Source organism: Thunnus albacares, chromosome 3 (genome assembly GCF_914725855.1).
Source record: "Thunnus albacares chromosome 3, fThuAlb1.1, whole genome shotgun sequence".
Lineage (NCBI taxonomy): Eukaryota > Metazoa > Chordata > Actinopteri > Scombriformes > Scombridae > Thunnus > Thunnus albacares.
In genome coordinates, this window is record NC_058108.1 from 33,798,069 (window position 1) to 33,870,157 (window position 72,089).

Sequence of the window (72,089 nt, forward strand, 5' to 3'; positions counted from 1 at the left end):
TAAAATATGTCTAACTCTATGCAAATTGCATGATTGAGGCTCATTAAGTCTTTAATTGTCATCTCTCCCCATCAGTTGGAGTCTTCTGTGTATGAGAACGTCTCAGACTTGAAGGTCGTTGCTGCAGCACAGACAGAAGACACAGAAATCTACAAAAACCTGGAATAAAGTCCAGTCAGGTTGGAGCCTCCTGATAGGAGGAAAACAGGCCGACATTAGATTCATTGTTACAGTGACTCAATTGATTTATAATTTACTGAGTGTGTGTATAAATAATGTATAATAATGTGTGTGTATATAAATGTATAAATAATGTAATCAATCACTTTTGAGGAATCCTGATTATTTTCTTGTGCAGTATACTGTATATTTACACACATCAAACATGATCTCAGTTCTATCACACTTTGCTGAATGTCACATTATCCAGATATTGCAGTGGCTGATTCACAATAAACAGCTTTCACAACACCTCTGTAGTTGGAAACATGATTTCAGTTCCCTCTCACTGCTGCAGAGGGCGACAGCATGCAGAAAGTTTCAGCTTTAAATAAATTGTTTTTATGTTTATTTTTCATTTTATGAATTTATTTTCCAGCTTTGAAGAAGCTTTAAATAAAATTTAAATCTGTTCTTTTGCTCTGACTTATTTCTCACTTTCCCTCTATTTTGGATGAAACTTGTCACATTTTAATAGTTTATTATGATTTGGGATGTTGCTAAAATGAAGATGGACAGACACAGTTTGTATTGAAGAAGACCTTAATTGTCATGTGAGATGTTTATCACCTTTTAGGTCTATTTAATGTCTTTGGGGTCACTCAGGGAAGCAGAATGTGTGGCAGTTTACTGAGTATGAAGTCTTTTCAGTATAACAGTCCATATCTGTTAGTGACAAATGAAACTTAGTAAAAGTTCAGTCAGGAAGACTATCTTTTGCATGCTCAGGTCTGTCGTATTATTTCTCAAACAATCAGTCATTCCCATCCCTCACGCATGCTCACTTATAATTTCCTTGCCATCATTCTCCTGGGCATTCATTAAGACGTCAGCTGTTCACATCAGCTGGTCACATCTAACCAATAGCATGTTGACACACCTTCATTGTCAGCCTATCATACTACGGCTGTCTTTTTAAATATGTTTTCTCCCTCTCTGCCTTAGTGCTTCTATGGTGCCATTTTGCGCTCCCCACCACTTCCCCATCACTGCTCAGTTTTTGCAGATTCATCATTGCATCACTTCATCAACCTCATCAGCCTTATCAGTCTCAACAGAAGTCATCAGCCACCACCGCCAGTCTCTAGACTCCATTGGGGGATTTATCTTGCTGCTGCTGAGTTTAATGTGAAGAGTAAACCGATTAAGAGCAACGACTAAAAGTACATTTAAATGTGTCTCAACAATCAGTGATGGATGGTTACATTTTCATCCACACCCAATTAATCCTGAGGACCAGTATTCTTGTGCTCTATCAGGATATGAGTCTTTCCCCTCTCCTTCAGTGTGTGAGTTTTCTCTACAATGTCCCACTAACACATCAAGTGAAACTTTGACCCACATAGTCTACAACAAGTCAGACCCAGTTTTACCTCTTACACCTTTCCATTTATACTTTGTACTTTTATCAACATAACTTTTTTCCTTAGACCAAAATGAAATGTCAATGGTTTTTTTTGTTTTGTTTTTTTAAAAAAATAACCTGTTAGCTTGTGCTAAGGTGTGTACGCATAGTCAAGTGCAGTGACAACATGACAAGCAATGAAATGTCTGCAGAATGTTTGTAGAGACAGCAAGATTTATAGAAGAAAACAAAAAAGATGTGTGACAGTGAGGCAGATAGAGTTATCTGAAACTACAGGGCCAATAACACTTAGTGTTATGAAACCCAGCAAGCAGACACACACACACACACACACACACACACACACACACACACACACACACACACACAATCCAAGAGAGGAAAAACAAATATATAGTGAAACAGCTTATTTAAAAAGCAAAAAACTGCTTACACTGGTAAACATCTTTGCACTTTGTTAACGGAAAAGCATTTTGCAGATCATGTGTATTTTCCTCACTTTCCATCTGCTGTAAAAGTAAAATTTAACAGTTCTGTTTCCTTCAGTTCAAACTTTTAGACATTTCACTCATTTATAAGAGATTCAGTTCACCTCAATAACAAAACAAAACAAAAAAATTCTCATTTACCTCCTGTGGTGTCTAGCCCTGCAGACAGTTTTGGATTAATTTTGCTGTCACATTGTGAGATTTGTATGTTAATCTCAGTACACATTCAATCCAAAAGAAACAAGAAATTTTTTAGATCTTTGCTACAATAAATATTGTGCTCATCATGTGACTTCTTACATCCATACTGATGCAGTACATCTCTTTGAACTCATGGTGGTGTATTCAGTGTCTTAACATGCACTAGAAGTGTGAAGAGATGCATCAAACCAAATGTCACACATCTGTCACGTGTCATGTTTTTTCTTTAGACACTGAACTGTGCCCACACTTAATAAGAGTAAGTAAAAAATAACTGCGCTGACACTGAACTGTGCTGCAATTTACCTCTTGCACTTGACTTCAATGAGGAAAGAGACAAATCTCAATATAGTATTGTTACACTTTCTTTAACGCTCAGAGCATGACACACTCACACTCCATACAGACATACGAGCTGCTGTAGAGGAGTGAGACCTGAAGAGTGGGGTGAATACTTCTTAATCTGTATCACACCAACCTGTAGGAGTTGTTGTGATGACTCTATGCATGATTAAACCTAAACAGACATGGCAGGATGTGTTTAAGAATAAGTGGATGTTCTTTGTTTTTCTTTCACACAGGAACAAACTGTTTTCATGCACAAACATGATTTCTATGACTGTCACTAAGCATTCTAACCTTTCACAAGTTCATACAAACATTTATACATATTCATACAGTAATTTAGTGCCAAAACTTAAAAAGAGGAAGTAAAAACTAAAAATGTCTCATTATTTCTCTCCTATCTTTATAATACTAATATGCCAGAACACTGGTCTGTTATTCTCTCTGACATAGATTATATTAAGTCTTTAGAAAACAGTAAAACTTGGTTTTAACTTATGTGTTTACTGTCATTTGGCTCCTCATGCATACTCATAATTCTAAGAAAGAGGAAGTCAATCAAGTGTTTTAACATCCTGATATGTGACTTCTGCTCACAGTTCACAGGGGACGAGCATCTTAACAGACAACGTCCTTCTCTGTTGTAAGTAGAATAGTTTACTGATATGATTATTACATGTTGTTTACATTATTTGATGTATTTTATTGTCTCTGAAGCCTCACAGAGAGATGAGAGGAGCAGCTATGAGTTTAACAGCAGCAGCGAGTGGATTTGTTGTCTTCCTTCTCTCTGTGTCAGGTACTGTATATCTACATTTACATTGTAGGACATTTAGCACAGTTATTCAGAGCAGCATGAAGTCATTTTAAGAAAGTAAATATAAAATATCCCAGATCAGCACTTTTCTAGGTTTGATGTATGTGTGATGCAGTATGATGAATAACTTTTAAACTCTACAACACCAAACATTCACTTCTGTTTATTTCTGTGTAAACTATAGCTGTTGAATGAAGACCAGATGGTAAAAATAACATCAATATTTACTGCTGAACACTTTAATAATATTATATTAAGATGTTCAGCTGTGTCTGCGTCATGGGTGGTGGGGGTGGGGGTGTCTAGCTAATAAAGTTTGTCCACCCTCCCTCCATGGATTGTAAGAATCATATATTTTTATACATGCATATGCATATATACATAGTTCTATGATGGTACAGCAATGCACTGAGAATTTCATCTCATCATGATGTTTTAAATGTGTTTGGTAATTTCTGCACTCTGTACTGTAGAGCTGGACAACTGTTTTAGCTGTTACAGTTATAACAGTTGCTCCTCCCTGTGAAAACTTATTGTTACCTATTTTGTTTTAGCTGCTTTCAATAGTTTCCCTCATTTCATGTTCTGCATTTCTTTGTGGTTTTCACACTTAACTCAGCAGCAACTTGACCAAAAAACTAACAGAGAGGAAACTAACCAAGACAAGCACAGACTCTCTAATGATTCATTTCCTTCTTATCTTGTTCCGTAAAACTGCATTAATGTTCACAGGTTCAATACATTCTTGTTCCTTCACTGCACCTTCAGACTGTACGATGTTCTGTCTCAGTGCACAGAGAGATTAACAGTAATCAGCATCTAAAACAGTTTCTTTGTACTGTAAATTCAAAGTATGTATAAATAGAGTTGGACTTTTAGACTTTGTTGTTTAATAACATATAAGAGACACATTTCAAGTGTTCAGCTTTAGCTTTTTTAAAACTACAACAAACAAGCAGAACAACAGTAAAAACTTGCAGAATGAATGGACTAAAGCTGAAACAAATGTAACAAAGTGACAAATGATAAAATATGACAAACAATTGATAAAATACTGTATTCCAGTTCAGTTCTAGTTAGATTGATGCACGATGAGGAGTTTTGAATGACAATGACTGCAGATAAAATCATATTGGTGCCATGATCCACTTTGTCTTATTCACTGATTCTTAACTTGTTATGAATCTGATTGTGGTTTCTGATGTGCTCTGTGTTACAGTGGTACAGGGTCAGAACGACTGGGGAGTGACTTACACTTCTACTCAGATCTGTGCCTTAAAAGGATCAACAGTGAACATAAACTGCACCTACAGATACCCATCCAGAATAAATGACAATGATACTACGGTTGAGAAAACATTCTGGTTTACAAAAGACAGTAATTATGTGTATGTGGATCTGAGAACAGACCCAGAGTATTCAGGTCGTGTTCAGTATCACTGTCATAAGAACAACTGCACTCTGAGAATCACAGACCTGAGAGAGAGCGACTCAGCTCAGTACAAGTTCAGGTTCATAACAAACCAACTAAGAGGGAACTTTACAGGTTTACCTGGAGTCACTTTGACTGTCACAGGTAAAATTTTCACCTGAAGATTCAATTATTTAATTCCAAACTGTGAACACAAGTGTATGTGTGTGTTTGTGTGTGTGTGCTTGTATGTGTGAATGTTGACAGTTAAGTTTAAAATCAAGCCTTCTCTCTTTTTTTTCTTTATTCACATATGCAGATCTCCAGGTGCAGGTGACCAGATCAACATTCAATCCTTCCTGGGCAGAGCTGAAGTGTCACAGCAGCTGTCATCTACCTGATGGTTCTTCCTACATCTGGTACGAGAATGGACAGGAAATTTCGGGACAAACATCTAATTCTTATTCAAGCAGCTTTGATTCTACAGACAGCTATTCCTGTGCTGTGAAAGGACATGAGAAGTTCCCCTCTCCTTCACTATGTGAGTTTACTTCACAGCCTTTTACACCATCTAGTGGAGTGTTTTAGCTAATGTATCAGAACTGAATGTGTCATAAATATGGGTGATATCACTTCCCTCTCTGTACTGGTCCCATTAAGTTCTTAGGATACTGATGCAAGTATCCCTACATCAATACAACCTTTAAAGCACCACTGAGATGCATATTTGATGTTTGACAGCTATAGGCTACATAGATAAAAACACATACAGGAACAGTCATGCACACATAATGCTTAATGTTGGAGACATCAAGCCTCAAGCTTTTTCAGCATTAGCGTGTTCTGTTGCACCTGTCACCACATCAAACAGTGTTGTCACAGTGTACTGACACACCCTGGAGTGCACTTCTGCATCAGAGGTTAAACCACTAGAGGGCAGTAAAGACAAGGTTTCAGCTGGTGTTAAGTTGTTCTTTAAAGGAAAAAATGCACTGTGAAATGTATGTAGTTTATTTCTATAGTTTATTCAAGTGCATTCTTAACTGAAAGGAGTAATGCTAAATACTACATTTCCCAGAGAGCTATGAGATCACTTGAAACCCTACAGTATACATGGCTCCACATCTAATGATTATATATTTCCTTTATCAAACTGTATCTAGATTAATCATCAGTTTTTTTGAAAGTATTGATCCACACCTGAACTTAAATGAAAAACTTCAACATTGCATTATTATTACATTTTGTGGTACTCAAGTGTAAAACACTCTTTATGTTTGTTCTTGTGTTGGTGCCATAAGCTTCATAAATAAGTCTCATGTCCTTCTCTGAGGTGGAAAGAAGGAGGCCCATGCAGTATCTCAGCAGGTTTACATACTGAAGGACCTTCATGACAGAATAAAGTCTGTTCTCTGATGTTGTTATGAGTCTGGTTGTGGATTCCGTTGTGTTCTGTGTTACAGCGGGTCACTGGGGAGTGATGTACTCTTCTACTCAGATCTGTGCCTTCAATGGATCGTCAGTGAAGATAAACTGCACCTACAGATACCCATCCAGAATAGATAACCTTGATATTACAGTTGACAAAACTTTATGGTTCACTAAAATGAATGGCGATCAATATGTGGATCTGAAAGAAGCCTCAGAGTATTCAGGTCGTGTTCAGTATTACTGTGATAAGAACGACTGCACTCTGACAATCACAGACCTGAGAGAGAGCGACTCAGCTGAGTACAAGTTCAGGTTCACAACAAACCAAGGATGGAACCATACTGGTTCACCTGGAGTCACTTTGACTGTCACAGGTAACATTTTCATTTGAAATGGAGCAAAACATTAGTTCAGGCAGAGCACAGAGCTTTACCAGCTGCTTGGCTACCAGCTGACTAATAATGGTCATCATATTGATAGAAGTGGACAGTGCTTCCATTATAACCCGACACTTCTTATTATTACTTTGTTTACATGCTAATGCTGACACCATCTGCCCCAGTCTCCTCATTATATGCTATGCTTTTGCTATTCTTTATTTCTCTCAAATCTAATGTTCATCTATGTGATTTTTAAGGTTATTCAGTAGAATCTTCATTACTGCTTGTTTTCTCTGAGAGCTCCCTCAAAGAGCAGGTTCTTTTCCACCAAATCTAACTTTATAACCATTTTTTATAAATGATAGATTTCTTGTTGTGATCAGTTAGTTTCAGATGTTTCAGAACATTTAGAAAATGTTACCGTGAACATATTTGCTTGTATGTGCTGTATGTTGACAGTTAATTCTGAAATGATATTTGTGTCTTTTATTCACAGATCCAGACTTCCAAGTGCATGTTAGAAAATCTTCACCCAACCAGCATCCCAACTGGACAGAGCTGACATGTCACAGCAATTGTCGGCTGCCTGTTGATCCTTCCTATATCTGGTACAAGAATGGCCAGCTAATGAAGGGAAAAAAAATATATTTTCATCCGGACCCAATTAATCCTGAGGACAAGTATTCTTGTGCTCTATCAGGATACGAGTCTTTCCCCTCTCCTTCAGTGTGTGAGTTTTCTCTACAATGTTCCACGAACACATCAAGTCAAAACTTAAATATCATCGTGGTGATTCTGGTGGTCCTGATGCTGATTCCTCTGCTTCTCTTGAGTCTGTGGATGTGGTAAAACAATAAAGAAAACATCCTTCTTTAATTTTCTTATAAAAACATTTTAAAAGTCATAAATTTCATTTTGTTAAAGTTTTTGTTCTTGTTGGATTCAATCCAGGAAGAAGAAAACTCGGAGCTCCACCACTGATCTGAATGAACCTGTAGAGACTAGAGAGGTGAGAGAGAGACCTTATTGACAGAATCCTAAAATACAGTTATGATGATTTTGGCTTATAAATGCACTAGAACACATTTTATTATCAACATGAAATCATAAAGTGAATTTATATGTAAAGAACAACTTGCTGAGTGGAAACCAGTAATGTTTTAGGCTTTAAAGTTCAACACAGAATTTAGTCTGAAACATTTTTATTATCGTCATTATTATTATTATTGTTATTATCATCATTATTATTATTGTTATTATCATTATCATTATTATTATTATTATTATTATTATTATTATTATTATTATTATTATTATTATTATTATTAAAAATATTTTTTTAAAATGTCTAACCAATGCCTCCCCATCAGTTGGACTCTTCTCCAGTGTATGAGAACGTCTCAGACTCGCAGGTCGTTGCTGCAGCAGACAGAAGTCACAGAGGAGCAGGAAGACGTGGAGTAAAGTCCAGTCAGGTTGGAGCATCATGAAAGGAAAAAAACAGGCCAAAAGGGAGAGAGAGAGAGACTTTATTGACAAAACTTACCCTAAAATACCGTTATAATGATTTGGCTTATAGATGCACTAGAACACATTTTATTATTAACATGAAGCTGTAAAATTAATTTAAATGTAAAGAACAACTGAGTAGAAACCAGTAATGTTTTAGGCCTTAAAGGTCGACACAGAATTTAGTCTGAAGCAATAATATTAATTATATCATCATTTTTAGAAAATGTACTAATAATTCAACAATTATTAATTATTGATCATTGTGCATAAATATCGCAAAAAAGGCTGATATCAGGGGAGCATCACAAAGGGCATCAATCTGTTGGGACTAAGGAATGAGGCCGAATAGTCTGAAGCATTATTATTAAAAATATTTTAATAATTCTAACAGTATACAAATTGCATGATTTAGGTTCATTGAGTCTTATATTGTCATCTCTCCCCATCAGTTGGACTCATCTCCTGTGTATGAGAACGTCTCAGACTTGCAGTTCGTCGCTGCAGCAGACAGAAGACACAGAGGAGCAGGAAGACGTGGAGTAAAGTCCAGTCAGGTTTATTGATAAAACTTACCGTATAATACAATTATGATGATTTGGCTTATAAATGCACTAGAACACATTTTATTATCGACATGAAATCATAAAGGGAATTTAAATGTAAAGAACAACTTGCTGAGTAGAAGTCAGTGATGTTTTAGGCCTTAAAGGTCAACACAGAATTTAGTCTGAAGCATTTTATTATTATTATTATTATTATTATTATTATTATTATTATTATTATTATTATTATTATTATTATTATTATTATTATTATTACAAATATTTAAAAAATGTCTAACTCTATGTAAATTGTATGAATGAGGCTCATTGAGTCTTTTATTGTCATCTCTCCCCATCAGCTGGACTCTTCTGTGTATGAGAACGTCTCAGACTTTAAGGTCGTCGCTGCAGCACAGACAGAAGACACAGAGATCTACAAAAACCTGGAGTAAAGTCCAGTCAGGTTGGAGCCTCCTGAAAGGAGAAAAACAGGCCGACATTAGATTCATTGTTACAGTTACAAGAAGTGACTCACCAAAATTACGTGTGATTTTGTTGTGATGCAGTTGAACCAGAGACTGGACTCACCTGATGGAAGCAGAAAGTAGTACAACAGTGAAATATGACAGTGGAGAGAGAGGCTGTAGAGGATGATGTGGACGTTTTCATGTTCAGTTTTCAGCAGCAGCAGCAGGTAGAAGTGAGCAGCACAGACAGTCAGTAACAGCATGTAGCAGAAGCTTTGAGAAGAATGTGCTGATGGCAGCTTGAACTGAATCATGTCGATGTGTCAAACATGATTGATTGTTTAGATCAGTTGAATGTCAGGTGGTGTGTGTGACTCAATTGATTTATAATTTGCTGAGTGTTCTGTCTGAACTAATGCAAGCTCATTTTTTTCTCTGTAGAGTTCGTTATATTACAGATATTTAGGATTAGAGCTGTTATGTGAAATGTTATTTTAAATGTAAAAATGCTGTAGACTGGAGAGAGAGGCTGTAGAGGATAATGTGGACGTTTTCAGTAGCAGCAGGTGTGTGTGACTCATAACTGTGTTTATGTATATTGAGTGTTCTGTCTGAGGTAATGCAGGTTATATTATTGTACTTTACTCCTTTGTCCTTTTTTACATTACAGATATTTAGGATTAGAGCTGTTATGCTAAATGTTACTTTAATTGTATACATAATAAATCACTTTTGAAGAATCCTGATTGGCTTCCTGGTTTGCACCTGTCCTGGTTCACAAAGCTCATTAAGTCTGTTCAGAACAAAGACATCAAACTGGAAGCATCACATTCACACCATGTGCAGTATACTGTATATTTTCACATCAAATTGAAACATAATCTCAGTTCTATGAAACTTTGCTGAGTGTCACATTATCCAGGTATCACTGTGGCTGAATAAAAAGCCAGTTTCCACAAAAAGTGTAATTGGAAACTTAATTTCAGTTCCCTTTCACTGCTGCAGAGGGCGACAGTGTGCAGAAAGGTTCAGCTTTAATGAGAAATGTCATCTTGCATGAATCTTGCAGGAGGACTGTATTTTGTGAAGAGTACTAGTAAATTTAAATGTGTCTTAATAATCAGTGATGAATGATAAATTGTTTTCAAAATGCAGGTATGTCATTTTATATATATTTTTATATTATTATTATTATTACAAATATTTTAAAAATGTCTAACTCTATGTAAATTGTATGAATGAGGCTCATTAAGTCTTTTATTGTCATCTCTCCCCATCAGTTGGACTCTTCTGTGTATGAGAACGTCTCAGACTTGAAGGTCGTCGCTGCAGCACAGACAGAAGACACAGAGATCTACAAAAACCTGGAGTAAAGTCCAGTCAGGTTGGAGCCTCCTGAAAGGAGAAAAACAGGCCGACATTAGATTCATTGTTACAGTGACTCAATTGATTTATAATTTACTGAGTGTGTGTATAAATAATGTATAATAATGTGTGTGTATATAAATGTATAAATAATGTAATCAATCACTGTTGAGGAATCCTGATTATTTTCTTGTGCAGTATACTGTATATTTACACACATCAAACATGATCTCAGTTCTATCACACTTTGCTGAATGTCACATTATCCAGATATTGCAGTGGCTGATTCACAATAAACAGCTTTCACAACAGCTTTCACAACACCTCTGTAGTTGGAAACATGATTTCAGTTCCCTCTCACTGCTACAGAGGGCGACAGCGTGCAGAAAGTTTCAGCTTTAAATAAATTGTTTTTATGTTTATTTTTCATTTTATGAATTTATTTTCCAGCTTTGAAGAAGCTTTAAATAAAATTTAAATCTGTTCTTTGGCTCTGACTTATTTCTCACTTTCCCTCTATTTTGGATGAAACTTGTCACATTTTAATAGTTTATTATGATTTGGGATGTTGCTAAAATGAAGATGCACAGACACAGTTTGTATTGAAGAAGACCTTAATTGTCATGTGAAATGTTTATCACCTTTTAGGTCTATTTAATGTCTTTGGGGTCACTCAGGGAAGCAGAATGTGTGGCAGTTTACTGAGTATGAAGCCTTTTCAGTATAACAGTCCATATCTGTTAGTGACAAATGAAACTTAGTAAAAGTTCAGTCAGGAAGACTATCTTTTGCAAGCTCAGGTCTGTCGTATTATTTCTCAAACAATCAGTCATTCCCATCCCTCACGCATGCTCACTTATAATTTCCTTGCCATCATTCTCCTGGGCATTCATTAAGACGTCAGCTGTTCACATCAGCTGGTCACATCTAACCAATAGCATGTTGACACACCTTCATTGTCAGCGTATCATACTGCGGCTGTCTTTTTAAATATGTTTTCTCCCTCTCTGCCTTAGTGCTTCTATGGTGCCATTTTGCGCTCCCCACCACTTCCCCATCACTGCTCAGTTTTTGCAGATTCATCATTGCATCACTTCATCAACCTCACCAGCCTTATCGGTCTCAACAGAAGTCATCAGCCACCACCGCCAGTCTCTAGACTCCATTGGGGGATTTATCTTGCTGCTGCTGAGTTTAATGTGAAGAGTAAACCGATTAAGAGCAACGACTAAAAGTACATTTAAATGTGTCTCAACAATCAGTGATGGATGGTTACATTTTCATCCACACCCAATTAATCCTGAGGACCAGTATTCTTGTGCTCTATCAGGATATGAGTCTTTCCCCTCTCCTTCAGTGTGTGAGTTTTCTCTACAATGTCCCACTAACACATCAAGTGAAACTTTGACCCACATAGTCTACAACAAGTCAGACCCAGTTTTACCTCTTACACCTTTCCATTTATACTTTGTACTTTTATCAACATAACTTTTTTCCTTAGACCAAAATGAAATGTCAATGGTTTTTTTTGTTTTGTTTTTTTAAAAAAATAACCTGTTAGCTTGTGCTAAGGTGTGTACGCATAGTCAAGTGCAGTGACAACATGACAAGCAATGAAATGTCTGCAGAATGTTTGTAGAGACAGCAAGATTTATAGAAGAAAACAAAAAAGATGTGTGACAGTGAGGCAGATAGAGTTATCTGAAACTACAGGGCCAATAACACTTAGTGTTATGAAACCCAGCAAGCAGACACACACACACACACACACACACACACACACACACACACACACACACACAATCCAAGAGAGGAAAAACAAATATATAGTGAAACAGCTTATTTAAAAAGCAAAAAAACTGCTTACACTGGTAAACATCTTTGCACTTTGTTAACGGAAAAGCATTTTGCAGATCATGTGTATTTTCCTCACTTTCCATCTGCTGTAAAAGTAAAATTTAATAGTTCTGTTTCCTTCAGTTCAAACTTTTAGACATTTCACTCATTTATAAGAGATTCAGTTCACCTGAATAACAAAACAAAACAAAAAAATTCTCATTTACCTCCTGTGGTGTCTAGCTCTGCAGACAGTTTTGGATTGATTTTGCTGTCACATTGTGAGATTTGTATGTTAATCTCAGTACACATTCAATCCAAAAGAAACAAGAAATGTTTTTAGATCTTTGCTACAATAAACATTGTGCTCATCATGTGACCTCTTACATCCATACTGATGCAGTACATCTCTTTGAACTCATGGTGGTGTATTCAGTGTCTTAACATGCACTAGAAGTGTGAAGAGATGCATCAAACCAAATGTCACACATCTGTCACGTGTCATGTTTTTTCTTTAGACACTGAACTGTGCCCACACTTAATAAGAGTAAGTAAAAAATAACTGCGCTGACACTGAACTGTGCTGCAATTTACCTCTTGCACTTGACTTCAATGAGGAAAGAGACAAATCTCAATATAGTATTGTTACACTTTCTTTAACGCTCAGAGCATGACACACTCACACTCCATACAGACATACGAGCTGCTGTAGAGGAGTGAGACCTGAAGAGTGGGGTGAATACTTCTTAATCTGTATCACACCAACCTGTAGGAGTTGTTGTGATGACTCTATGCATGATTAAACCCAAACAGACATGGCAGGATGTGTTTAAGAATAAGTGGATGTTCTTTGTTTTTCTTTCACACAGGAACAAACTGTTTTCATGCACAAACATGATTTCTATGACTGTCACTAAGCATTTTAACCTTTCACAAGTTCATACAAACATTTATACATATTCATACAGTAATTTAGTGCCAAAACTTAAAAAGAGGAAGTAAAAACTAAAAATGTCTCATTATTTCTCTCCTATCTTTATAATACTAATATGCCAGAACACTGGTCTGTTATTCTCTCTGACATAGATTATATTAAGTCTTTAGAAAACAGTAAAACTTGGTTTTAACTTATGTGTTTACTGTCATTTGGCTCCTCATGCATACTCATAATTCTAAGAAAGAGGAAGTCAATCAAGTGTTTTAACATCCTGATATGTGACTTCTGCTCACAGTTCACAGGGGACGAGCATCTTAACAGACAACGTCCTTCTCTGTTGTAAGTAGAATAGTTTACTGATATGATTATTACATGTTGTTTACATTATTTGATGTATTTTATTGTCTCTGAAGCCTCACAGAGAGATGAGAGGAGCAGCTATGAGTTTAACAGCAGCAGCGAGTGGATTTGTTGTCTTCCTTCTCTCTGTGTCAGGTACTGTATATCTACATTTACATTGTAGGACATTTAGCACAGTTATTCAGAGCAGCATGAAGTCATTTTAAGAAAGTAAATATAAAATATCCCAGATCAGCACTTTTCTAGGTTTGATGTATGTGTGATGCAGTATGATGAATAACTTTTAAACTCTACAACACCAAACATTCACTTCTGTTTATTTCTGTGTAAACTATAGCTGTTGAATGAAGACCAGATGGTAAAAATAACATCAATATTTACTGCTGAACACTTTAATAATATTATATTAAGATGTTCAGCTGTGTCTGCGTCATGGGTGGTGGGGGTGGGGGTGTCTAGCTAATAAGGTTTGTCCACCCTCCCTCCATGGATTGTAAGAATCATATATTTTTATACATGCATATGCATATATACATAGTTCTATGATGGTACAGCAATGCACTGAGAATTTCATCTCATCATGATGTTTTAAATGTGTTTGGTAATTTCTGCACTCTGTACTGTAGAGCTGGACAACTGTTTTAGCTGTTACAGTTATAACAATTGCCCCTTCCTGTGAAAACTTATTGTCACCTATTTTGTTTTAGCTGCTTTCAATAGTTTCCCTCACCTCATGTTCTGCATTTCTTTGTGGTTTTCACACTTAACTCAGCAGCAACTTGACCAAAAAACTAACAGAGAGGAAACTAACCAAGACAAGCACAGACTCTCTAATGATTCATTTCCTTCTTATCTTGTTCCGTAAAACTGCATTAATGTTCACAGGTTCAATACATTCTTGTTCCTTCACTGCACCTTCAGACTGTACGATGTTCTGTCTCAGTGCACAGAGAGATTAACTGTAAACAGCATCTAAAACAGTTTCTTTGTACTGTAAATTCAAAGTATGTATAAATAGAGTTGGACTTTTAGACTTTGTTGTTTAATAACATATAAGAGACACATTTCAAGTGTTCAGCTTTAGCTTTTTTAAAACTACAACAAACAAGCAGAACAACAGTAAAAACTTGCAGAATGAATGGACTAAAGCTGAAACAAATGTAACAAAGTGGCAAATGATAAAATATGACAAACAATTGATAAAATACTGTATTCCAGTTCAGTTCTAGTTAGATTGATGCACGATGAGGAGTTTTGAATGAATATGACTGCAGATAAAATCATATTGGTGCCATGATCCACTTTGTCTTATTCACTGATTCTTAACTTGTTATGAATCTGATTGTGGTTTCTGATGTGCTCTGTGTTACAGTGGTACAGGGTCAGAACGACTGGGGAGTGACTTACACTTCTACTCAGATCTGTGCCTTAAAAGGATCAACAGTGAACATAAACTGCACCTACAGATACCCATCCAGAATAAATGACAATGATACTACGGTTGAGAAAACATTCTGGTTTACAAAAGACAGTAATTATGTGTATGTGGATCTGAGAACAGACCCAGAGTATTCAGGTCGTGTTCAGTATCACTGTCATAAGAACAACTGCACTCTGAGAATCACAGACCTGAGAGAGAGCGACTCAGCTCAGTACAAGTTCAGGTTCATAACAAACCAACTAAGAGGGAACTTTACAGGTTTACCTGGAGTCACTTTGACTGTCACAGGTAAAATTTTCACCTGAAGATTCAATTATTTAATTCCAAACTGTGAACACAAGTGTATGTGTGTGTTTGTGTGTGTGTGCTTGTATGTGTGAATGTTGACAGTTAAGTTTAAAATCAAGCCTTCTCTCTTTTTTTTCTTTATTCACATATGCAGATCTCCAGGTGCAGGTGACCAGATCAACATTCAATCCTTCCTGGGCAGAGCTGAAGTGTCACAGCAGCTGTCATCTACCTGATGGTTCTTCCTACATCTGGTACGAGAATGGACAGGAAATTTCGGGACAAACATCTAATTCTTATTCAAGCAGCTTTGATTCTACAGACAGCTATTCCTGTGCTGTGAAAGGACATGAGAAGTTCCCCTCTCCTTCACTATGTGAGTTTACTTCACAGCCTTTTACACCATCTAGTGGAGTGTTTTAGCTAATGTATCGGAACTGAATGTGTCATAAATATGGGTGATATCACTTCCCTCTCTGTACTGGTCCCATTAAGTTCTTAGGATACTGATGCAAGTATCCCTACATCAATACAACCTTTAAAGCACCACTGAGATGCATATTTGATGTTTGACAGCTATAGGCTACATAGATAAAAACACATACAGGAACAGTCATGCACACATAATGCTTAATGTTGGAGACATCAAGCCTCAAGCTTTTTCAGCATTAGCATGTTCTGTTGCACCTGTCACCACATCAAACAGTGTTGTCACAGTGTACTGACACACCCTGGAGTGCACTTCTGCATCAGAGGTTAAACCACTAGAGGGCAGTAAAGACAAGGCTTCAGCTGGTGTTAAGTTGTTCTTTAAAGGAAAAAATGTACTGTGAAATGTATGTAGTTTATTTCTATAGTTTATTCAAGTGCATTCTTAACTGAAAGGAGTAATGCTAAATACTACATTTCCCAGATAGCTATGGGATCACTTGAAACCCTACAGTATACATGGCTCCACATCTAATGATTATATATTTCCTTTATCAAACTGTATCTAGATTAATCATCAGTTTTTTTGAAAGTATTGATCCACACCTGAACTTAAATGAAAAACTTCAACATTGCATTATTATTACATTTTGTGGTACTCAAGTGTAAAACACTCTTTATGTTTGTTCTTGTGTTGGTGCCATAAGCTTCATAAATAAGTCTCATGTCCTTCTCTGAGGTGGAAAGAAGGAGGCCCATGCAGTATCTCAGCAGGTTTACATACTGAAGGACCTTCATGACAGATTAAAATCTGTTCTCTGATGTTGTTGTGAGTCTGGTTGTGGATTCTGTTGTGTTCTGTGTTACAGCGGGTCACTGGGGAGTGACGTACTCTTCTACTCAGATCTGTGCCTTCAATGGATCGTCAGTGAAGATAAACTGCACCTACAGATACCCATCCAGAATAGATAACCTTGATATTACAGTTGACAAAACTTTATGGTTCACTAAAATGAATGGCGATCAATATGTGGATCTGAAAGAAGCCTCAGAGTATTCAGGTCGTGTTCAGTATCACTGTGATAAGAACGACTGCACTCTGACAATCACAGACCTGAGAGAGAGCGACTCAGCTGAGTACAAGTTCAGGTTCACAACAAACCAAGGATGGAACCATACTGGTTCACCTGGAGTCACTTTGACTGTCACAGGTAACATTTTCATTTGAAATGGAGCAAAACATTAGTTCAGGCAGAGCACAGAGCTTTACCAGCTGCTTGGCTACCAGCTGACTAATAATGGTCATCATATTGATAGAAGTGGACAGTGCTTCCATTATAACCCGACACTTCTTATTATTACTTTGTTTACATGCTAATGCTGACACCATCTGCTGCCCCAGTCTCCTCATTATATGCTATGCTTTTGCTATTCTTTATTTCTCTCAAATCTAATGTTCATCTATGTGATTTTTAAGGTTATTCAGTAGAATCTTCATTACTGCTTGTTTTCTCTGAGAGCTCCCTCAAAGAGCAGGTTCTTTTCCACCAAATCTAACTTTATAACCATTTTTTATAAATGATAGATTTCTTGTTGTGATCAGTTAGTTTCAGATGTTTCAGAACATTTAGAAAATGTTACCGTGAACATATTTGCTTGTATGTGCTGTATGTTGACAGTTAATTCTGAAATGATATTTGTGTCTTTTATTCACAGATCCAGACTTCCAAGTGCATGTTAGAAAATCTTCCCCCAACCAGCATCCCAACTGGACAGAGCTGACATGTCACAGCAATTGTCGGCTGCCTGTTGATCCTTCCTATATCTGGTACAAGAATGGCCAGCTAATGAAGGGAAAAAAAATATATTTTCATCCGGACCCAATTAATCCTGAGGACAAGTATTCTTGTGCTCTATCAGGATACGAGTCTTTCCCCTCTCCTTCAGTGTGTGAGTTTTCTCTACAATGTTCCACGAACACATCAAGTCAAAACTTAAATATCATCGTGGTGATTCTGGTGGTCCTGATGCTGATTCCTCTGCTTCTCTTGAGTCTGTGGATGTGGTAAAACAATAAAGAAAACATCCTTCTTTAATTTTCTTATAAAAACATTTTAAAAGTCATAAATTTCATTTTGTTAAAGTTCTTGTTCTTGTTGGATTCAATCCAGGAAGAAGAAAACTCGGAGCTCCACCACTGATCTGAATGAACCTGTAGAGACTAGAGAGGTGAGAGAGAGACCTTATTGACAGAATCCTAAAATACAGTTATGATGATTTTGGCTTATAAATGCACTAGAACACATTTTATTATCAACATGAAATCATAAAGTGAATTTAAATGTAAAGAACAACTTGCTGAGTGGAAACCAGTAATGTTTTAGGCTTTAAAGTTCAACACAGAATTTAGTCTGAAACATTTTTATTATCGTCATTATTATTATTATTGTTATTATCATCATTATTATTATTGTTATTATCATTATTATTATTATTATTATTATTATTATTATTATTATTATTATTATTATTAAAAATATTTTTTTAAAATGTCTAACTCTATGTAAATTGTATGAATGAGGTTCATTGAGTCTTATATTGTCATCTCTCCCCATCAGTTGGACTCTTCTCCAGTGTATGAGAACGTCTCAGACTCGCAGGTCGTTGCTGCAGCAGACAGAAGTCACAGAGGAGCAGGAAGACGTGGAGTAAAGTCCAGTCAGGTTGGAGCATCATGAAAGGAAAAAAACAGGCCAAAAGGGAGAGAGAGAGAGACTTTATTGACAAAACTTACCCTAAAATACCGTTATAATGATTTGGCTTATAGATGCACTAGAACACATTTTATTATCAACATGAAGCTGTAAAATTAATTTAAATGTAAAGAACAACTGAGTAGAAACCAGTAATGTTTTAGGCCTTAAAGGTCGACACAGAATTTAGTCTGAAGCAATAATATTAATTATATCATCATTTTTAGAAAATGTACTAATAATTCAACAATTATTAATTATTGATCATTGTGCATAAATATCGCAAAAAAGGCTGATATCAGGGGAGCATCACAAAGGGCATCAATCTGTTGGGACTAAGGAATGAGGCCGAATAGTCTGAAGCATTATTATTAAAAATATTTTAATAATTCTAACAGTATACAAATTGCATGATTTAGGTTCATTGAGTCTTATATTGTCATCTCTCCCCATCAGCTGGACTCTTCTCCAGTGTATGAGAACGTCTCAGACTTGCAGGTCGTCGCTGCAGCAGACAGAAGACACAGAGGAGCAGGAAGACGTGGAGTAAAGTCCAGTCAGGTTTATTGATAAAACTTACCGTATAATACAATTATGATGATTTGGCTTATAAATGCACTAGAACACATTTTATTATCGACATGAAATCATAAAGGGAATTTAAATGTAAAGAACAACTTGCTGAGTAGAAGTCAGTGATGTTTTAGGCCTTAAAGGTCAACACAGAATTTAGTCTGAAGCATTTTATTATTATTATTATTATTATTATTATTATTATTATTATTATTATTACAAATATTTAAAAAATGTCTAACTCTATGTAAATTGTATGAATGAGGCTCATTAAGTCTTTTATTGTCATCTCTCCCCATCAGCTGGACTCTTCTGTGTATGAGAACGTCTCAGACTTGAAGGTCGTCGCTGCAGCACAGACAGAAGACACAGAGATCTACAAAAACCTGGAGTAAAGTCCAGTCAGGTTGGAGCCTCCTGAAAGGAGAAAAACAGGCCGACATCAGATTCATTGTTACAGTTACAAGAAGTGACTCACCAAAATTACGTGTGATTTTGTTGTGATGCAGTTGAACCAGAGACTGGACTCACCTGATGGAAGCAGAAAGTAGTACAACAGTGAAATATGACAGTGGAGAGAGAGGCTGTAGAGGATGATGTGGACGTTTTCATGTTCAGTTTTCAGCAGCAGCAGCAGGTAGAAGTGAGCAGCACAGACAGTCAGTAACAGCATGTAGCAGAAGCTTTGAGAAGAATGTGCTGATGGCAGCTTGAACTGAATCATGTCGATGTGTCAAACATGATTGATTGTTTAGATCAGTTGAATGTCAGGTGGTGTGTGTGACTCAATTGATTTATAATTTGCTGAGTGTTCTGTCTGAACTAATGCAAGCTTATTTTTTTCTCTGTAGAGTTCGTTATATTACAGATATTTAGGATTAGAGCTGTTATGTGAAATGTTATTTTAAATGTAAAAATGCTGTAGACTGGAGAGAGAGGCTGTAGAGGATAATGTGGACGTTTTCAGTAGCAGCAGGTGTGTGTGACTCATAACTGTGTTTATGTATATTGAGTGTTCTGTCTGAGGTAATGCAGGCTATATTATTGTACTTTACTCCTTTGTCCTTTTTTACATTACAGATATTTAGGATTAGAGCTGTTATGCTAAATGTTACTTTAATTGTATACATAATAAATCACTTTTGAAGAATCCTGATTGGCTTCCTGGTTTGCACCTGTCCTGGTTCACAAAGCTCATTAAGTCTGTTCAGAACAAAGACATCAAACTGGAAGCATCACATTCACACCATGTGCAGTATACTGTATATTTTCACATCAAATTGAAACATAATCTCAGTTCTATGAAACTTTGCTGAGTGTCACATTATCCAGGTATCACTGTGGCTGAATAAAAAGCCAGTTTCCACAAAAAGTGTAATTGGAAACTTAATTTCAGTTCCCTTTCACTGCTGCAGAGGGCGACAGTGTGCAGAAAGGTTCAGCTTTAATGAGAAATGTCATCTTGCATGAATCTTGCAGGAGGACTGTATTTTGTGAAGAGTACTAGTAAATTTAAATGTGTCTTAATAATCAGTGATGAATGATAAATTGTTTTCAAAATGCAGGTATGTCATTTTATATATATTTTTATATTATTATTATTATTACAAATATTTTAAAAATGTCTAACTCTATGTAAATTGTATGAATGAGGCTCATTAAGTCTTTTATTGTCATCTCTCCCCATCAGTTGGACTCTTCTGTGTATGAGAACGTCTCAGACTTGAAGGTCGTCGCTGCAGCACAGACAGAAGACACAGAGATCTACAAAAACCTGGAGTAAAGTCCAGTCAGGTTGGAGCCTCCTGAAAGGAGAAAAACAGGCCGACATTAGATTCATTGTTACAGTGACTCAATTGATTTATAATTTACTGAGTGTGTGTATAAATAATGTATAATAATGTGTGTGTATATAAATGTATAAATAATGTAATCAATCACTGTTGAGGAATCCTGATTATTTTCTTGTGCAGTATACTGTATATTTTCACACATCAAACTTGATCTCAGTTCTATCACACTTTGCTGAATGTCACATTATGCAGATATTGCAGTGGCTGATTCACAATAAACAGCTTTCACAACACCTCTGTAGTTGGAAACATGATTTCAGTTCCCTCTCACTGCTGCAGAGGGCGACAGCGTGCAGAAAGTTTCAGCTTTAAATAAATTGTTTTTATGTTTATTTTTCATTTTATGAATTTATTTTCCAGCTTTGAAGAAGCTTTAAATAAAATTTAAATCTGTTCTTTGGCTCTGACTTATTTCTCACTTTCCCTCTATTTTGGATGAAACTTGTCACATTTTAATAGTTTATTATGATTTGGGATGTTGCTAAAATGAAGATGGACAGACACAGTTTGTATTGAAGAAGACCTTAATTGTCATGTGAAATGTTTATCACCTTTTAGGTCTATTTAATGTCTTTGGGGTCACTCAGGGAAGCAGAATGTGTGGCAGTTTACTGAGTATGAAGCCTTTTCAGTATAACAGTCCATATCTGTTAGTGACAAATGAAACTTAGTAAAAGTTCAGTCAGGAAGACTATCTTTTGCAAGCTCAGGTCTGTCGTATTATTTCTCAAACAATCAGTCATTCCCATCCCTCACGCATGCTCACTTATAATTTCCTTGCCATCATTCTCCTGGGCATTCATTAAGACGTCAGCTGTTCACATCAGCTGGTCACATCTAACCAATAGCATGTTGACACACCTTCATTGTCAGCGTATCATACTGCGTCTGTCTTTTTAAATATGTTTTCTCCCTCTCTGCCTTAGTGCTTCTATGGTGCCATTTTGCACTCCCTACCACTTCCCCATCACTGCTCAGTTTTTGCAGATTCATCATTGCATCACTTCATCAACCTCACCAGCCTTATCAGTCTCAACAGAAGTCATCAGCCACCACCGCCAGTCTCTAGACTCCATTGGGGGATTTATCTTGCTGCTGCTGAGTTTAATGTGAAGAGTAAACCGATTAAGAGCAACGACTAAAAGTACATTTAAATGTGTCTCAACAATCAGTGATGGATGGTTACATTTTCATCCACACCCAATTAATCCTGAGGACCAGTATTCTTGTGCTCTATCAGGATATGAGTCTTTCCCCTCTCCTTCAGTGTGTGAGTTTTCTCTACAATGTCCCACTAACACATCAAGTGAAAACTTTGACCCACATAGTCTACAACAAGTCAGACCCAGTTTTACCTCTTACACCTTTCCATTTATACTTTGTACTTTTATCAACATAACTTTTTTCCTTAGACCAAAATGAAATGTCAATGGTTTTTTTTGTTTTGTTTTTTTAAAAAAATAACCTGTTAGCTTGTGCTAAGGTGTGTACGCATAGTCAAGTGCAGTGACAACATGACAAGCAATGAAATGTCTGCAGAATGTTTGTAGAGACAGCAAGATTTATAGAAGAAAACAAAAAAGATGTGTGACAGTGAGGCAGATAGAGTTATCTGAAACTACAGGGCCAATAACACTTAGTGTTATGAAACCCAGCAAGCAGACACACACACACACACACACACACACACACACACACACACACACACACACACACAATCCAAGAGAGGAAAAACAAATATATAGTGAAACAGCTTATTTAAAAAGCAAAAAACTGCTTACACTGGTAAACATCTTTGCACTTTGTTAACGGAAAAGCATTTTGCAGATCATGTGTATTTTCCTCACTTTCCATCTGCTGTAAAAGTAAAATTTAACAGTTCTGTTTCCTTCAGTTCAAACTTTTAGACATTTCACTCATTTATAAGAGATTCAGTTCACCTCAATAACAAAACAAAACAAAAAAATTCTCATTTACCTCCTGTGGTGTCTAGCCCTGCAGACAGTTTTGGATTAATTTTGCTGTCACATTGTGAGATTTGTATGTTAATCTCAGTACACATTCAATCCAAAAGAAACAAGAAATTTTTTAGATCTTTGCTACAATAAATATTGTGCTCATCATGTGACTTCTTACATCCATACTGATGCAGTACATCTCTTTGAACTCATGGTGGTGTATTCAGTGTCTTAACATGCACTAGAAGTGTGAAGAGATGCATCAAACCAAATGTCACACATCTGTCACGTGTCATGTTTTTTCTTTAGACACTGAACTGTGCCCACACTTAATAAGAGTAAGTAAAAAATAACTGCAGTGACACTGAACTGTGCTGCATTTTACGTCTTGCACTTGACTTCAATGAGGAAAGAGACAAATCTCAATATAGTATTGTTACACTTTCTTTAACGCTCAGAGCATGACACACTCACACTCCATACAGACATACGAGCTGCTGTAGAGGAGTGAGACCTGAAGAGTGGGGTGAATACTTCTTAATCTGTATCACACCAACCTGTAGGAGTTGTTGTGATGACTCTATGCATGATTAAACCCAGACAGACATGGCAGGATGTGTTTCAGAATAAGTAGATGTTCTTTGTTTTTCTTTCACACAGGAACAAACTGTTTTCATGCACAAACATGATTTCTATGACTGTCACTAAGCATTTTAACCTTTCACAAGTTCATACAAACATTTATAAATATTCATACAGTAATTTAGTGCCAAAACTTAAAAAGAGGAAGTAAAAACTAAAAATGTCTCATTATTTCTCTCCTATCTTTATAATACTAATATGCCAGAACACTTGTCTGTTATTCCCTCTGACATAGATTATATCAAGTTTTTAGAAAACAGTAAAACTTGGTTTTAACTTATGTGTTCACTGTCATTTGGCTCCTCATGCATATTCATAATTCTAAGAAAGAGGAAGTCAATCAAGTGTTTTAACATCCTGATATCTGACTTCTGCTCACAGATCACAGAGGACGAGCATCTTAACAGACAACGTCCTTCTCTGTTGTAAGTAGAATAGTTTACTGATATGATTTTTACATGTTGTTTACGTTATTTGATGTATTTTATTGTCTCTGAAGCCTCACAGAGAGATGAGAGGAGCAGCTATGAGTTTAACAGCAGCAGCGAGTGGATTTGTTGTCTTCCTTCTCTCTGTGTCAGGTACTGTATATCTACATTTACATTGTAGGACATTTAGCACACTTATTCAGAGCAGCATGAAGTCATTTTAAGAAAGTAAATATAAAATATCCCAGATCAGCACTTTTCTAGGTTTGATGTATGTGTGATGCAGTATGATGAATAACTTTTAAACTCTACAACACCAAACATTCACTTCTGTTTATTTCTGTGTAAACTATAGCTGTTGAATGAAGGCAAAATGGTAAAAAAAATAATAACATCAATATTCACTGCTGAACATTTTAATAATATTGTATTAAGATGTTCAGCTGTGTCTGCGTCATGGGTGGTGGGGGTGTCTAGCTAATAAGGTTTGTCCACCCTCCCTCCATGGATTGTAAGAATCATATATTTTTATACATGCATATGCATATATACATAGTTCTATGATGGTACAGCAATGCACTGAGAATTTCATCTCATCATGATGTTTTAAATGTGTTTGGTAATTTCTGCACTCTGTACTGTAGAGCTGGACAACTGTTTTAGCTGTTACAGTTATAACAGTTGCTCCTCCCTGTGAAAACTTATTGTTACCTATTTTATTTTAGCTGCTTTCAAAAGTGTCCCTCACCTCATGTTCTGCATTTCTTTGTGGTTTTCACACTTAACTCAGCAGCAACTTGACCAAAGAACTAACAAAGAGGAAACTAACCAAGACAACCACAGACTCTCTAACGATTCATTTCCTTCTTCTTTTCCTGTTCAGTAAAACTGCATTAATGTTCACAGGTTCAATACATTCTTGTTCCTTCACTGCACCTTCAGACTGTACGATGTTCTGTCTCAGTGCACAGAGAGATTAACTGTGAACAGCATCTAAAACTGTTTCTTTGTACTGAAAATTCAAAGAAAACAGTTTGTCTTTGGACTTTTATATTCCTGTGTTCACCCAGGCTTCAGAAATAAAAGTCAAAGTAAAAATTATTTTTAACAAGAATTATGAAGAAAATTATAAAGAAAATGAACATAAGAGACACATTTCAGGTGTTCAGCTTTAGATTTTTTTTTAAAATTACGACAAACAAGCAGAACAACAGTAAAAACTTGCAGAATGAATGGACTAAAGCTGAAACACTCAGCAGTAACAAATGATAGAATATTATAAACAATTGATAAAATACTGTATTCCAGTTTAGTTCTAGTTAGATTGATGCACAATGAGGAGCTTTGAATGAATATGACTGCAGATAAAATCATATTGATGTCATGACCCACTTTGTCTTATTCACTGATTCTTAACTTGTTATGAATGTGATTGTGGTTTCTGATGTGCTCTGTGTTGCAGTGGTACAGGGTCAGAATGACTGGAGCGTGAATTATACTTCTACTCACATCTGTGCCATAAATGGATCAACAGTGAAGATAAACTGCACCTACAGATACCCATCCCGAATAAATGACAATGATACTGAAATTAAGGAAACATTCTGGTTTACTAAAGGGCCTAATAATAACCCTGTGAATCTGAGAACAGACTCAGAGTATTCAGGTCGTGTTCATTCTCTCTGTGATAAGAACGACTGCACTCTGACAATCACAGACCTGAGAGAGAGCGACTCAGCTCAGTACAAGTTCAGGTTCATAACAAACCAACCAGGAGGGAATTTTACTGGTTTACCTGGAGTCACTTTGACTGTCACAGGTAACATTTTCATCTGAAGATTCAATCATTTAATTCCAAAAGGTGAACACAAGTGTATGTGTGTGTGTGTGTGTGTTCTTGTATGTGTGAATGTTGACAGTTAAGTTTAAAATCAAGTCTTTTCTCTTTTTTTTTTCTTTATTCGTATATACAGATCTCCAGGTGCATGTGAACAGATCAACATTCAATCTTTCCTGGGCAGAGCTGAAGTGTCACAGCAGCTGTCTACCTGATGGTTATTCCTACATCTGGAAGAAGAATGGACAGGACATATCAGGACAAACATCTTATTCTTATTCAGGCAGCTTTGATTCTACAGACAACTATTCCTGTGCTGTGAAAGAAAATGAGAAGTTCTACTCTCCTTCACTGTGTGAGTTTACTTCACAGTCTTTTACACCATCTAGTGGAGTGTTTTAGCTAATGTATCATAACTGAATGTGTCATAAATATGGGTGATATCACTTCCCTCTTTGTACTGGTCCCATCAAGCTCTTGAGATACTGCTGTAGGTATCCCAACAACAATACAACCTTCAAAACACTATTTACATGCATATCTGATAGTGTCTGACAGCTATAGGCTACATAGATAAAAACACATACAGGAACAGTCATGCACACATAATGCTTAATGTTGGAGACATCAAGCCTCAAGCTTTTTCAGCATTAACGTGTTCTGTTGCACCTGTCACCACATCAAACAGTGTTGTCACAGTGTACTGACACACCCTGGAGTGCACTTCTGCATCAGAGGTTAAACCACTAGAGGGCAGTAAAGACAAGGTTTCAGCTGGTGTGAAATCGCTCTATAAAGGAAAAAAAATACACTGTGAAATGTATGTAGTTTAGTTCTATAGTTTATTCAAGTGCATTCTTAACTGAAAGGAGTAATGCTAAATACTACATTTCCCAGAGAGCTATGAGATCACTTGAAACCCTTTGCACTTTTTTAACCAAAAAGCATTTTGCAGATCATGTGTGTTTTCTTCTGCTGTAAAAGTAAAATTTAACAGTTCTGTTTCCTTCAGTTCAAACTTTCAGACATTTCATTTATATATAAGGACAATGCACATTAATCAACATCTCTGTGTTAGTCAGCTGGCTGATTTTCAACTCCAGTCCAATGGCGAGATGCTCTGAAACTAATGAGATGATGCTTAAAAATTACAGACAGACAATAACAACAAAATAAGCACTCACAAGACAGTTCACAAGCCGTGCAGAGCAACAGGAGACAGCAAAACGTTAATACAATATCCACTATTCATTCATTCACCAGACCACCCTCAAGTTTCCAGATGCTGCCACATGCATGATGCTGTTTTTAAAATCATGTGCCACTGTAGTAATTACACACACACACACACACACACACACACCTGTATACTACACTTATTGATAAGCCATATCTACTTTCTGTCGGTCTCAATTTTTAGGGAAATCAGTAATTACAATTAGTATCATCGTGGTGATTCTGGTGGTCCTGATGCTGATTCCTCTGCTTCTCTTGAGTCTGTGGATGTGGTAAAACATTAAAGAAAACATCCTTCTTTAATTTTCTTATAAAAACATTTTCAAAGTCATGAATTTCATTTTGTTAAAGTTCTTGTTCTTGTTGGATTCAATCCAGGAAAAAGAAAACTCGGAGCTCCACCACTGATCTGAATGAACTTGTAGAGACTAGAGAGGTGAGAAAGAGAACTTATTGACAGAACTTACCCTAAAATACAGTTATGATGATTTTGGCTGATAAATGCACTAGAACACATTTTATTATTAACATAAAATCATAAAGGGAATTTAAATGTAAAGAACAACTTGCTGAGTAGAAACCAGTAATGTTTTAGGCCTTAAAGGTCAACACAGAATTGAATCTGAAGCATTATTATTAAAAATATTTAAAATATTCTAACAATATGCAAATTGCATGATTGAGGCTCATTGAGTCGTATATTGTCATCTCTCCCCATCAGTTGGACTCTTCTCCTGTGTATGAGAACGTCTCAGACTTGAAGGTCGTCGCTGCAGCAGACAGAAGTCACAGAGGAGCAGGAAGACGTGGAGTAAAGTCCAGTCAGGTTGGAGCATCATGAAAGGAAAAAAACAGGCCAACAAGGAGAGAGAGAGAGACCTTACTGACAAAACTTACCCTAAAATACCGTTATAATGATTTGGCTTATAAATGCACTAGAACACATTTTATTATTAACATGAAATCATAAAATGAATTTAAATGTAAAGAACAACTGAGTAGAAACTAGTAATGTTTTAGGCCTTAACGGTTGACACAGAATTTAGTCTGAAGCAATAATATTAATTATATCATCATTTTTGGAAAATGTATTAATAATTTAACACTTATTAATTATTGATTGTTGTGCATAAATATCGCAAAAAAGGCTGATATCAGGGGAGCATCACAAAGGGCATCAATCTGTTGGGACTAAGGAATGAGGCCGAATAGTCTGAGGCATTATTATTAAAAATATTTTAATAATTCTAACAGTATGCAAATTGCATGATTGACACTCATTGAGTCTTATATTGTCATCTCTCCCCATCAGCTGGACTCTTCTCTTGTGTATGCAAACGTCTCAGACTCGCAGGTCGTCGCTGCAGCAGACAGAAGACACAGAGGAGCAGGAGGATGTGGAGTAAAGTCCAGTCAGGTTTATTGATAAAACTTACCCTATAATACAATTATGATGATTTGGCTTATAAATGCACTAGAACACATTTAATTATCAACATGAAATCATAAAGTGAATTTAAATGTAAAGAACAACTTGCTGAGTAGAAGTCAGTAATGTTTTAGGCTTTAAAGTTCAACACAGAATTTAGTCTGAAGAATTTTTATTATCATCATTATTATTATTATTATTATTATTATTGTTGTTGTTATTATTGTTATTATTGTTATTATTATTATTATTGTTATTGTTATTGTTATTATTGTTGTTGTTGTTGTTGTTGTTTATTATTATTATTATTTATTATTATTATTACAAATATTTTAAAAATGTCTAACTCTATGTAAATTGTATGAATGAGGCTCATTGAGTCTTTTATTGTCATCTCTCTCCATCAGCTGGACTCTTCTGTGTATGAGAACATCTCAGACTTGAAGGTCGTCGCTGCAGCACAGACAGAAGACACAGAGATCTACAAAAACCTGGAATAAAGTCCAGTCAGGTTGGAGCCTCCTGAAATAAGAAAAACAGGCCGACATTAGATTCATAGTTACAGTTATGAGAAGTAACTCACTGAAATTACGTGTGATTTTGTTGTGATGCAGTTGAACCAGAGACTGGACTCACCTGATGGAAACAGAAAGTAGTACAACAGTGAAATATGACAGTGGAGAGAGAGGCTGTAGAGGATGATGTGGACGTTTTCATGTTCAGTTTTCAGCAGCAGCAGCAGGTAGAAGTGAGCAGCACAGACAGTCAGTAACAGCATGTAGCAGAAGCTTTGAGAAGAATGTGCTGATGGCAGCTTGAACTGAATCATGTCGAAGTGTCAAACATGATTGATTGTTTAGATCAGTTGAATGTCAGGTGGTGTGTGTGACTCAATTGATTAATAATTTACTGAGTGTTCTGTCTGAAAGAATGCAAGCTTTTTTTTTTCTCTCTGTAGAGTTCGTTATATTACAGATATTTAGGATTAGAGCTGTTATGTGAAATGTTGTTTTAAATGTAAAAATGCTGTAGACTGGAGAGAGAGGCTGTAGAGGATAATGTGGACGTTTTCAGTAGCAGCAGGTGTGTGTGACTCATAACTGTGTTTATGTATATTGAGTGTTCTGTCTAAGGTAATGCAGGCTATATTATTGTACTTTACGCCTTTTTTATATTACAGATATTTAGGATTAGAACTGTTGCAAAATGTTACTTTAATTATATACATAATAAATCACTTTTGAAGAATCCTGATTGGCTTCCTGGTTTGCACCTGTCCTGGTTCACAAAGCTCATTAAGTCTACGGAACAAAGACATCAAACTGGAAGCATCACATTCACACCATGTGCGGTATACTGTATATTTTCACATCAAATTCAAACATAATCTCGGTTCTATGAAACTTTGCTGAGTGTCACATTATCTAGGTATCGCTGTGGCTGAATAAACAGCCAGTTTCCACAAAAAGTGTAATTGGAAACTTAATTTCAGTTCCCTTTCACTGCTGCAGAGGGCGACAGTGTGCAGAATGGTTCAGCTTTAATGAGAAATGTCATCTTGCATGCATCTTGCAGGAGGACTGTATTTTGTGAAGAGTACTAGTAAATTTAAATGTGTCTTAATAATCAGTGATGAATGATAAATTGTTTTCAAAATGCAGGTATGTCATTTTTAATGTTTTCCCCAAATTTATATAAAGGTCATCTCAGTTTCACACATTCAATCCAACAGAACCAAGAAAATATATTTCTTATCTCTGCCCTCAATATTCAGCCTTTTTTCCTCTTGCCTCTTGTGCCTTAAGTTTCTAACTTGTGGCTCAGGGCTGTAACGCTCCATGCAGACAGAGGGAGAGAGACATTCAGAGGCACTGTCACTGTCTGGTAGATGGTGACCATGTACTGAACTGTGGTCAGAGATGCTGTGGTCATCATCTGATCTGTCCATTGTCTGGTCACACTTCTGGGCCAGAATCTCTGCGTATGGCCTTCTAAAGCTTCTACTGTGTGAATGCCTATCTCGACACAGTTGGTGGACATGGCAGTTACGTCCAGTGTCCCTGTGCTGCCTTTTGTCAACCTCCTTTGGACTGTTATGAGGGTGATCTTTTGAGGCAGCAGACCTGTATGACGCTTCAGTTTTTGAGCTGGCAGTCTCAATTGTTTTCCCTCCTGCTTTGGAAGTGACAGCAATTTACCAAGCCACCTGTGTCATCGTTCTTATCTCACGCAGTGAGGGGTTACCTTGGTGCATCATAAGTACAATGTGAGTGTGTACGCATGGATGAAGGTTCTGCAAGAATAAGGACTGGAAGGTGGGGTTTTCTTCTAAGCCTGGTGCATTCTTGCCCTGGAAGTACGCATGCCTCAAACGTTGGTAATAATCCCCGGGATGCTCACGACGGGAATGTTTAATTTTGAGGGCTGCAACCATCGATGTGGTCTCGTCAGCAGGGAAAGAGAGTTCTTCTACTAGTGCTTGACGGAGCTCTTGGTTGTCATTTCTGACTCTGGAAGATTGTGGATGTATAAACTTGTGTACAGCTTTAGAGCTGGTTTTCCACACAAGTTTAACTTTCTCACTTTGGGTTGCATGGGGCAGGTCAACTAGATTGTACTCTAGTTCTCTAAAGTAATCTTTAACGTGGTGATTACAGCTGTCTGGGTCAAAATGATCAATATCCTTACCTATAAGCTCAAGCACTTTAAGGCGGGGACACTGTGAAGTCATTTCTGGTGAAGACAAGACTAAACTAGCACTATCATGGACATGTGCATCACATGCTACAATTCTCTCTGTTTGAAGGGCAGGGGCTGAACAACTGTTATCACTTTCCTGATAGTGCAGAGGAGAGGCTGAACAGTTCTGGGACGTTCTAGTCCGCCCTTCGGAAGGATGAACACGGATGAATGTGTCATGTATCGGTGGCTGAGAAAAACAGTGGGCAGAATATCTTCCAGAGGATAACCTACATGTCTCTTCAGTGTCTGTTTCAGAGAGATGGGAAGTCAGGTAGCTGTTAGCTCTGTCTCTCAGTGGAGGTTGAGAAGCTGACTTCATTCCCAAGAACTTAGGGGTCGGTTGGGAATAGTTTCAATCTTCTGCGTGGAGTGGGCGTTAATCTTTCATTATGGGAGGAGTGTGAATTGGAGTAACCGGAATCACATTGGCTGAATGCCTGTAGTGGGGCAGGACGTTCTGACCTAAGCCTTAACACTTCCTCCTTGTGTGAGCAGAGGTCTAACTCTGCTGAGTGCAGGTGTTCTAGATAGCGCATGGCTTTCTTATTAGCTGTCTGAACCTTGTGGAGGAGGCAAGCATTTTGCGCTCTAAGGGAATCTACTTCCTTTTCTAGGGCTGCTTTGCTCTGACAGGCAAGGCTGGTTTGCCTGTGGAAGGTCAGAAGCAAGCAAAACAATGGGTCTTTGGATGCCGTCTGTGCATCATTCCTGTCCTTGAGTAGTGAGTCTATCTCTTTCCTGCACTCACTGAAATTCAACCTGCTGGTGAATTCTGGGTAGCCAGGTTCTAGGCTCTGTGCTAGGGAAGAAATAAACTGCTCTACACAGGGGTTCTCCATTGTTGTCTCTGGAATGGAGGGTTAGATTAAACAGTTGACTAGTACAACAGAACAATGTGGTTGGCTATGGTGTTGCGTGACAGACACCTTGTAGTGTAGTTTGGGCAGTACACTAGCCTAACCAAACAATGTTGTGGCCTACACTCTGGGGAGTAGCTTCCTGTGGAGGAGGAGTAGCTACAGCACCGTCTAGTGGCTCGAGTGGGCACAACAGATTTCAACATGCACTAACTGAGATGGGCAGTAACAGTCAGAGGATTGTTTCTTAAAGTTGACTCAGGCTGGAATACATGGCAGTAACAGCTAGAGGATAACTTCTAAGTTTCACAGGGCTGGTAGCACACTGTGGCTCTATCTCATAGGCTCTATTTGTTACTCAGGCTGGAATGCATGGCAGTAACAGCTAGGGGATAACTTCTAAGTTTCACAGGGCTGGTAGCACACTGTGGCCCTATCTCACAAGCTCTATTTCTTACTCAGGCTGGAATGCATAGCAGTAACAGCCAGGTACAAGCTCTCTATATGTCACAGGGCCGGTGGCACACTGTGTTTTAATTAACAAGGGGAGTGCTTGAATTAATAGCTATGTCTGTCAGCTTGACTGGATGGCATTGAATGTGTGGTATTCGAATGCTGAACCAAAATTCTTACACTTCCTCTAGAGTAGGTTCAACCTGAATGGCTAGCAGCAACAGCAAGCTCTTAATGTAACACTGAGGGCTTAAAGTGGTAGTTACCAATTACTCAAGATTTGGGTTATTAATTGCCTTAGCTAAATTTGATTTGAAAAATCAAATCTCACCACACTGAACTTGTTTGTAAGTATAGCTAGATATCTGCTCCTGTGGCAGACTAGTTGTTAAATATAAAGACTTTTGGATAGTCTAAAGGTTTTAGATTCCAGAATTTTGGCACTGGCCAAAATTATGCTGAAATGAATATTGCACAATTATGAATAATTGCCAACAATACTCCGCCTCACACGGGACACCATTTTGTTGGGCTGTGGCTACAAGTTTGGCTATCAGCAATAATTAATATAAAATCAAAAATTAATTATTAAAATCGATAAGGTTATTAATAAGAATAAATAATAATGGGGCACCAGCATGGAGTCAGGGAAAAAGATAGCCAATTCAGTCTCAAAGTGTACTGATCTATTAATTTGGAACTTTGATTAATAATGAACTTGAGGTTGAAGGATTTTGGAGTTCTTTGCAGAACAGGAGTTGGCAAAACTCATTCTTGTGCAACATTAAAACAGATAACAGGTATATCCAAAAGCATTTATTTAGCAAACAGGTAAAAGAGCAAAACACACAATACTAGTCTAGCTAAGTGTACGTACATACAAGTGTGAGCATGTGTGTGTGTTTGTGTGGGGGGGGGACAATGGCAAGATGGCTGAAGTCACTTGGTGACTGAGCACATGGCATGCCAACAATTTGGCTGACAAAGGGAACTACAGAGATAAAAGGCCAGACCATGTGGTGTCTTGAACCACATGTGCTGCCTGAACCAAAGTTTGCAAAACTAGGTTTTAAACCTCTTAACTGTGTGGTTCTCTGTTTAAGGCCAATTGATGTAGGATCGAGGTGCCAGGTTAGGAAGAGGTTAGTTGCATGCAAGGCCTAGTTACTGGATGTAACATGTGTTAAGCATGCTAACATTAACCTAGCGGTGTGGCTATGCAATAACCTGACTATGAACAACAAGGATATCACAACGATAGTTCAATGAATAACCTTAGCCAAATCCATACATGTACAGTACACTGATTAAGTTAAACATTCTTGCTTAGCCGTGCTATGCTTCACTATGTTGCTAGGCTATGCCCAGTTGTTACCAGTCCATGAAGAAAGAGATGCTTTGTAGTGCGCTGCTTCTTAGCTGGTGAATCCGTGGAAGAGACAGGCTGAGAAGAGTTTGGCTCCAAAGCTGAAAGGATGCAGCATTTGCTGTGTAGGTCTGGTGCTCCAGTCGTGCAGGTCAGAGGGCCCAGGTCCAGTCCTTTGTGTAGAGTTAGTGGCAAGCTAACTCTGTTTCGTGGCTCCTGTACTTGTTGAACCAGCCAGCAGACTTGTGTGGTAGCTGCTGGCACTAGAAAACAGTTTCTGAGTCTCAGGCAGGCTCTCGCGTCTTCTGCCGTAAAGAAAGAGTTCTGTGTGTGTCTGCTGTGAGCAGGCCACACAAGAGAGCAGAGAGCTGTGAGGAGAAAGAGGAGTTGCCTCAGCAACTGGACGTGAAAAAGAGCAAGGAGCTGCTCCAGCCACAGCTGGAGGAGAAAGAGAGAAAGATAAGAGGGGAATCTCTAGTTTTGTAGTTCCGACAAAAATGATGATTTGGAATGTTGCTAAAATGAAGATGAACAGACACAGTTTATATTGAAGAAGACCTCATTTGTCATGTGAGCTGTTTATCACCTTTTCGGTCCATTTAAACTCTTTGCAGTCACTCAGGGAAGCAGAATGTGTGGTGGTTTACTGAGTATGAAGTATGATGGATGGTAAAATGTTTTTTGAGGGTTGTGATTCACTATCTCTGTTGTTTCACTGTCCTCTAGTGGTGAAGCTTCAGTGTTGCAGATTCAGGCTTCATCACTGACATCGCCACTGTCTGCTTTAAAGGGTCAGTTAACCTGAAATACAAACAAAAAAAATGAAAAAAGGATATCTCAGTACACATTCAATCCAATAGAACCAAGAAAATATTTTTTTAATCTTTGCCCTCAATATTCAGCCTTTTTTCCTGTTCAGTAAAACTGTGTCATGGTTCACAGGTCAAAGAGATGAACTGTAGAGAGCATCGATGCATCTTTACACAACAGAGGAACTGATGTCTGATGTGCTCTGTGTTACAGTCAGAATGATTGTGAATAAGTGATTTTCCAACTGCATATGTAAAACATTTGTGATCTGATTTACACATAGATTTCTGTATCATGTTTTGATGTACTCTGCCTTTTACTTGTTTCTTAATAGTTACTACAAATATTCAATCAATCAATCAATCAATCAATCAATCTTTATTTATATAGCGCCATATCACAACAGAAGTCATCTCAAGGCACTTTTCACATAGAGCAGGTCAAGAACGTACTCTTTAATTTACAGAGACCCAACAGTTCCCCCATGAGCAAGCACTTGGCGACAGCGGTAAGGAAAAACTCCCCTTTAACGGGTAGAAACCTCAAGCAGACCCCGGCTCTTGGTGGGCGGCCATCTGCTTTGACCGGTTGGGTTGAGAGAGAGAAAGAGAGGGGGAAAGGGGGAGGGGGGACAGAAGAAAAACAACGACAACAACAAACAACAACAAGCACAAGCATCAACAGACAGGGAAGGATGCCATCAGGACCAAAGATGTGCACTGGCCGGCACTCGCCAGCCTGCTGCATAATTGTAATCTTTTGGTACACGGAAACAGATGCAGAAAGGAAGGGAACAGGTAGAGGGAGGATACATCCTGTGATTGGCATGATTGTGGCTGTTTCCCAATTAATTCGTCCCACCTGTCAATCATCCAACAGCCTCTGTCTGAGAAGGATCAGATGGCTGAATACAGATTCAGCCATCTGAATCAAGTGAACATATTGTGCTCAGCATGTGACTTCTTACATCCCATACTGATGCAGTACATCTCTTTGAACTCATGGTGGCGTATTCAGTGTCTAAACATGCACTAGAAGTGTGAAGAGATGGATCAAACCAAATGTCACACATCCGTCACGTGTCATGTTTTTTTTTCTTTAGCCACTGGACTGTGCCCACACTTAAAAAGAGTAAGATAATAGAAATATCTCATTATTACCCTTCTGTCTTTAAATTACTAACAGGTCAAAACATTGGTCTGTTATTCTATCTAACAGATTATATTAAGTCTTTTGAAAACAGTAAAACTTGGTGTGAACTTATGTGTTCACTGTCATTTGGCTCCTCGTGCATATTCATAATAATAAGAAAGAGGAAGTTAATCAAGTAATTTAACATCCTGATATCTGACTTCTGGTCACAGATCACAGAGGACGAGCATCTTAACAGACAACGTCCTTCTCTGTTGTGAGTAGAATAGTTTACTGATATGATTATTACATGTTTACATTATTTGATGTATTTTATTGTCTCTGAAGCCTCACAGAGAGATGAGAGGAGCAGCTATGAGTTTAACAGCAGCAGCGAGTGGATTTGTTGTCTTCCTTCTCTCTGTGTCAGGTACTGTATATCTACATTTACATTGTAGGACATTTAGCACACTTATTCAGAGCAGCATGAAGTCATTTTAAGAAGTAAATATAAAATATCCCAGATCAGCACTTTTCTAGGTTTGATGTATGTGTGATGCAGTATGATGAATAACTTTTAAATTCTACAACACCAAACATTCACTTCTGTTTATTTCTGTGTAAACTATAGCTGTTGAATGAAGGCAAAATGGTAAAAATAATCACACCAATGTATACTGTTGAACACTTTAATGATATGATATTAAGATGTTCAGCTGTGTCTGCGTCATGGGTGGTGGGGGTGGGGGTGTCTAGCTAATAAGGTTTGTCCACCCTCCCTCCATGGATTGTAAGAATCATATATTTTTATACATGCATATGCATATATACAGAGTTCTATGATGGTATAGCAATGCACTGAGAATTTCATCTCATCATGATGTTTTAAATCTGTTTGGTAATTTCTGCACTCTGTTATAACAGTTGCCCCTCCCTGTGAAAACTTATTGTCAGTTATTTTATTTTAGCTGCTTTCAGTAGTTTCCCTCACTTCATGTTCTGCATTTCTCTGTGATTTTCACACTTACCTCAGCTACAACATAACCAAAGAACTAACAGAGATGAAACTAACCTAGAAAAGCACAGACTCTCTAATGTTTCATTTCCCTCTTCTCATCCTGTTCAGTAAAACTGCATTAATGTTCACAGGTTCAATACATTCTTGTTCCTTCACTGCACCTTCAGACTGTACGATGTTCTGTCTCAGTGCACAGAGAGATTAACTGTAAACAGCATCTAAAACTGTTTCTTTGTACTGTAAATTCAAAGTATGTATTAATATCTTTGGACTTTTAGACTTTTCTATACCTGTGTTCACACAGGCACAATTCAGAAATAACATAATGAAAGTCATAAAATAGAGAAATAAAGTGTATGAAAAGTAAATGAACATGGGGAAAAATAATGATATAAAACAAGTGTGAGTTTTAATGAAGTGAAAACAACATTGATGTACCACTGATCTGCTGATCCACTCAAAAAAAAGTTAGTTAAATGTCCTCTTACTCATTTCATGTTTGAATAACTTGTTGCATAACACATTAGAGACACATTTCAGGTGTTCAGCTTTAACCTTTTTAAAACTACAACAAACAAACAGAACAACAGTAAAAACTTGCAGAATGAATGGACTGAAGCTGAAACACTCAACAGTAACAAATGATAAAATACTGTATTCCAGTTCAGTTCTAGTTAGATTGATGCACGATGAGGAGTTTTGAATGACAATGACTGCAGATAAAATCATATTGATGCCATTATCCACTTTGTCTTATTCACTGATTCTTAACTTGTTATGAATGTGATTGTGGTTTCTGATGTGCTCTGTGTTACAGTGGTACAGGGTCAGAATGACTGGGGAGTGACTTACACTTCTACTCAGATCTGTGCCTTAAAAGGATCGACAGTGGACATAAACTGCACCTACAGATACCCATCCACAATAAATGACAAAGATACCATGGTTGAGAAAACATTCTGGTTTACAAAAGACAGCAATTATGTGTATGTGGATCTGAGAACAGACTCAGAGTATTCAGGTCGTGTTCAGTATCACTGTGATAAGAACGACTGCACTCTGAGAATCACAGAACTGAGAGAGAGTGACTCAGCTGAGTACAAGTTCAGGTTCATAACAAACCAACCAAGAGGGAAATATACTGGTTCACCTGGAGTCACTTTGACTGTCACAGGTAACATTTTCATTTGAAATGGAGCAAAACATTAGTTCAGGCAGAGCACAGAGCTTTACCAGCTGCTTGACTACCAGCTGACTAATAATGGTCATCATATTCATAGAAGTGGACAGTGCTTCCATCATAACCCGACACTTCTTACTATTACTTTGCTTAAATGCTAATGCTGACACTATCTGCTGCCCCAGTCTGCTCATTATATGCTATGCTTTTGGTATTCTTTATTTCTCTCAAATCTAATGTTCATGTGATTATTAAGGTTAGTTAGTAGAATCTTCATTACTGCTTGGATTCTCTGAGAGCTCCCTCAAAGAGCAGGTTCTTTTCCACCAAATCTAACTTTATAATCATTTGCTATAAATGGTCAATTCCTTGACGTTGTGATCAGTTAGTTTCAGATGTTTCAGATCATTTAGGAAATGTTACTGTGAACATGTGGATATTTGCTTGTATGTACTATATGTTGACAGTTAATTCTGAAATTACATTTCTGTTTGTTGTTCACAGATCCAGACTTCCAAGTGAATGTTAGAAAATCTTCCCCCAACCAGCATCCCAACTGGACAGAGCTGACATGTCACAGTAATTGTCAGTTGCCTGTTGATCCTTCCTACATCTGGTACAAGAATGGCCAGCAAATGGAGGGAAAAGATATATATTTTCATCTGGACCCAATTAATCCTGAGGACCAGTATTCTTGTGCTGTATCAGGATATGAGTCTTTCCCCTCTCCTTCAGTGTGTGAGTTTTCTCTACAATGTTCCACTAACACATCAAGTGCAAACTTTGACACAATAGTCTACAACAAGTCAGACCCAGTTTTGCCTCTTTTAGCTCTTTTCATTTCTACTTTGTACTTTTATTAACATAACTATTTTACTCAGACCAAAATATAATGTCAATAGTTTTTTGTTTTTTTTAATAACCTGCTGGCTTGTGCGAAGGTGTGTAAGTGTAGTCAAGTGCAGGGACACCATACCGAGCAACGTAATGTCTTCAGAATGTTTGTAGAGACAGCAAGATTTATAGAAGAAAACAAATAAGATGTGTGACAGTGAGGCAGATAGAGTTATCTGAAACTACAGGGCCAATAACACTTAGTGTTATGAAACCCAGCAAGTAGAATCTGAACACACACACACACACACACACACACACAATCCAAGGGAGGAAAAACAAATATAGAAAAGGACAACTGATTAGTGATTAGTAATTAGCAACCCCCCCCCCCCCCCCCCCCCCACCACCCCCCCACCAGCAGGAGTCTAAATCTGCTTGCATGAAAGGCAGTGAGTAACTGAGACAATACACTGGTCAGTGGTAATAATCAAACATTAAAAAGAAAATTGAAAATGTATTCTCTTATACGTTCTTTTATTTATTCCTGCCTCCATTATTGTCTTTAGAGTATAAATTATCAGCAAATGAAACAGACTTTGTTTTATGTTAATATTCACATCTTAAAGTTAATATGTCTTCATATCATATCATCTAATAACATCCTAAAATAATCTGTGTTAATACATCTCTTATAGATGCTCCAAAGCTTTCCTCTGTGTCAGTGAGTTCCTCTGATGATATCATTGAGGGCAGTTCAGTGACTCTGAACTGTAGCAGTGATGCTAACCCCGCAGCTAAATACACCTGGCACAAGAAGAATGTAAATCCAGACCTTCAGCCTCTCATTAAAGAACCACAGTTTGTCTTCATCTCCATCCAGTCCTCTGACTCTGGAGAGTATTACTGTACAGCTGAGAACCAGCTGGGGAAGAGGACATCTGAATACATCTTTATTGATGTGAAATGTGAGTGAAACAGCTTATTTAAAAAATAAAAAACTGTTTATACTGGTAAACATCTTTGCACTTTTTTAACCAAAAAGCATTTTGCAGATCATGTGTGTTTTCTTCTGCTGTAAAAGTATAATTTAACAATTCTGTTTCCTTCAGTTCAAACTTTCAGACATTTCATTTATTTATAAGGACAACGCACATTAATCAACATCTCTGTGTTAGTCAGCTGGCTGATTTTCAACTCCAGTCCCATGGCGAGATGCTCTGAAACTAATGATATGATGATTAAAAATTACAGACAGACAATAACAACAATATAAGCACTCACAAGACAGTTCACAAGCCGTGCAGAGCAATAGGAGACAGCAAAACATTAATACAATATCCACTATTCATCCATTCACCAGACCACCTTCCAGTTTACAGATGCTGCCACATGTATGATGCTGTTTTTAAATCATGTGCCACTGTAGTAATTATCACCCTAAAATAATCTGTGTTAATGCATCTCTTATAGATGCTCCAAAGACGTCTTCTGTGTCAGTGAGTCCCTCTGGTGAGATAGTGGAGGGCAGTTCAGTGACGCTGACCTGTAGCAGTGATGCTAACCCAGCAGCTAAATACACCTGGTACAAGAAGAATGTAAATTCAGACCTTCAACCTCTCAGTAAAGAACCACAGCTTGTCTTCAGCTCCATCCAGTCCTCTGACTCTGGAGAGTATTACTGTACAACTGAGAACCAGCTGGGGAAGAGGACATCTGAATACATCTTTATTGATGTGAAATGTGAGTGAAACATCTTATTTAAAAAGTAAAAAACTACTTACACTGTAAACATCTTTGCACTTTTTTAACCAAAAAGCATTTTGCAGATCATGTGTGTTTTCTTCTTTCATCTTTTATAGATCCTCCAAAGACCTCTTCTGTGTCAGTGAGTCCCTCTGGTGAGATAGTGGAGGGCAGTTCAGTAAATCTGACCTGTAGCAGTGATGCTAATCCAACTGCTAAATACACCTGGTACAAGGAGAACCAAACACTGCTTCAAGGACCAGAAGGAATTTATCATTTTACCTCCATCAGCTCTGAAGACAGAGGGATCTACCACTGCAAGTCTGAGAATCAATATGGACAGATCAACTCTTCATCTCTATTCATTGATGTCCAGTGTGAGTACAAAACAAATAAAATCTCTGACACACAAAGTGGGGTTTAACTGTATGTTATGATTTATCTGCCATCTTAGTTTAGGCTGATAGAAACAACATCATGATCTAAAGTAGGAAAACTGAAAGGTAGATTCTAACTTGGCTGCTTTTTCTTTGGTCTCCTCCTGCTGGTTTTGTATGCATATAAATGAACCCAAAGAAAAATACTGATTTTTTTGGTCTCTATACATATTGCCCCCCAGATGCTCCAAAGCTTCCCTCTGTGTCAGTGAGTCCCTCTGCTGAGATAGTGGAGGGCAGTTCAGTGACTCTGACCTGTAGCAGTGATGCTAACCCAGCAGCTAATTATACCTGGTACAAGGAGAATGAAGACTCACCAAAAGCATCAGGACAGATCTTCACCATCACTGATGTCAGACCTGAACACAGTGGGAATTATTACTGTGAAGCCCAGAACAGAAGAGGACGTCATAACTCCACCTTATATCTGACTGTTGTGGCAGGTATGTTATGCTCATTGATGTTCACACACACACACAAACAAACACACACACACACACACACACACACACACACACAAACAAACACACACGCACACATACACACAGACACGCACATACACATACTTGTATACTACACTTATTGATAAGCCATATCTCCTCCATATCTCCTTTCTGTCGGTCTCAATTTTTAGGAAAATCAATGATTATAATTAGTATCATCGTGGTGATTCTGGTGGTCCTGATGCTGATTCCTCTGCTTCTCTTAAGTCTGTGGATGAGGTAAAACAATAAAGAAAACATCCCTTCTTTTATTATTGTATTAAAACATTTTCAAAGTCATGAATTTCATTTTGTTAAAGTTCTTGTTCTTGTTGGATTCAATCCAGGAAAATGAAAACTCTGAGCTCCACCACTGAACTGAATGAACCTGTAGAGACTAGAGAGGTGAGAGAGAGACCTTATTGACAGAACTTACCCTAAAATACAGTTATGATGATTTGACTTATAAATGTACTAGGACACATTTTATTATTAACATGAAATCACAAAGGGAATTTAAATGTAAAGAAAAACTTGCTGAGTAGAAACCAGAAATGTTTTAGGCCTTAAAGGTCAACACAGAATTGTATCTGAAGCATTATTATTAAAAATATTTAAAAAATTCTAACAGAATGCAAATTGCATGATTGAGGCTCATTGAGTCTTATATTGTCATCTCTCCCCATCAGTTGGACTCATCTCCTGTGTATGAGAACGTCTCAGACTTGCAGGTCGTCACTGCAACACAGACAGAAGACACAGAGGAGCAGGAAGACGTGGAGTAAAGTCCAGTCAGGTTGGAGCATCATGAAAGGAAAAAAACAGGCCAACAGAGAGACTTTATTGACAAAACTTACCCTATAATACAATTAAAATTATTTGGCTTATAAATGCACAAGAACACATTTTATTATCAACATGAAATCATACAGTGAATTTAAATGTAAAGAACAACTTGCTGAGTAGAAGTCAGTAATGTTTTAGGCCTTAAAGTTCAACACAGAATTTAGTCTGAAGCATTTTTATTATCATCATTATTATTAGTAGTAGTAGTAGTAGTATTACAAATATTTAAAAAATGTCTAACTCTATGTAAATTATATGAATGAGGCTCATTAAGTCTTTTATTGTCATCTCTCCCCATCAGCTGGACTCTTCTGTGTATGAGAACGTCTCAGACTTGCAGGTCGTCGCTGCAACACAGACAGAAGACACAGAGATCTACAAAAACCTGGAGTAAAGTCCAGTCAGGTTGGAGCCTCCTGAAATGAGAAAAACAGGCCGACATTAGATTCATTGTTACAGTTACAAGAAGTAACTCATCGAATTTTCGTGTGATTTTGTTGTGATGCAGTTGAACCAGAGGCTGGACTCACCTGATGGAAGCAGAAAGTGGTACAACAGTGAAATATGACAGTGGAGAGAGAGGCTGTAGAGGATGATGTGGACGTTTTCATGTTCAGTTTTCAGCAGCAGCAGCAGGTAGAAGTGAGCAGCACAGACAGTCAGTAACAGCATGTAGCAGAAACTTTGAGAAGAATGTGCTGATGGCAGCTTGAACTGAATCATGTCGATGTGTCAAACATGATTGATTGTTTAGATCAGTTGAATGTCAGGTGGTGTGTGTGACTCAATTGATTTATAATTTACTGAGTGTTCTGTCTGAACTAATGCAAGCTTATTTTTTTCTCTGTAGAGTTCGTTATATTACAGATATTTAGGATTAGAGCTGTTATGTGAAATGTTATTTTAAATGCAAAAATGCTGTAGACTGGAGAGAGAGACTGTAGAAGATAATGTGGACGTTTTCAGTAGCAGCAGGTGTGTGTGACTCATAACTGTGTTTATGTATATTGAGTGTTCTGTCTGAGGTAATGCAGGCTATATTATTGTACTTTACTCCTTTGTCCTTTTTTATATTACAGATATTTAGGATTAGAGCTGTTATGCAAAATGTTACTTTAATTGTATACATAATAAATCACTTTTGAAGAATCCTGATTGGCTTCCTGGTTTGCACCTGTCCTGGCTCACAAAGCTCATTAAGTCTGTTCAGAACAGAGACATCAAACTGGAAGCATCACATTCACACCACGTGCTGTAAACTGTATATTTTTACACATCAGATTCAAACATGAATGTCACATTATCCAGGTATCGCTGTGGCTGAATAAACAACCAGTTTCCACAAAAACTGTAATTAGAAACTTAATTTCAGTTCCTTTTCACTGCTGCAGAGGGCGACAGTGTGCAGAAACGTTCAGCTTTAATGAGAAACGTCGTCTTGCTTGCATTTTACACAGAAGGAGGACTGTGGATTTTGTCTGCTGTCACTGACATTGAAAGTGCATTATGAAGAGATCTTTATGGTTAATATGAACAGGATGACTGATTACAGCAAGAAAATGATGATTTGGGATGTTGTTAAAATGAAGATGCACAGTTTGTATTGAAGAAGATCTTATTTGTCATGTGAGCTGTTTATATCTGAAACTGAACTTCTAACTGTAATGTTTAATGAATTTAATGTCAAGAGTAAACAGATTAAGATGCGACTCAATCATAAAAAGTGAAAAGTACTAAAAGTACATTTCAATGTGTCTAAACAATCAGTGATTGATGGTAAAATGTTGTTTCAGGGTTGTGATTCAGTATCTCTGATGTTTCACTGTCCTCTAGTGGTGAAGCTTCAGTGTTGCAGATTCAGGCTTCATCACTGATGATGTGCTCTGTGTTACAGTCAGAATGATTGTGAATGAGTGAGTTTCCAACTGCAGATGTAAAACATTTTGTCATCTGATTTACACATAGATTTCTGTATCATGTTTTGTTGTACTTTGCATTTATGCTTTTTTTCATAATACTCACGATAAACATTGTGCTCAGCATGTGACTTCTTACATCCCATACTGATGCAGTACATCTCTTTGAACTCATAGTGGTGTATTCAGTGTCTTAACATGCAGTAGAAGTGTGAAGAGATGCATCAAACCAACTGTCACACATCCATCACGTGTCATGTTTTTTCTTTCGACACTGAACTGTGCCCATACTTAAAAAATAAAAGTAAGATAATAAAAATGTCTCATTATTTCCCTTCTGTCTTTATTTTACTAACAGATCAAAACACTGGTCTATTATTTTCTCTAACATAGATTATATTAAGTAAAACTTAGTTTTAACTTATGTGTTTACTGTCATTTGGCTCCTCATGCATATTCATGAAATAACAAACAGGAAGGAAATCAAGTCATTTAACATCCTGATATCTGACTTCTGCTCACAGATCACAGAGGACGAGCATCTTAACAGACAACGTCCTTCTCTGTTGTAAGTAGAATAGTTTACTGATATGATTTTTACATGTTGTTTACATTATTTGATTTATTTTATTGTCTCTGAAGCCTCACAGAGAGATGAGAGGAGCAGCTATGAGTTTAAAAGCAGCAGCGAGTGGATTTGTTGTCTTCCTTCTCTCTGTGTCAGGTACTGTATATCTACATTTACATTGTAGGACATTTAGCACACTTATTCAGAGCAGCATGAAGTCATTTTATTCGTGTGAAAACTTATTGTCACCTATTTTATTTTAGCTGCTTTCAAAAGTTTCCAACACGTCATTTTCTGCATTTCTTTGTGGTTTTCACACTTAACTCAGCAGCAACGTGACCAAAGAACTAACAAAGAGGAAACTAACCAAGACAAGCACAGACCCTCTAATGTTTCATTTTCTTCTTCTAATCCTGTTCAGTAAAACTGCATTAATGTTCACAGGTTCAATACATTCTTGTTCCTTCACTGCACCTTCAGACTGTACGATGTTCTGTCTCAGTGCACAGAGAGATTAACTGTAAACAGCATCTAAAACTGTTTCTTTATACTGTCAATTCAAAGAAAACAGTTTGTCTTTGGACTTTTATATTCCTGTGTTCACTCAGAGCTCATTCAGAAATAAAAGTCAAAGTATTTTTTTTTTTTTTTTTTTTTTTTTTAATTATTATGAAGAAAATTAAAAAAAAAATGAACATAAGAGACACATTTCAGGTGTTCAGCTTTAGCTTTTTTAAAACTACAACAAACAAGCAGAACAACAGTAAAAACTTGCAGAATGAATGGACTAAAGCTGAAACACTCAGCAGTAACAAATGATAAAATATGATAAACAACTGATAAAATACTGTATTCCAGTTCAGTTTTAGTTAGATTGATGCACTATGAGGAGCTTTGAATGACATTGACTGCAGATAAAATCATATTGATGCCATGATCCACTTTGTCTTATTCACTGATTCTTAACTTGTTATGAATCTGATTGTGGTTTCTGATGTGCTCTGTGTTACAGTGGTACAGGGTCAGAATGACTGGAGAGTGACTTACACTTCTACTCAGATCTGTGCCTTAAAAGGATCAACAGTGGACATAAACTGCACCTACAGATACCCATCCAGAATAAATGATCATGATACTACGGTTGAGAGAACATTCTGGTTTACAAAAGACAGTAATTATGTGTATGTGGATCTGAGAACAGACTCAGAGTATTCAGGTCGTGTTAAGTATCACTGTGATAAGAACGACTGCACTCTGAGAATCACAGACCTGAGAGAGAGCGACTCAGCTGAGTACAAGTTCAGGTTCATAACAAACCAACCAGGAGGGAAATATACTTCACCTGGAGTCACTTTGACTGTCACAGGTAACATTTTCATTGGAAGATTTAATAATTTAATTCCAAAAGGTGAACACAAGTGTATGTGTTTGTGTGCTTGTATGTGTTAATGTTGACAGTTAAAATTAAAAAAAAATTCTTTATTCGTATATACAGATCTCCAGGTGCAGGTGAGCAGATTAACTATCAGTCCTTCCTGGGCAGAGCTTAAGTGTCACAGCAGCTGTCATCTACCTGATGGTTCTTCCTACATCTGGAAGAAGAATGGACAGGACATATCGGGACAAACATCTAATTCTTATTCAGGCAGCTTTGATTCTACAGACAGCTATTCCTGTGCTGTGAAAGGACATGAGAAGTTCCCCTCTCCTTCACTGTGTGAGTTTACTTCACAGTCTTTTACAACATCTAGTGGAGTGTTTTAGCTAATGTATCAGAACTGAATGTGTCTTAAATATGGGTGACATCACTTCCCTCTTTGTACTGGTCCCATTAAGCACGTGGGATACTGATGCAAGTATCCCAACATCAATGCAACCTTTAAAGCACCACTGACATGCATATCTGATCATGTCTGACAGCTATAGGCTACATAGATAAGAACACATACAGGAACAGTCATGCACACATAATGCTTAATGTTGGAGACATCAAGCCTCAAGCTTTTTCAGCATTAGCGTGTTCTGTTGCACCTGTCACCACATCAAACAGTGTTGTCACAGTGTACTGACACACCCTGGAGTGCACTTCTGCATCAGAGGTTAAATCACTGGAGGGCAGTAAAACAAGGCTTCAGCTGGTGTTAAGTTGCTCTTTTAAAGAAAAAATGTACTGTGAAATGTATGTAGTTTAGTTCTATAGTTTATTTAAGTGCATTCTTAACTGAAAGGAGTAATGCTAAATATTACATTTCCCAGAAAGCTATGAGATCACTTGAAACCCTACAGTATACATGGCTCCACATCTCATGATTATACATTTCCTTTATCAAACTGTATCTAGATTAATCATCAGTTTTTTTGAATGTATTGATACACACCTGAACTTAAATTAAAAACATCAACATTGCATTATTAATTGCATTTTGTGGTACTCAAGTGTAAAACACTCTTTATGTTTGTTCTTGTGTTGGTGCCATAAGCTTCATAAATAAATCTCATGTCCTTCTCTGAGGTGGAAAGAAGGAGGCCCATGCAGTATCTCAGCAGGTTTACATACTGAAGGACCTTCATGACAGAATAAAGTCTGTTCTCTGATGTTGTTGTGAGTCTGATTGTGGATTCTGTTGTGTTCTGTGTTACAGTGGGTCCCTGGGGAGTGATGTACTCTTCTACTCAGATCTGTGCCTTCAAAGGATCATCAGTGAAGATAAACTGCGCCTACAGATACCCATCCAGAATAAATGACCTTGATACTACGGTTGACAAAACTTTATGGTTCACTAAAATTAATAATGATCAATATGTGGATCTGAAAGAAGCCTCAGAGTATTCAGGTCGTGTTCAGTATCACTGTGATAAGAACGACTGCACTCTGACAATCACAGACCTGAGAGAGAGCGACTCAGCTGAGTACAAGTTCAGGTTCATAACAAATCAACCAAGATGGAACCATACTGGTTCAACTGGAGTCACTTTGACTGTCACAGGTAACATTTTCATTTGAAATGGAACAAAACATTAGTTCAGGCAGAGCACAGAGCTTTACCAGCTGCTTGGCTACCAGCTGACTAATAATGGTCATCATATTGATAGAAGTGGACAGTGCTTCCATTATAACCCGACACTTCTTACTATTACTTTGTTTACATGCTAATGCTCACACCATCTGCTGCCCCAGTCTCCTCATTATATGCTATGCTTTTGGTATTCTTTATTTCTCTCAAATCTAATGTTCATCTATGTGATTATTAAGGTTAGTTAGCAGAATCTTCATTACTGCTTGGATTCACTGAGAGCTCCCTCAAAGAGCAGGTTCCTTTAACCAAATCTAACTTTATAACTATTTTATAACCATTTGTTATAAATGGTTGATTTCTTGACGTTGTGATCAGTTAGTTTCAGATGTTTCAGATCATTTAGAAAATGTTACTTTGAACATGTGAATATCTTTTTGTATGTGCTGTATGTTTATTAATTAATTCTGAAATGATATTTGTGTCTTTTGTTCACAGATCCAGACTTCCAAGTGAATGTTAGAAAATCTTCACCCAACCAGCATCCCAACTTGACAGAGCTGACATGTCACAGCAATTGTCAGCTGCCTGTTGATCCTTCCTACATCTGGTACAAGAATGGCCAGCTAATGAAGGGAAAAGATATATATTTTCATCTGCACCCAGTTGTTCCTGAGGACGAGTATTCTTGTGCTCTATCAGGATATGAGTCTTTCCCCTCTCCTTCAGTGTGTGAGTTTTCTCCACAATGTTCCACTAACACATCAAGTGACAATTTTGACCCACATAGTCTACAACAAGTTTTACCTCTTACATGTTTTCATTTATACTTTGTATTTTTATCAACATAACTATTTTACTCAGACCAAAATGTGATGTCAATTGTTTGGTTTTTTTTTTGTTTGTTTATTTTAATAACCTGCTGGCTTGTGCGAAGGTGTGTAAGTGTATTCAAGTGCAGGGACACCATACAAAGCAACGAAATGTCTTCAGAATGTTTGTAGAGACAGCAAGATTTATAGAAGAAAACAAAAAGGATGTGTGACAGTGAGGCAGATAGAGTTATCTGAAACTACAGGGCCAATGACACTTAGTGTTATGAAACCCAGCACGCAGAGTCTGAACACACACACACACACACACACACACACACAATCCGAGAGAGGAAAAACAAATACAGAAAAGGACAACTGATCATTCATAATTAGCATCTGCCCCCACCAGCAGGAATCTAAATCTGCTTGCATGAAAGACAGTGAGTAACTGAGACAGTACACTGATCAGTGGTGATAATCAAACATTAAGGAGAAAATTGAAAATGTATTCTCTTATACGTTCTTTCATTTGTTCCTGCCTCCATTATTGTCTGTAGAGTATAAATTATCAGCAAATTAAACAGACTTCGTTTTATGATCATATTCACATCTTAAAGTTAATATGTGTTCATATCATATCATCTTACAGATCCTCCAAAGCTTCCCTCTGTGTCAGTGAGTCTCTCTGGTGAGATAGTGGAGGGCAGTTCAGTGAATCTGACCTGTAGCAGTGATGCTAACCCAGCAGCTAAATACACCTGGTACAAGAAGAATGTAAATCCAGACCTTCAACCTCTCAGTAAAGAACCACAGCTTGTCTTCAGCTCCATCCAGTCCTCTGACTCTGGAGAGTATTACTGTAGAGCTGAGAACCAGCTGGGGAAGAGGACATCTGAGTACATCTTTATTGATGTGAAATGTGAGTGAAACATCTTATTTAAAAAGTAAAAAACTGCTTATATTGATAAATATCTTTGCACTTTGTTAACGGAAAAGCATTTTGCAGATCATGTGTATTTTCCTCACTTTCCATCTGCTGTAAAAGTAAAATTTAACATTTCTGTTTCCTTCAGTTCAAACTTTCAGACATTTCATTTATTTAGAAGGACAATGCACATTAATCAACATTTCTGTGTTAGTCAGCTGGCTGATTTTCAACTCCAGTCCCATGGCGAGATGCTCTGAAACTAATGAGATGATGATTAAAAATTACAGACAGACAATAACAGCAAAATAAGCACTCACAAGACAGTTCACAAGCCATGCAGAGCAACAGGAGACAGCATAACATTAATAAAATATCCACTATTCATTCATTCACCAGACCACCTTCAAGTTTCCAGATGCTGCCACATGCATGATGCTGTTTTTAAATCATGTGCCACTGTAATAATTACACACACACACACCTGTATACTACATTTATTGATAAGCCATATCTACTTTCTGTCGGTCTCAATTTTTAGGGAAATCAGTAATTACAATTAGTATCATCGTGGTGATTCTGGTGGTCCTGATGCTGATTCCTCTGCTTCTCTTGAGTCTGTGGATGTGGTAAAACAATAAAGAAAACATCCTTCTTTAATTTTCTTATAAAAACATTTTAAAAGTCATGAATTTCATTTTGTTAAAGTTCTTGTTCTTGTTGGATTCAATCCAGTAAAAAGAAAACTCGGAGCTCCACCACTGAACTGAATGAACTTGTAGAGACTATAGAGGTGAGAGAGAGACCTTATTGACAGAACTTACCCTAAAATACAGTTATGATGATTTTGGCTTATAAATGCACTAGAACACATTTTATTATTAACATAAAATCATAAAGGGAATTTAAATGTAAAGAAAAACTTGCTGAGTAGAAACCAGTAATGTTTTAGGCCTTAAAGGTCAACACAGAATTGAATCTGAAGCATTATTATTAAAAATATTTAAAAGATTCTAACAATATGCAAACTGCATGAATGAGGTTCATTGAGTCTTATATTGTCATCTCTCCCCATCAGTTGGACTCTTCTCCAGTTTATGAGAACGTCTCAGACTTGCAGGTCGTCGCTGCAGCAGACAGAAGTCACAGAGGAGCAGGAAGATGTGGAGTAAAGTCCAGTCAGGTTGGAGCATCATGAAAGGAAAAAAACAGGCCAACAGGGGGAGAGAGAGACTTTATTGACAAAACTTACCCTAAAATACCGTTATAATGATTTGGCTTATAGATGCACTAGAACACATTTTATTATTAACATGAAGCTGTAAAATGAATTTAAATGTAAAGAACAACTGAGTAGAAACCAGTAATGTTTTAGGCCTTAAAGGTCGACACAGAATTTAGTCTGAAGCAATAATATTAATTATATCATCATTTTTGGAAAATGTATTAATAATTCAACAATTATTAATTATTGATTATTGTGCATAAATATTGCAAAAAAGGCTGATATCAGGGGAGCGTCACAAAGGGCATCAATCTGTTGGGACTAAGGAATGAGGCCGAATAGTCTGAAGCATTATTATTAAAAATATTTTAATAATTCTAACAGTATGCAAATTGCATGAATGACACTCATTGAGTCTTATATTGTCATCTCTCCCCATCAGTTGGACTCTTCTCCTGTGTATGAGAACGTCTCAGACTTGCAGGTCGTCGCTGCAGCAGACAGAAGACACAGAGGAGCAGGAAGACGTGGAGTAAAGTCCAGTCAGGTTTATTGACAAAACTTACCGTATAATACAATTATGATGATTTGGCTTATAAATGCACTAGAACACATTTTATTATCAATATGAAATCATAAAGTGAATTTAAATGTAAAGAACAATTTGCTGAGTAGAAGTCAGTAATGTTTTAGGCCTTAAAGTTCAACACAGAACTTAGTCTGAAGCATTTTTATCATCATTATATTACAGATATTTAGGATTAGAGCTGTTATGTGAAATGTTATTTTAAATGTAAAAATGCTGTAGACTGGAGAGAGAGACTGTGGAGGATAATGTGGACGTTTTCAGTAGCAACAGGTGTGTGTGACTCGTAAATGTGTTTATGTATATTGAGTGTTCTGTCTGAGGTAATGCAGGCTATATTATTGTACTTTACTCCTTTTTCCTTTTCTATATTACAGATATTTAGGATTAGAGCTGTTGCAAAATGTTACTTTAATTGTATACATAATAAATCACTTTTGAAGAATCCTGATTGGCTTCCTGGTTTGCACCTGTCCTGGCTCACAAAGCTCATTAAGTCTGTTCAGAACAGAGACATCAAACTGGAAGCATCACATTCACACCATGTGCAGTAAACTGTATATTTTTACACATCAATTCAAACATAATCTCAGTTCTATCACATTTTGATGAATGTCACATTATCCAGGTATCGCTGTGGCTGAATAAACAGCCAGTTTCCACAAAAAGTGTAATTGGAAACTTAATTTCAGTTCCCTTTCACTGCTGCAGAGGGCGGCAGTGTGCAGAAAGGTTCAGCATTAATGAGAAATGTCATCTTGCATGAATCTTGCAGGAGGACTGTATTTTGTGAAAAGTACTAGTAAATTTAAATGTGTCTTATAATCAGTGATGAATGATAAATTGTTTTCAAAATGCAGGTATGTCATTTTTAATGTTTTCCCCAAATTTAAATAAAGGACATCTCAGTTTCACACATTCAATCCAACAGAACCAAGAAAATATATTTCTTATCTTTGCCCTCAATATTCAGCCTTTTTTCCTCCTCTTCCTCTTGTGCCTTAAGTTTCCAACTTGCGGCTCAGGGCTGTAACTCTCCATGTAGCCAGAGGGAGAGAGACATTCAGAGGCACTGTCACTGTCTGATAGATGGTGACCATGTACTGAACTGTGGTCAGAGATGCTGTGGTCTTCATCTGATCTGTCCATTGTCTGGTCACACTTCTGGGCCAGAATCTCTGCGTATGGCCTTCTAAAGCCTCTACTGTGTGAATGCCTATTTCAACACAGTTGGTGGACATGGCGGTTACGCCCAGTGTCCCTGTGCTGCCTTTTGTCAACCCCCTTTGGACTGTTATGAGGGTGATCTTTTGAGGCAGCAGACCTGTATGACGCGTCAGTGTTTGAGCTGGCAGGCTCAATTGTTTTCCCTCCTGCTTTGGAAGTGACAGCAGTTTCCCAAGCCACCTGTGTCATCTTTCTTATCTCACGCAGTGAGGGGTTCTGCAAGAATAAGGACTTGAAGGTGGGGTTTTCTTCTAAGCCTGGTGCATTCTTGCCCTGGAAGTACGCATGCCTCAAACGTTGGTAATAATCCCTGGGATGCTCACGACGGGAATGTTTAATTTTGAGGGCTGCAACCATCAATGTGGTCTCGTCAGCAGGAAAAGAGAGTTCTTCTACTAGTGCTTGACGGAGCTCTTGGTTGTCATTTCTGACTCTGGAAGATTGTGGATGTATAATCTTGTGTACAGCTTTAGAGCTGGTTTTCCACACAAGTTTAACTTTCTCACTTTGGGTTGCATGGGGCAGGTCAACTAGATTGTACTCTAGTTCTCTAAAGTAATCTTCAATGTAGTGATTACAGCTGTCTGGGTCAAAATGATCAATGTCCTTACCTATAAGCTCAAGCACTTTAAGGTGGAGACACTGTGAAGTCATTTCTGGTGAAGACAAAACTAATTCTCTCTGGTTGAAGGGCAGAGGCTGAACAACTGTTATCATTTTCCTGATAGTGCAGAGGAGAGGCTGAACAGTTCTGGGATGTTCTAGTCCCCCCTTTGGAAGGATGAGCACGGATGAATGTGTCATGCATTGGTGGCTGAGAAAAACACTGGGCAGAATATCTTCCAGAGGATATCCTACATGTCTCTTCAGTGTCTGTTTCAGAGAGATGGGAAGTCAGGTAGCTATTAGCTCTGTCTCTCAGTGGAGGTTGAGAAGCTGACCTCATTCCCAAGAACTTAGGGGTCGGTTGGGAATAGTTTCAATCTTCTGAGTGGAGAGGGCGTTAACCTTTCATTATGGGAGGAGTGTGAATCGGAGTAACCGGAATCACATTGGCTGAATGCCTGTAGTGGGGCAGGACGTTCTGACCTAAGCCTTAACACTTCCTCCGTGTGTGAGCAGAGGTCTAACTCTGCTGAGTGCAGGTGTTCTACATAGCGCATGGCTTTCTTATTAGCCGTCTGAACCCGCGCTCTAAGGAAATCTACTTCCTTTTCAAGGGCTGCTTTGCTCTGACAGGCAAGGCTGGTTTGCCTGTGGAAGTTCAGAAGCAAGCATAACAACGGGTCTTTGGATGCCGTCTGTGCATCATTCCTGTCCTTGAGTAGCGAGTCTATCTCTTTCCTGCACTCACTAAAATTCAACCTGCTGATGAATTCTGGGTAGCCAGGTTCTAGGCTCTGCGCTAGGGAAGAAATAAACTGCTCTACACAGGGGTTCTCCATTGTTGTCTCTGGAGAGGTTGGCTATGGTGTTGCGTGACAGACACCTTGTAGTGTAGTTTGGGCAGTACACTAGCCTAACCAAACAATGTTGTGGCCTACACCCTGGGGAGTAGCTTCCTGTGGAGGACAGGTAGCTACAGCACCGTCTAGTGGCTCTAGTGGGCACAACAGATTTCAACATGCACTAACTGAGATTCAGGGCAATAACAGTCAGAGGATTGTTTCTTAAAGTTGACTCAGGCTGGAATGCATGGCAGTAACAGCTAAGGGATAACTTCCAAGTTTCACAGGGCTGGTAGCACACTGTGGCTCTATCTCACAGGCTCTATTTGTTACTCAGGCTGGAGTGCATGGCAGTAACAGCTAGGGGATAACTTCTAAGTTTCACAGGGCTGGTAGCACACTGTGGCCCTATCTCACAAGCTCTATTTCTTACCCAGGCTGGAATGCATGGCAGTAACAGCCAGGTACAAGCTCTCTATATGTCACAGGGCCGGTGGCACACTGTGTTTTAATTAACAAGGGGAGCGCTTGAATTAATAGCTATGTCTGTCAGCTTGATTGGATGGCATTGAATGTGTGGTATTCGAATGCTGAACCAAAATTCTTACACTTCCTCTAGAGTAGGTTCAACCTGAATGGCTAGCAGCAACAGCAAGCTCTTAATGTAACACTGAGGGCTTAAAGTGGTAGTTACCAATTACTCAAGATTTGGGTTATTAATTGCCTTAGCTAAATTTGATTTGAAAAATCAAATCTCACCACACTGAACTTGTTTGTAAGTACATTTAGATATCTACTCCTGTGGCAGACTAGTTGTTAAATATAAAGACTTTTGGATAGTCTGAAGGTTTTAGATTCCAGAATTTTGGCACTGGCCAAAATTATGCTGAAATGAATATTGCACAATTGTGAATAATTGCCAACAATATTCAGCCTCACACGAGGCACCATTTTGTTGGGCAGTGGCTACAAGTTTGGCTATCAGCAATAAATAATGATTATCAAAGATAAGATCTTAATTTAATAATTAATGATTATCAAAGATAATCATTAATTATTCAAATCAATAAGGTTATTAATAGGAATTAATAATAACGGGGTACCACCCTGGGGTCAGGGAAAAAGATAACCAATTCAGTCTCAAAGTATACTAATCTATCAATTTGGGTTCAACTACTGTAAAACAAGGTCACCAATGTGAACAATCAACACTTCTGAAACTGAACCTCTAACTGTATTTTTTAATGAATTGAATGTCAAGAATAAATAGAGTAAGAACAACTACTAAAAGTACTTTTAAATGTGTCTAAACAATCAGTGATTGATGGTAAAATGTTGTTTCAGGGTTGTGATTCAGTATCTCTCTTGTTTCACTGCCCTCTAGTGGTGAAGCTTCAGTGTTGCAGATTCAGGCTTCATCATTGATGATGTGCTCTGTGTTACAGTCAGAATGATTGTGAATGAGTGAGTTTCCAACTGCAGATGTAAAACATTTTGTCATCTGATTTACACATAGATTTCTATATCGTGTTTTGATGTACTTTGCTTTTTACTTCTTTCGTAATACTTACAACAAACATTGTGCTCAGCATGTGACTTCTTACATCCCATACTGATGCAGTACAACTCTTTGAACTCATGGTGGTGTATTCAGTGTCTTAACATGCACTAGAAGTGTGAAGAGATGCATCAAACCAAATGTCACACATCTGTCACGTGTCATGTTTTTTCTTTGGACACTGAACTGTGCGCACACTTAAAAAGAGTAATATAATTAAAAAATCTCATTGTTTCTCTTCTCTAATTAAAGGTCAAAACACTGCTCTATTATTTTCTCTAACATAGATTATCTTAAGTAAAATTTAGTTTTAACTTAGGCATTTCCTGTCATTTGGTTGCTCATGCATATTCATAATACTAAGAAAGAGGAAGTAAATCAAGTCATTTAACATCCTGATATCTGACTTCTGCTCACAGATCACAGAGGACGAGCATCTTAACAGACAACGTCCTTCTCTGTTGTACTTAGAATAGTTTACTGATATGATTAGTACATGTTGTTTACATTATTTGACGTATTTTATTGTCTCTGAGGCCTCACAGAGAGATAAGAGGAGCAGCTATGAGTTTAACAGCAGCAGCGAGTGGATTTGTTGTCTTCCTTCTCTCTGTGTCAGGTACTGTATATCTACATTTACATTGTAGGACATTTAGCTCACTTATTCAGAGCAGCATGAAGTCATTTTAAGAAAGTAAATATAAAATATCCCAGATCAGCACTTTTCTAGCTTTGATGTATGTGTGATGCAGTATGATGAATAACTTTTAAACTCTACAACACCAAACATTCACTTCTGTTTATTTCTGTGTAAACTATAGCTGTTGAATGAAGACAAAATGGTAAAAATAATAACATCAGTATTTACTGCTGAACACTTTAATAATATTATATTAAGATGTTCAGCTGTGTCTGCGTCATGGGTGGTGGGGGTGGGGGTGTCTAGCTAATAAGGTTTGTCCACCCTCCCTCCATGGATTGTAAGAATCATATATTTTTATACATGCATATGCATATATACATAGTTCTATGATGGTACAGCAATGCACTGAGAATTTCATCTCATCATGATGTTTTAAATCTGTTTGGTAATTTCTGCACTCTGCACTGTAGAGCTGGACAACTGTTTTAGCTGTTACAGTCATAACAGTTGCCGCTTCCTGTTAAAACTTATTGTCACCTATTTTATTTTAGCTGCTTTCAAAAGTTTCCATCACGTCGTTTTCTACATTTCTTTGTGGTTTTCACACTTAACTCAGCAGCAACTTGACCAAAGAACTAACAGAGAGGAAACTAACCAAGACAAGCACAGACTCTCTAATGCTTCATTTTCTTCTTCTCATCCTGTTCAGTAAAACTGCTTTAATGTTCACAGGTTCAATACATTCATGTTCCTTCACTGCACCTTCAGACTGTACGATGTTCTGTCTCAGTGCACAGAGAGATTAACTGTGAACAGCATCTAAAACTGTTTCTTTGTACTGTAAAATCAAAGTATGTATAAATATCTTTGGACTTTTAGACTTTTCTATACCTGTATTCACCTAGGCACAATTCAGAAATAGCATAATGAAAGTTATAAAATACAGATTACATCTGAATTACATTCAGCTTTGTGTGCGTCATGGGTGGTGCGGGTGTCTAGCTAATAAGGAAAAATAATGTGAATGGTGAATATGGAGCTTTGAATGACAATGACTGCAGATAAAATCATATTGGTGCCATGATCCACTTTGTCTTATTCACTGATTCTTAACTTGTTATGAATCTGATTGTGGTTTCTGATGTGTTCTGTGTTACAGTGGTACAGGGTCAGAATGACTGGGGAGTGACTTACACTTCTACTAAGATCTGTGCCTTAAAAGGATCAACAGTGGACATAAACTGCACCTACAGATACCCATCCAGAGTAAATGACAATGATGCTGAAGTTGAGAAAACATTCTGGTTCACAAAAGAGAGTAATGATGTGTATGTGGATCTGAGAACAGACTCAGAGTATTCAGGTCGTGTTCAGTATCAGTGTGATAAGAAGGACTGCACTCTGAGAATCACAGACCTGAGAGAGAGTGACTCAGCTGAGTACAAGTTCAGGTTCATAACAAACCAACCAGGAGGGAGATTTACTGGTTCACCTGGAGTCACTTTGACTGTGACAGGTAAAATTTTCACCTGAAGATTTAATCATTTAATTCCAAACTGTGAACACAAGTGTGTGTGTGTGTGTGTGTGTGTGTGTGTGTGTGTGTGTGTGTGTGTGTGTGTGTGTGTGTGTGTGTGTTCTTGTATGTGTGAATGTTGACAGTTGAGTTTAAAATCATGTCTTCTCTTTTTTTTTTTCTTTATTCACATATACAGATCTCCAGGTGCAGGTCAGCAGATTAACTATCAATCCTTCCTGGGCAGAGCTGAACTGTCACAGCAGCTGTCATCTACCTGATGGTTCTTTCTACATCTGGAAGAAGAATGGACAGGACATATCGGGACAAACATCTAATTCTTATTCAGGCAGCTTTGATTCTGCAGACAGCTATTCCTGTGCTGTGAAAGGACATGAGAAGTTCCCCTCTCCTTCACTGTGTGAGTTTACTTCACAGTCTTTTACACCATCTAGTGGAGTGTTTTAGCTCATGTACCATAACTGAATGTGTCACAGCATTAGCGTGTTCTGTTGCACCTGTCACCACATCAAACAGTGTTGTCACAGTGTACTGACACACCCAGAGGTCTGCATCAGAGGTTAAACCACTGGAGGGCAGTAAAGACAAGGTTTCAGCTGGTGTTCCGTTGCTCTTTTAAAGAAAAAAATGTACTGTGAAATGTATGTAGTTTAGTTCTACAGTTTATTCAAGTACATTCTTAACTGAAAGGAGTAATGCTAAATACTACATTTCCCAGACAGCTGTGAGATCACTTGAAACCCTACAGTATACATGGCTCCACATGTAATGATTATACTTTTTTTTTTTTTTAATTGTATCTAGATTAATCATCAGTTTTTTCGAATGTGTTGATCAACACATGAACTTAAATTAAAAACCTAAACATTGCATTATTGATTGCATTTTGTGGTACTCATGTGTAAAACACTCTTTATGTTTGTCCTTGTGTTGGTGCCATAAGCTTCATAAAAAAGTCTCATCTCCTCCTCTAAGGTGGTAAGAAGGAGGCCCATGCAGTATCTCAGCAGGTTTACATACTGAAGGACCTTCATGACAGAATAAAGTCTGTTCTCTGATGTTGTTGTGAGTCTGATTGTGGGTTCTGTTGTGTTCTGTGTTACAGCGGGTCACTGGGGAGTGATGTACTCTTCTACTCAGATCTGTGCCTTCAAAGGATCAACAGTAAAGATGAGCTGCACCTACAGATACCCATCCAGAATAAATGACCATGATACTGAAGTTAAGGAAACATTCTGGTTTACTAAAGACAGTAATTATGTGTATGTGGATCTGAGAACAGACTCAGAGTATTCAGGTCGTGTTCAGTATCACTGTGATAAGAACGACTGCACTCTGACAATCACAGACCTGAGAGAGAGCGACTCAGCTGAGTACAAGTTCAGATTCATAACAAACCAACCAGAAGGGAGATTTTTTGGTTCACCTGGAGTCACTTTGACTGTCACAGGTAACATTTTCATTTGAAATGGAGCAAAACATTAGTTCAGGCAGAGCACAGAGCTTTACCAGCTGCTTGGCTACCAGCTGACTAATAATGGTCATCATATTGATAGAAGTGGACAGTGCTTCTATTATAACCCGACACTTCTTACTATAACTTTGTTTACATGCTAATGCTGACACCATCTGCTGCCCCAGTCTCCTCATTATGTGCTATGCTTTTGCTATTCTTTATTTCTCTCAAATCTAATGTTCATCTATGTGATTATTAAGGTTAGTTAGTAGAATCTTCATTACTGCTTGGATTCTCTGAGAGCTCCCTCAAAGAGCAGGTTCCTTTCCACCAAATCTAACTTTATAACTATTTGTTATAAATAGTCGATTCCTTGATGTTGTGATCAGTTAGTTTCAGATGTTTCAGATCATTTAGGAAATGTTACTGTGAGCATGTGAATATTTGTTTGTATGTGCTGTATGTTGACAGTTAATTCCGAAATGACATTTCTGTTTGTTGTTCACAGATCCAGACTTCCAAGTGCATGTTAGAAAATCTTCCCCCAACCAGCATCCCAACTGGACAGAGCTGACATGTCACAGCAATTGTCAGCTGCCTGTTGATCCTTCCTACATCTGGTACAAGAATGGCCAGCCAACGGAGGGAAAAGATATATATTTTCATCTGGACCCAATTAATTCTGAGGACCAGTATTCTTGTGCTCTATCAGGATATGAGTCTTTGCCCTCTCCTTCAGTGTGTGAGTTTTCTCTACAATGTTCCACTAACACATCAAGTGAAAACTTTGACCCACATAGTCTACAACAAGTTTTACCTCTTACATATTTTCATTTATACTTTGTATTTTTATCAACATAACTATTTTACTCAGACCAAAATGTGATGTCAATTGTTTTTTGTTTTTTTTGTTTTTTTTATATAACTTGCTGGGTTGTGCTAATGTGTGTAAGTGTAGTCAAGTGCAGGGACACCATACCAAGCAACGTAATGTCCTCGGAAGTTTTGTAGAGATTTATAGAAGAAAACAAAAAAGATGTGTAACAGTGAGGCAGATAGAGTTATCTGAAACTAGGAAGAGGAAAAACAACTATAGGAAAGGACAACTGATTAAAGACTAGTAATTAGCAATCTGCTCCCACCAGCAGGAGTCTAAATCTGCTTGCATGAAAGGCAGTGAGTAACTGAGACAGTACACTGGTCAGTGGTAATAATCAAACATTAAAGAGAAAATTGAAAATGTATTCTCTTATACGTTCTTTCATTTACTCCTGCCTCCATTATTGTCTTTAGAATATAAATTATCAGCAAATTAAACAGACTTTGTTTTATGATAATATTCACATCTTAAAGTTAATATGTGTTTATATCATATCATCTTACAGATCCTCCAAAGCTTCCCTCTGTGTCAGTGAGTCTCTCTGATGATATCATGGAGGACAGTTCAGTGACTCTGACCTGTAGCAGTGATGCTAACCCAGCAGCTAAATACACCTGGTACAAGAAGAATGTAAATCCAGACCTTCAACCTCTCAGTAAACAACCACAGCTTGTCTTCAGCTCCATCCAGTCCTCTGACTCTGGAGAGTATTACTGTAGAGCTGAGAACCAGCTGGGGAAGAGGACATCTGAATACATCTTTATTGATGTGAAATGTGAGTGAAACAGCTTATTTAAAAAAGAATCATACAGCTGATGGACTTGTCAACCTCATTAAGTCTGATCATGTCTGCTTTCTTCAGCTCTGCCTGCTTCACACTCAGTCTGCTGCTGTAGTTCACTGAGCAGCTCCAATACAACATGTTGTACTAATGCAACCCTTCCTCATTTTATGGTTAATTTTGATACATCTCCTCCAGATGCTCCAAAGCTTCCGTCTGTGTCAGTGATCCCCTCTGGTGAGATAGTGGAGGGCAGTTCAGTGAATCTGACCTGTAGCAGTGATGCTAACCCAGCAGCTAATTATACCTGGTACAAGGAGAATGAAGACTCACCAAAAGCATCAGGACAGATCTTCACCATCACTGATGTCAGACCTGAACACAGTGGGAAATATTACTGTGAAGCCCAGAACAGAAGAGGACATCATAAATCCACCTTATATCTGACTGTTCAGGCAGGTAAGTTATGTTCATTGACCTTCACACACACACACAGACACACTCACACACTTGTAAACTGCATTGGTTGATAAGCCATATCTCCTTTCTGTTGGTCTTAATTTTTAGGGAAATCAGTATTTATAATGAATATAATCAGGTTGATTCTGGTGGTCCTGATGCTGATTACTGTGATTCTGTTGAGTCTGTGGACGAGGTAAAACAACATAAAAACATCCCTTCTTTTATTATCTTATTAAAACATTTTCAAAGTTTTTAAGTCATGAATTTTTTTTTTTTCATTTTCTTAAAGTTCTTGTTCTTGTTGGATTCAATCCAGGAAGAAGAAAACTCTGAGCTCCACCACTGAACTGAATGAACCTGTAGAGACTATAGAGGTGAGAGAGAGACCTTATTGACAGAACTTACCCTAAAATACAGTTATGATGATTTGGCTTATAAATGCACTAGAACACATTTTATTATCAACATGAAATCATAAAGTGAATTTAAATGTAAAGCACAACTTGCTGAGTAGAAATCAGTAATGTTTTATGCCTTAAAGGTCAACACAGAATTTAGTCTGAAGCATTATTATTAAAAATATTTAAAAGATTCTAACAATATGCACACTGCATGAATGAGGTTCATTGAGTTGTATATTGTCATCTCTCCCCATCAGCTGGACTCTTCTCTTATGTATGAGAACGTCTCAGACTCGCAGGTCGTCACTGCAGCAGACAGAAGACACAAAGGAGCAGGAAGACGTGGAGTAAAGTCCAGTAAGGCTGGAGCATCATGAAAAAAAGAGGCTTATATCAGATTCATAGTTACAGTTATGAGAAGTAACTCACCTAATTTTCATGTGATTTTGTTCTGATGCAGTTGAACCAGAGGCTGGACTCATCTGATGGAAGCAGAAAGTAGTGCAACATTGAAATATGACAGTGGAGAGAGAGGCTGTAGAGGATGATTTGGACGTTTCCATGTTCAGTTTTCAGTAGTAAATTGTGTTTATGTATATTGAGTGTTCTGTCTGAGGTAATGCAAGCTATATTATTGTACTTTACTCATTTGTCCATTTCTGTATAACAGATATTTAAGATTAAAGCTGTTATGTTAAATGATATTTTAATTGTATACATAATAATCACTTTTGAAGAATCCTGATTGGCTTCCTGGTTTGCACCTGTCCTGGCTCACAAAGCTCATTAAGTCTGTTCAGAACAGAGACATCAAACTGGAAGCATCACATTCACACCATGTGCAGTAAACTGTATACTTTCACACAGAAAATTGAAAAATAATCTTGGTTCAATCACCTTTGCTGAATGTCACATTATCCAGGTATCGATGTGGCTGAATAAAAAGCCAGTTTCCACAAAAAATGTAATTGGAAACTTAATTTCAGTTCCCTTTCACTGCTGCAGAGGGCGACAGTGTGAACAAAGTTTCAGCTTTGAAGGATGGGTTCACATTTTTTCAAGTCTGTCTTAAAACAACAGTCAGGTGCCCATATGAACATTGAAACAGGTGTTGCTCACTGTAATCATTCCTCCTGTTCATACTGACCATTAGAAGATCTCGTCCTAATGCTCTTACAATGTAAGTGATGGGGGACAAAATCTACAGTCCTCGTTTTGACCAAAAATATATTTAAAAGTTTGTATGAAGATAATATGAGGCTTCAGACATCTGAGTTAGTCCAAAGTGGATAAATTCTACACTTACAGTCTTTTTAGTGAGAAATGTCATCTTTGTGTCTTGATGGGCAGTGTTTTCCTGTTCAGCTGCAGTGGAGGGATCGTAACAAAAAGAGGGAATTTGGCACTAAAAACATAATAACAAAAGATATTGACTCAATATGACTAGTTTGGATGGCTGAAGCTTCATAATAGCTTTAAATAAACTTATAAATATATTTTTTTTCACAGGAGGAGGACTGTGGATTTGATACCACATAACTTACATTGAAAGTGCATTATGAAGGGATCTTTATGGTTAATATGAACAGGATGAATGATTACAGCAAAAAAGTGATGGTTTGAGATGTTGCTAAAGTGAAGATGCACAGACACAGTTTGTATTGAAGAAGATCTTAATTGTCATGTGAGCTGTTTATATCTGAAACTGAACCTCTAATTGTAATGTTTAATGAATTTAATGTCAAGACTAAACAGATTAAGATGCAACTCAATCATAAAAAGTGAAAAGTACTAAAAGTAATTTTAAATGTGTCCAAACAATCAGTGATTGATGGTAAAATGTTGTTTCAGGGTTGTGATTCAGTATCTCTCTTGTTTCACTGTCCTCTAGTGGTGAAGCTTCAGTGTTGCAGATTCAGGCTTCATCACTGATGATGTGCTCTGTGTTACAGTCAGAATGATTGTGAATGAGTGAGTTTCCAACTGCAGATGTAAAACATTTTGTCATCTGATTTACACATAGATTTCTGTATCATGTTTTGATGTACTTTGCTTTTTTCTTGTTTCTTAATACTTACAATAAACATTGTGCTCAGCATGTGACTTCTTACATCCCATACTGATGCAGTACATCTCTTTGAACTCATGGTGGTGTATTCAGTGTCTTAACATGCACTAGAAGTGTGAAGAGATGCATCAAACCAAATGTCACACATCTGTCACATGTCATGTTTTTTCTTTCGACACTGAACTGTGCCCACACTTAAAAACAGTAATATAATTTAAAAAAATCTCATTATTTCTCTTCTCTAATTAAAGGTCAAAACACTGTTCTATTATTTTCTCTAACATAGATTATCTTAAGTAAAACTTAGTTTTAACTTAGGCATTTCCTGTCATTTGGCTCCTCATGCATATTCATAATACTAAGAAAGAGGAAGTCAATCAAGTGTTTTAACATCCTGATATGTGACTTCTGCTCACAGATCACAGAGGACGAGCATCTTAACAGACTACGTCCTTCTCTGTTGTGAGTAGAATAGTTTACTGATATGATTAGTACATGTTGTTTACATTATTTGATGTATTTTATTGTCTCTGAAGCCTCACAGAGAGATGAGAGGAGCAGCTATGAGTTTAACAGCAGCAGCGAGTGGATTTGTTGTCTTCCTTCTCTCTGTGTCAGGTACTGTATATCTACATTTACATTGTAGGACATTTAGCACACTTATTCGGAGCAGCATGAAGTCATTTTAACAAAGTAAATATAAAATATCCCAGATCAGCTCTTTTCTAGGTTTGATGTATGTGTGATGCAGTACGATGAATAACTTTTAAACTCTTCAACACCAAACATTCACTTCTGTTTATTTCTGTGTAAACTATAGCTGTTGAATGAGGGCAAAATAGTAAAAATAACATCAATATTTACTGCTGAACACTTAAATAATATTATATTAAGATGTTCAGCTGTGTCTGTGTCATGGGTGGTGGGGGTGGGGGTGTCTAGCTAATAAGGTTTGTCCACCCTCCCTCCATGGATTGTAAGAATCATATATTTTTATACATGCATATGCATATATACATAGTTCTATGATGGTACAGCAATGCACTGAGAATTTCATCTCATCATGATGTTTTAATTCTATTTGGTAATTTCTGCACTCTGTACTGTAGAGCTGTACAACTGTTTTAGCTGTTACAGTTATAACAGTTGCCCCTCCTGTGAAAACTTATTGTCACCTATTTTGTTTTAGCTGCTTTCAAAAGTTTCCAACACGTCATTTTCTGCATTTCTTTGTGGTTTTCACACTTAACTCAGCAGCAACTTGACCAAAGAACTAACAGAGAGGAAACTAACCAAGACAACCACAACCTCTCTAATGATTCATCTTCTTCTTCTCATCCTGTTCAGTAAAACTGCATTAATGTTCACAGGTTCAATACATTCTTGTTTCTTCACTGCACCTTCAGACTGTACGATGTTCTTTCTCAGTGCACAGAGAGATTAACTGTAAACAGCATCTAAAACTGTTTCTTTGTACTGTCAATTCAAAGTATGTATAAATATCTTTGGACATTTAGACTTTTCTATACCTGTGTTCACCCAGGCACAATTCAGAAATAACATAATGAAAGTCATAAAATAGAGAAATAAAGTGTATAAAAAGTAAATGAACATGGTGAAAAATAATGAAACAGAACAAGTCTGAGTTTTAATGAAGTGAAAACAACATTGATGTACCACTGATCTGCTGCTCCACTCAAAAAAAGTTAGTTAAATGTCTTTTTACTCATTTCATGTTTGAATGACTTGTTTGATAACAAATAAGAGACACATTTCAAACGTTCAACTTTAACTTTTTTAAAACTACAACAAACAAAGGGAACAAAAGTAAAAACTTGCAGAATGAATGGACTAAAGCTGAAACACTCAACAGTAACAAATGATAAAATATTATAAACAACTGATAAAATACTGTATTCCAGTTCAGTTCTAGTTAGATTGATGCATGATGAGGAGCTTTGAATGACAATGACTGCAGATAAAATCATATTGATGCCATGATCCACTTTGTCTTATTCACTGATTCTTGACTTGTTATGAATGTGATTGTGGTTTCTGATGTGCTCTGTGTTACAGTGGTACAGGGTCAGAATGACTGGAGAGTGACTTACACTTCTACTCAGATCTGTGCCTTAAAAGGATCAACAGTGAACATAAACTGCACCTACAGATACCCATCCAGAATAAATGATCATGATACTGAAGTTGAGAGAACATTCTGGTATACTAAATTGAGTAATAAAGAACCTGTGGATCTGAGAACAGACTCAGAGTATTCAGGTCGTGTTCAGTATCACTGTGATAAGAACGACTGCACTCTGAGAATCACAGACCTGAGAGAGAGCGACTCAGCTGAGTACAAGTTCAGGTTCATAACAAACCAACCAGGAGGGAGATTTACTGGTTTTCCTGGAGTCACTTTGACTGTCACAGGTAACATTTTCACCTGAAGATTTAATCATATAATTCCAAACTGTGAACATGAGTGTATGTGTGTGTGTGTTCTTGTATGTGTGAATGTTGACAGTTAAGTTTAAAATCAAGTCTTTTCCTCTTTTTTTTTTTCTTTATTCACATATGCAGATCTCCAGGTGCATGTGAGCAGATCAACATTAAATCTTTCCTGGGCAGAGCTGAAGTGTCACAGCAGCTGTCATCTACCTGATGGTTCTTCCTACATCTGGAAGAAGAATGGACAGGACATATCGGGGCAAACATCTAATTCTTATTCAGGCAGCTTTGATTCTACAGACAGTTATTCCTGTGCTGTGAAAGGACATGAGAAGTTCCCCTCTCCTTCACTGTGTGAGTTTACTTCACAGTCTTTTACACCATCTAGTGTTTTAGCTAATGTAAATATGGGTGATATCACTTCCCTCTCTGTACTGGTCCCATTAAGCTCTTGGGATACTGTTGTAGGTATCCTAACATCAATGCAACCTTTAATGCACCACTGACATGCACATTTGATCATGTCTGACAGCTATAGGCTACATAGATAAAAACACATACAGGAACAGTCATGCACACATAACGCTTAATGTTGGAGACATCAAGCCTCAAGCTTTTTCAGCATTAGCGTGTTCTGTTGCACCTGTCACCACATCAAACAGTGTTGTCACAGTGTACTGACACACCCTGGAGTGCACTTCTGCATCAGAGGTTAAACCACTGGAGGGCAGTAAAACAAGGCTTCAGCTGGTGTTAAATTGCTCTTCAAAGGAAAAAAATGTACTGTGAAATGTATGTAGTTTAGTTCTATAGTTTATTTAAGAGCATTCTTAACTGAAAGGAGTAATGCTAAATACTACATTTCCCAGAGAGCTATGAGATCACTTGAAACCCTACAGTATACACGGCTCCACATCTCATGATTATACATTTCCTTTATCAAACTGTATCTAGATTAATCATCAGTTTTTTTTGAATGTATTGATCCTCACATGAAATTAAATTAAAAACTTCAACATTGCATTATTAATTGCATTTTGTGGTAAAACACTCTTTATGTTTGTTCTTGTGTTGGTGCCATAAGCTTCATAAATAAATCTCATGTCCTTCTCTGAGGTGGTAAGAAGGAGGCCCATGCAGTATCTCAGCAGGTTTACATACTGAAGGACCTTCATGACAGATTAAAATCTGTTCTCTGATGTTGTTATGAGTCTGATTGTGGATTCTGTTGTGTTCTGTGTTACAGCGGGTCACTGGGGAGTGATGTACTCTTCTACTCAGATCTGTGCCTTCAAAGGATCATCAGTGAAGATAAACTGCACCTACAGATACCCATCCAGAATAGATAACCTTGATACTACGGTTGACAAAACTTTATGGTTCACTAAAATTAATAATGATCAATATGTGGATCTGAAAGAAGACTCAGAGTATTCAGGTCGTGTTCAGTATCACTATGATAAGAACGACTGCACTCTGACAATCACAGACTTGAGAGAGAGCGACTCAGCTGAGTACAAGTTCAGGTTCATAACAAACGACCCAGGAGGGAAATATACTGGTTCAACTGGAGTCACTTTGACTGTCACAGGTAACATTTTCATTTGAAATGGAGCAAAACATTAGTTCAGGCAGAGCACAGAGCTTTACCAGCTGCTTGGCTACCAGCTGACTAATAATGATCATCATATTGATAGAAGTGGACAGTGCTTCCATTATAACCCGACACTTCTTACTGTTACTTTGTTTACATGCTAATGCTCACACCATCTGCTGCCCCACTCTCCTCATTATATGCTATGCTTTTGGTATTCTTTATTTCTCTCAAATCTAATGTTCATCTATGTGATTATTAAGGTTAGTTAGCAGAATCTTCATTACTGCTTGGATTCTCTGAGAGCTCCCTCAAAGAGCAGGTTCTTTTCCACCAAATCTAACTTTATAACCATTTGCTATAAATGATAGATTTCTTGACGTTGTGATCAGTTAGTTTCAGATGTTTCAGATCATTTAGAAAATATTACTTTGAACATGTGAATATTTGTTTGTATGTGCTGTATGTTTACAATTAATTCTGAAATGATATTTGTGTCTTTTGTTCACAGATCCAGACTTCCAAGTGCATGTTAGAAAATCTTCCCCCAACCAGCATCCCAACTGGACAGAGCTGACATGTCACAGCAATTGTCAGCTGCCTGTTGATCCTTCCTACATCTGGTACAAGAATGGCCAGCCAACGGAGGGAAAAGATATATATTTTCATCTGCACCCAGTTAATCCTGAGGACGAGTATTCTTGTGCTCTATCAGGATATGAGTCTTTCCCCTCTCCTTCAGTGTGTGAGTTTTCTCCACAATGTTCCACTAACACATCAAGTGAAAACTTTGACCCACATAGTCTACAACAAGTCAGACCCAGTTTTATCTCTTACATGTTTTCATTTTTACTTTGTACTTTTATCAACATAATTATTTTACTCAGACCAAAATGTGATGTCAATTGTTTGTTTGGTTTTTTTTCATCATATTCATATCTTAAAGTTAATATGTGTTTATATCATATCATCTTACAGATCCTCCAAAGCTTCCCTCTGTGTCAGTGAGTCCCTCTGGTGAGATAGTGGAGGGCAGTTCAGTGAATCTGACCTGTAGCAGTGATGCTAACCCAGCAGCTAATTATACCTGGTACAAGAAGAATGTAAATCCAGACCTTCAACCTCTCAGTAAAGAACCACAGCTTGTCTTCAGCTCCATCCAGTCCTCTGATTCTGGAGAGTATTACTGTACAGCTGAGAACCAGCTGGGGAAGAGGACATCTGAATACATCTTTATTGATGTGAAATGTGAGTGAAACAGCTTATTTAAAAAGTAAAAAACTGTTTATATTGGTAAACATCTTTGCACTTTTTTAACCAAAAAGCATTTTGCAGATCATGTGTGTTTTCTTCTGCTGTAAAAGTATAATTTAACAGTTCTGTTTCCTTCAGTTCAAACTTTCAGACATTTCATTTATTTAGAAGGACAACACACATTAATCAACATCTCTGTGTTAGTCAGCTGGCTGATTTTCAACTCCAGTCCCACGGCGAGATGTTCTGAAACTAATGAGATGATGCTTAAAAATTACAGACAGAAAATAACAGCAAAATAAGCACTTCACAAGCCGTGCAGAGCAACAGGAGACAGCAAAACATTAATACAATATCCACGATTCATCCATTAACCAGACCACCTTCCAGTTTACAGATGCTGCCACATGCATGATGCTGTTTTTAAATCATGTGCCACTGTAATAATTACACACACACACGCACACACACACACACCTGTATACTACACTTATTGATAAGCCATATCTACTTTCTGTCGGTCTCAATTTTTAGGGAAATCAGTAATTATAATTAGTATCATCGTGGTGATTCTGGTGGTGCTGATGCTGATTCCTCTGCTTCTCTTGAGTCTGTGGATGTGGTAAAACAATAAAGAAAACATCTTCTTTAATTTTCTTATAAAAACATTTTCAAAGTCATGAATTTCATTTTTTGTTAAAGTTCTTGTTCTTGTTGGATTCAATCCAGGAAGAAGAAAACTCGGAGCTCCACCACTGATCTGAATGAACTTGTAGAGACTAGAGAGGTGAGAGAGAGACCTTATTGACAGAACTTACCCTAAAATACAGTTATGATGATTTTGGCTTATAAATGCACCAGAACACATTTTATTATCAACATAAAATCATAAAGGGAATTTAAATGTAAAGAAAAACTTGCTGAGTAGAAACCAGTAATGTTTTAGGCCTTAAAGGTCAACACAGAATTGAATCTGAAGCATTATTATTAAAAATATTTAAAAGATTCTAACAATATGCAAACTGCATGAATGAGGTTCATTGAGTCTTATATTGTCATCTCTCCCCATCAGCTGGACTCTTCTCCAGTGTATGAGAACGTCTCAGACTTGAAGGTCGTCGCTGCAGCAGACAGAAGTCACAGAGGAGCAGGAAGATGTGGAGTAAAGTCCAGTCAGGTTGGAGCCTCATGAAAGGAAAAAAACAGGCCAACAGGGAGAGAGAGACACTTTATTGACAAAACTTACCCTAAAATACCGTTGTAATGATTTGGCTTATAGATGCACTAGAACACATTTTATTATTAACATGAAATCACAAAGTGAATTTAAATGTAAAGAACAACTGAGTAGAAACCAGTAATGTTTTAGGCCTTAAAGGTCGACACAGAATTTAGTCTGAAGCAATAATATTAATTATATCATCATTTTTGGAAAATGTATTAATAATTCAACAATTATTAATTATTGATTATTGTGCATAAATATTGCAAAAAAGGCTGATATCAGGGGAGCATCACAAAGGGCATCAATCTGTTGGGACTAAGGAATGAGGCCGAATAGTCTGAAGCATTATTATTAAAAATATTTTAATAATTCTAACAGTATGCAAATTGCATGAATGACACTCATTGAGTCTTATATTATCATCTCTCCCCATCAGTTGGACTCTTCTCCTGTGTATGAGAACGTCTCAGACTTGCAGGTCGTTGCTGCAGCAGACAGAAGACACAGAGGAGCAGGAGGATGTGGAGTAAAGTCCAGTCAGGTTTATTGACAAAACGTACCGTATAATACAATAATGATGGTTTGGCTTATAAATGCACTAGAACACATTTTATTATCGACATGAAATCATAAAGTGAATATAAATGTAAAGAACAACTTGCTGAGTAGAAGTCAGTAATGTTTTAGGCCTTAAAGTTCAACACAGAACTTAGTCTGAAGCATTTTTATCATCATTATATTACAGATATTTAGGATTAGAGCTGTTATGTGAAATGTTATTTTAAATGTTTATGTATATTGAGTGTTCTGTCTGAGGTAATGCAGGCTATATTATTGTACTTTACTCCTTTTTCCTTTTCTATATTACAGATATTTAGGATTAGAGCTGTTGCAGAATGTTACTTTAATTGTATACATAATAAATCACTTTTGAAGAATCCTGATTGGCTTCTTGGTTTGCACCTGTCCTGGCTCACAAAGCTCATTAAGTCTATTCAGAACAGAGACATCAAACTGGAAGCATTACATTCACACCATGTGCAGTATACTGTATATTTTTACACATCAATTTAAACATAATCTCGGTTCTATCACATTTTGCTGAATGTCACATTATCCAGGTATCGCTGTGGCTGAATAAAAAGCCAGTTTCCACAAAAAGTGCAATTGGAAACTTAATTTCAGTTCCCTTTCACTGCTGCAGGGGGCAACAGTGTGCAGAAAGGTTCAGCTTTAATGAGAAATGTCATCTTGCATGCATCTTGCAGGAGGACTGTATTTTGTGAAAAGTACTAAAAGTAAATGTAAATGTGTTTTAACAATCAGTGACGGATGATAAATTGTTTTCAAAATGCAGGTATGTCATTTTTAATGTTTTCCCCAAATTTAAATAAAGGACATCTCAGTTTCACACATTCAATCCAACAGAACCAAGAAAATATATTTCTTATCTTTGCCCTCAATATTCAGCCTTTCTTCCTCCTCTTCCTCTTGTGCCTTAAGTTTCTAACTTGCAGCTCAGGGCTGTAACTCTCCATGTAGCCAGAGGGAGAGAGACATTCAGAGGCACTGTCACTGTCTGGTAGATGGTGACCATGTACTGAACTGT

General features: G+C 37.4%; 1 protein-coding gene and 1 long non-coding RNA gene across 2 annotated transcripts; both read left to right on the plus strand.

Annotated features, from left to right (window-relative positions):
* Nucleotides 1-4,491: 4,491 nt before the first annotated feature.
* On the plus strand, nt 4,492-28,659 carry LOC122976558. The gene is made up of 10 exons (XM_044345129.1): nt 4,492-5,012; nt 5,167-5,388; nt 6,311-6,365; nt 7,610-7,667; nt 8,029-8,133; nt 8,620-8,724; nt 18,454-18,558; nt 19,045-19,149; nt 27,837-27,941; nt 28,428-28,659. Exons 1-10 carry the CDS (start codon nt 4,616-4,618, stop codon nt 28,539-28,541), a joined length of 1,371 nt encoding a protein of 456 aa, XP_044201064.1. The 5' UTR covers nt 4,492-4,615; the 3' UTR covers nt 28,542-28,659.
* Nucleotides 28,660-41,867: 13,208 nt separating this feature from the next.
* Nucleotides 41,868-43,075, plus strand: LOC122973556. Its single transcript, XR_006400078.1, has 3 exons — nt 41,868-42,005; nt 42,290-42,396; nt 42,852-43,075. It is a non-coding gene; the product is annotated as an uncharacterized LOC122973556 (long non-coding RNA).
* The last annotated feature ends 29,014 nt before the right edge of the window (nt 43,076-72,089 follow it).

Excerpts from the sequence above, each read along its gene's own strand:
- LOC122976558 (XM_044345129.1), top strand. The coding sequence starts at position 4,616 with ATGAATCTGATTGTGGTTTCTGATGTGCTCTGTGTTACAGTGGTACAG. Across the intron at positions 5,389-6,310 it reads GTTCCCCTCTCCTTCACTAT|CGGGTCACTGGGGAGTGATG; the intron begins GTGAGTTTACTT and ends TCTGTGTTACAG. Across the intron at positions 6,366-7,609 it reads ATCTGTGCCTTCAATGGATC|GAAGAAGAAAACTCGGAGCT; the intron begins GTCAGTGAAGAT and ends GATTCAATCCAG.